Here is a 72,089-nt window from a genome sequence, read left to right as displayed (position 1 = left end):
GGGTTGGATGTGGCTGATCATAGAGGATTTTCAGTGGAGGAGCACCTAGGTACTGTTAAGTGATTCATCATCACTTATTATTTTAATTGTTTATGATTTAAAAATATTTTTGCAATTTCATTCTTCCTTAGTCAGAGACTTCTGAAGTATCACTGTGAACAGTGAAATAATTTTCAACATCACTGTCTCTTGGTACAACATTCCTGTTGTGTAGTCTGACATCAGAAACTTGCATTTTTTGAGTGAAGCACAAAGTATGGTTGCAAAATTACTGGAAAAAGTTATTGGAGAAAAGTGGATAAGACATTTGAAGAGCAGTGAAATATTAATCTCGCTGGAGAAAGAGCTTGGTGACTTTACATGCCAGCTGTAACATGTAATGCACAGCAACCCCATCTCAGGAATACATTGTCTATTACTAACTAACATAGTACATACCCTCCTTTCTACATTTACTATTAGACTCAGGATTTTAAGATCATAACTGATAAATGTGACAATTTAGGCATATTATGGAAATGAATCCATACTTTGGGTTAGTTCTTGTCTTTTTTAGAACAGAGTAATTAATTGGTGTTTGTGACAATCAGTATATACCCCAAAAGGATATTCATTCTTGTAAAGTGCTGTGTATGTCTTTTATAGCTATTTTAATATACTGTAGCATTCTCTGTGCTTTTTGGGGGAGTCTGAATATTTCAGTAAGGATTAAGTATAGTGAACTTGGATGTGTAAAAGTTTAGTTGCTAATGGACAACTTTTCAGATAATTATTGCTTGTACTGGATGATTTGATATTGGTCTATAATTGCTTTAAGTTTCAGCAATATACCTCAAGTTCATTTGCTTCTCTCAGGTAAGTTGTGTCCTCCAAATAGTAAATAGGAGTGATAGCATTTGCAAGCACTTTGTATAATTGTTCAAATATAAATATCTTTTATTGTGTATTAATAATAGTTTGCTCTTGTTAACTCTTGAAATTCTTGCTTTCAGATGAACAACGAGAACCTTGTATGTCATCTATGAAGAACCTGTGGGAGCGTGTAGGATGCACAAAGCCCCATGACCCGCACCAAAGATATATGCCAGTTTTGGTGTGACAATAACTGTAACAAAGGTTGTGATCTGTGACTTATAACCTTCCATCTAGGCTGGACCTGATGATGATGAGGTGGAAACCTCGAAGATTGGAGACCACTTTTAATTGTTTGTGGCTTCTCTAATCAATGCATATTGGCAATGCTGTGGTCAGCAGTTAGCCCTGTTTAATGAAGTTAATTATAAATGATATCTGGTATGTAATACTGACAGGTAATGGTTGTTCACTTTTGCAGCTTGATAAAAATTGGCAGATGCATTCCAGTTTCAGGAGATGGGAAATTGAGAGAGTTTTTAGAAGCATTGTGAAGTGTAGGCTGAGAAGAGTATAATTACACAAAAATACCTGGAAGGTATTTGGCTATTAGCTTATTGAGCATATTAGGATTTTTTCTTTTTTTGCTAGAATTGTGATGATAGTGAAAGATGGTACATGACTTGGTAGAGGTACAGTTTATGCGAATGAGCTTATGAGAGCTGAAAGAAAGTCATCATAGGTGCAACTATGGATGATGAAGATGTAAGGCTGATAAACATTCTATTACATTATGTACACTTATCAGATCAACCACATCATTCACATGTGTGTAGGTCAGCATGAAGAAATTTCTGGATTCACAATAGTTTTAAATGTTATTAAAAATTATAGATTTGCTTTAGTTGAAAGATCAGAATGTATTACAAGGAGTCTATAATTAATCCTAAGCATACAGTGATAAATTATTCTGATTTTAAAATGTGAAATTGTTTAAATAACAAAATTGCAAAAGCTTCAAAGATTTAGAAAGATATAATTTTCTGTATACTACCTGTATACCAGAACTTATTTCCTGTTTGCAGTGGGTAAATTAAAGGACTTAAATTTATATGTGATTAGTTGAAGCTTAATACGTATTTGACTGTAATAATAATTATTTGGATTTTTCACTGTTAAAGATATATACAGAGTGATCAGTGTGGCTAATATTATGTGTGACCTCTAGTCAGTACTGTAGCCAAGTTAATGTTTTATGTAACAGCATTAACTTTATGATGAGATTGAGGACTAACTTTATGATGAGATTGAGGACTTAGCAGTGCTTAAATTGACCTAATTGTTAAAATAGATACTCTTAGTAACTAGAAACTGATAATACTGTATATGGCCAAGAATTTAAAGGGCATAGCAAATTTTCCATGTATCATTCATTAAATGTTAACTGTGTGTAATGTATGAATAAGTACAGTGTTTAGTCTGCCATGACTTAGCTAAACTTATATGCACACCTGTTGACACAATTTATATAACTCTGCAGCAGCATACTGCAGTTTATGCCTCAGTCTTTGCTATTTAGTCAACTTGATAGCTCGAGTGATTCATTAATGGTGATTCACTATTAATTATTTGATATCAGTGACTGGCTGACTAAGATTTAATAAAACAATGTAGCGCAATATCAGCACCCAAGTGTTTTGGCATATTTATTCACATTAAATAGGAATAATATTTGTATGTCTGCCTTTACAAATAAACTGACATAGAGCTTGAGCAGTATTACCATTATAAGGTAACAGGGAATTGGCAGGATGAGATATAACAATAAGAAATCAGGCTACATTGAGACCAAAAAAAAAACAAAGTTCAGTAATTTAGTAGCAGAGGCTAAATAAATTGAGAAATTTGCAAACTGATGAGACATAAAGAAGTAATACTCTGTTGATGCAAAACTTATTCTGTCATTTTCATATTAAACTATAATCTGTATTATGGTAAACATGACAAAACTACAAATTATTTTAAATATAAAGTATATAGAATATGACATACAAACCAAATAAAACATATAGATATGTACTGTATGTGAAAAAATAGGATGTACAAGTTATGAAAACTTAGTGAGCTTTGAAAGCCAGGAGACACTTGCACAACTACATAAGAAATGGAGGACCCTGTCCTGATAAACATGAGGGCATGAGAGACATGATTGTGAGAGTAGTGAAGGATTTTGGAATTAAGAGAGATGGTAGGAGGTTGTGAAGTTAAATAAATGTGACACTCGTGGACTGTATTAACAACTTCGGGACTAAAGAATACATGATTGTAAACTCTACTTTTAGTTTGCATGAGATATGAACTTTGAGACAAATGGTTTGTGAATTGTAGATGTGAAGAACTTGTCAGCATCTTCAGAATTAAGTATTAGTAGACTGAAGAGGACTGAAAGGGCTTAAGTCTCTTTACATTTAAGTAGTTTGAAGTACAGATAACACCTAAGTAGTACAGTACTCTGTGTGTGTGTTATTGGTAATAATATATTTTCTGTCTCTATGTGCATTGTAGATCCTGAAGTCAGTGTATGCTAGTGCCATAATTACATTTAAGTGGTTGACAATAAGAAATATTTCACTTGAGATGTGTTTATATGTTCCACAAATTGTTGAATTGGTCACTTTGCTAATTTTTATTTATGTGAAGTAAATTAAAGTATCCTCTTTCACTCAGTGTTGTGAATGCAGTAATTTTTGTTTTATGACACTTATACTATTCTGAGGTTATCATAACCCATTCAGATTGTAGCTGAAAAATATTCAATATGAGCAACTCATTTTAATTAAACGTATTGGCGATACCTTTCCAAAATAAGTTTGTAAAGTATATCATTTGATTAACCTGATGTCTCACTTGACTATTATGAAACCATACTCAAGTAACTTGTCCCACTTGCTCATCTTGTACCATTGGAGGAGCTTGGTATTGCAATGGCTCTTATAGTGTCTTTAATAATTTGATGTTTAAAACATTACAGTGTCTGACATAATGATTTATAAGTGTCTCTTGAGTGTCTTGGTGACTCACCTAGATATCTAAAGTGTCTCATTTGAGTAATATGAGGCTTTATATATTTGTGCCTCATGTGAGCAACTTTGTGATATATTTAGATATCTTCATGTCTCATTTGAATAATTTCATATAAGTCCACAACCCTTTATCCGAAATTCTGAAATTGAAAAGTTCTGAAAACTGAAGGTTTTCATGGAGTGTGGAGCATCAGTCATCTCAGTGCTGGGTCACGCCGCCACGTGGCAGCATTGAGAATCATTCTGAACTTCGAAAAATTCTGAAATTTGAAACAATACTGGCCCCAAGGGTTTCGAATAAAGAGATGTGGACCTGTAATTCACTAAGGCGTCATATTGTATCATGTGAGTATTAGGACTACTCACTCTTGCATCTAAATGCCTATTTTGAATAAGCTGGCAGATTTCTTAACTCAAATGTACAATATGGTGTTTCAGCAAATTAAATTGCCATAAATTGTTATCAAGATTAATTTAAATACTATTATGTAGTATAATTAGCCAAGTAACTTAGTAACTTAAAGGCTCAGCCTGCTTTCTGCCTAATTTATTGACTAAATGATGGTGGAAGGTTCCTTATCATGAAGACATTATTATTGCTAAAATTTTAAGACTTATTATATTCATTCTATGGTAAATTAATTGTGGACAAGGTACAGCAATGAATACCTAGGATCGCAAAAAAAATAAATTTGACAGGTATGCCAGTCATAATTACACAGAAAATTCTCTAATTGTGTTGGGTTATAAATATTTCACATTTCATATACACTGTAAATGTACTGTAATTATATTTTCTTTGTGTAAATTCCTTAGCTCAATAAAATTTTGAAGGCAGATTATATCCTGTTGCCTGTCATGTATAGGAGCATAGCTCTGTTCTGGTTATTATACTCCTGAAAAGCCATATCATAGTTTTGTCTTATGTTATGGCCATTATATAATGTCTGATGAATTAGACCATAGTTCTAATCTGTGGTCATTATGCTATGTCTAATGAACTGGTCCATGGCTTTATTCTCTGGCCATTATGCAGCTTCATAAGTCCATAATCATAAGTGTCTAACCATGTTTTGGACACTATGCTATCTCTAGTAAGCCATTTAAGTTATAAAAATTTACAATCTGTACTGCTCATAGTTTATTGGATTGTGTGATATTGACTTGATCTCCTGGTACATATAGGCATTTTTTTTTTAACCAGCCACTAGTAAAATTATATCCAGATCATTTCATGTTGATGGACTGTTTATTCTCTTTGCCAATATTATAAACTTAATAACAGTACTTATAAACCAAATATTTGTTTAATTTCTCCCAAATTTAGGATTGTTTTATGGTGTGAAAGATAATAATTTATAGTCAGAATAAAGAAAATAGATAACAAGAAACAAACAAATTAAAATATTCAGAGATTGTAAACAAGAAGAGATTTCTTTTACATTGTCTCTAAAATGAATATCAGAATTTTTTTTTAATGCCAACTGTCTCCCACCAAGGTGGGGTGACCTAAAAAAGAAGAAACATTCACTGTCTTCAAGTTCCAAAAATACACACACATACATATGCATGCATGTGTCACAAACCTACTGGAGTTCTATGACAAGATAACAGAAGAAAGGAGAGAGAGGATTGGGTAAACTGCATCTTCTTGGACTGTACGAAGGCTTTCGACACAGTACCACACAAGAGACTGGTTAAAAAGCTAAAGGCATGGGTGGAAATAGCAAGGAAGTATTGCAATGGATCAGGGAATACCTGACAGGCAGGAAGCAATGTATGTTGGTATGTGACAAGGTGTTGGAGTGGGTGCACGTGTCGAGTGGAGTTCTACAAGGGTCAGTCCTAGGTCTGGTGCTGTTTTTTGCATGTGAATGACATGACGGAAGGGATAGATTCAGAGGTGTCCATATTCGCAGATAATGTGAAGCCATTGAGGAGAATACAAGCGGACGAGGATTGTGTAAGCCTACAAGGAGATCTGGACAGGCTTCAAGCCTGGTCTGACAAATAGCTCCTGGAGTTTAACCCCAGCAAATGCAAAGTTGTGAAGCTTGGGGAAGGACAAAGAAGACTACAGACAAGAGTACAACCTAGGAGGTCAAAGACTGCAAAACTCAGAGAAAATGATTTTGGGGTGAGCATCATACCATGCACATTTGAGGTGCACACCAACCAGATAACCACTGCAGCATATGGGTGCCTGGTAAACCTATGAATAGTATTTCAACATTTATGTAAGGAGTCATTCACAACATTGTACACAGTGTATGTCAGGCCCATATTTGAGTATTCAGTACCAGTATGGAACCCACACCTGGTTAAACACTTAAGGAAATTAAAGGCAGTGTAAAGGTTTGCAACAAGACTAGTCCCGGAGCAAAAGAGCATGTCCTACAAGGAGGTTAAAGGAACTCAACCTGACGACACTGGAGAATGGGAGGGATAGGGGGGACATAACATGTAAAATACTGAGAGGAATTAACAAGGTAGAAAGGGCTAGAATGTTTCAGAGATGGGAGACAACTGGAAGTTAAAACCTCAAATAAGTCTTAGGGATGTTAGGAAGTACTTCATCCTTAGAGTTGTCAGGAAGTTGGCAGGATCCATACATAGCTTTAAGAAGAGGTATGATAAGGTTCTTGGAGAGGGGGGGACCTAGTAGCGATCAGCAAAGTGGTGGGGACAGGAGTTAGAAATCCACCCCTGTAGCCACAAATAGGTAAGTGTACACCCACCCACCCAACTGGCACTACCTTGGAATGACAATGGATAGTCCGAAGACCCAATTGAGGAAAAAAGTCGTTTCCCTTCGGAGAGAAACTTAACAATTTGCACTAACGCAGTGTATAAAATCACAGCATGGATAAATAGGGTGAATCTGGCAGAGGAAAGCCCTAAAGCTGGAAGAGGAACAATGAAGGAGGCTATTGAAAGGTAATTCAATTCCCTCCAAGAGGAAATGGTGGCAATGTAACAGCGAGGAAAGAGGTTGCAGAACAGGTTAAATGGCCTGATTTAGCAGAAGATTAGATTTAGATTTTGCCACCGAAGTGGCTAGTTTATTGTGCAACCTATACCCCTCCTGTGGACGGTAGCGCATGAGCATATGGATACACAAAAGGCCTAGGAACTGGGCCCCAAAGGGGTTACAGGTGTACTTTGGATTGATATCTACAGTTCACTTACCTGTTACAAGCAAATTTAGGAAATTGGCTTAGTATATCTGGTATCTTATTTTCATTAATAAGATACCTTGACATGTCACATAGGTTATTATACTGTCTATCTCTATATTCCTCAGTAAGTGGATAATTAGCAGAAGACAATGAATAAATGAGGTTCAGAGGGCAGGAGGAGAGGAAGCTCAGGGATTCAGACCCCTCAAGGAAGGTTCCTTGATGTTGGTGAGGGGCTCTTGATTTAGGGAATTGGATCTGAGCTCCAGTTCCCCGAATTAAGCCTGAATGCCTTCCACATCCCCCCCCCCCCCAGGCGCTGTATAATCCTCCGGGTTTAGCGCTTCCCCCTTGATTATAATAATAATAATCAGGGATTCAGAGAGAACAATGAGAAAAAGTCACTGGCGATGATGCTATGTGAAGACAGGAATGCTAAGAAGGCAAGAGACAGCAAGGAGAAATGGTAAAAAAAAAAAAGAGAGAGAATTCTGGAAGGAGAGGAAGAGGAAGGTCATTGATGACACATGGACTCCAGGAAGCTGAAGGCTGCTCAGGTAAGAGATGAGATGATGAGAAGCATGAGATTGTACTGATCATGGAATATACAGAAGCAAAGTGATTGAGCAAATGACAAGTTTTCAGAGGATTGGGAGGTTCTCCTGCGTCCAAATAGCTCAGGACAGGATCCTGTGCCAAACACCATGCATAATGACCTCGCAACTCTACAGTGGTGCCTACCTAGATCAGAAAAAGCTAAAGGTGTGTGTGAAAATCCGTATAGAGTGGAGAAGAGCAGTATATAGGAGTATCCAATCCTTGGGAACTCTTCCAGATGCAACCTTAACCCTTTTCCTAGCTAGATCCCCTCAAGGGAGGTTCCTTGATGCTGGTGAGGGGCTCTTGATCTAGAGAACTGGATCTGTGCTCCGGTTCCCTGAATTGAGCCTGAATACCTTCCCTCTCACCCACATGCGCTGTATAATCCTATGGATAACAAAAAAAAAAGACACGATACTGTGACTGGAACGATACACAAATAACCCGCACATAGAACAGAGGAGCTTATGACGACGTTTCGGCCCGACTTGGACCATTTACAAAGTCCTATGGGTTTAGCCTTCCCCCATGATTATAATAATAATAATCCTAGCTAGATCAACTATGGGCTAGTCCCACCTCTCCAACACCATCACTAACACCTATCCCCCACCTTCCACCTTTCTCCCTACATCCTCCCCACAATCCCCATCCTTGCCCTTAACTCGATCTTTGACCCCTCTTCCCAGTAAGGAGGACCACACCACATTCCCCAGTCTTTCTCACTTCTTTTGCATGAGCATCATGAAGAGGGAGAAAAGTAGATGTAAACCAGTACACAGTAAGGGAAAGTAGTATCAATGTGGTACACTAATAAAGATAATCTATCAAATAAGAGTTATGAGTTGAAAGAAAGAACAAGTGATGTCATGTCATATACGTATAATAGCTTTTACAGAGGCTAAGTTGATAGAAATGATATCAGATGTTGTATTTCCAGAAGGATACCAAGTGTTTGGGAAAGAAAAAACGGGAAGAGGAGGAGTGGCACTATTAAGTAGAAATCAGTGGAGTTTTAAGAGGTGAGAGGAAAAAACAGACTAGAAGAAAATGATTTCCTAGTGGGGTTTACCTGGAGAGGGTTTCGGGGGTCAACGCCCCCACGGCCCGGTCTGAGACCAGGCCTCATGGTGGATCAGGGTCTGATAAACCAGGCTGTTACTGCTGGCCGCACACATGCTGACGTACGAACCACAGCCCGGTTGGTCAAGTACTGACTTAAGGTGCCTGTCCAGTGCCTTCTTGAAGACAGCCAGTTAAGATGAGAGCTCAGTAATTCCAGTGATAAGAGACTGAGGCGGGAATATGAGGATAACAGATGACCGATAGATGACATCATAGCAGAAGCAGCCAGGAGTGCATTAAGGGTTAAAATGAAGATACTAATGGTGACATTCCAACCACAAGGAAATAGACTGGGAGAACTGGGACCCACATGGGGGGGGCCAGACACAGGGAGGGGTAAGTCGATAGAGGTGACAAAAGAAAACTTTCTGAATCAGCACGTTAAGGGAGAGAGATGATAAGTCAGCGAAAGTAAAGGTAGATGGAAATACAGTAGATGGTGGGCGTGAATAGCTAAACCTTAGAAGGGAAAATTTTGAAGATTGAGAGACTTGTTGAGTGAAGTAGATTGGGACAATGAGTTGGATCTGGATGAGGTGATGGAATAACTAGTTGGAAAATGCAAGGACGACGAGGCAGGGGCGGTCCCAGGATTTTTTTTTACTGAAGGATTTGGAGGGAGGGGGGAGGTTTAGATGGTTGGGCTGGGGATTGGAGGGGCTATGGTGACTTGTGTTTACCTGGAGAGAGTTTCGGGGGTCAACGCTCCCGCGGCCCGGTCTGTGACCAGGCCTCATGGTGGATCAGGGCCTGATCAACCAGGCTGTTACTGCTGGCCGCACGCAATCCAACAAACGAACCACAGCCCGGCTGGTCAGGTACTGACTTTAGGTGCCTGTCCAGTGCCTGCTTGAAGACAGCCAGGGGTCTATCGGTAATCCCTCTTATGTATGCGGGGAGGCAGTTGAACAGTCTTGGGCCCCTGACACTTATTGTGTTGTCTCTTAACATGCTAGTGACACCCTTGCTTTTCATTGGGGTTATGTTGCATCGTTTGCCGAGTCTCTTGCTTTCGTAGGGAGTGATTTTCGTGTGCAAGTTTGGTACTAGTCCCTCTAGGATTTTCCAGGTGTATATAATCATGTATCTCTCCCGCCTGCGTTCCAGGGAGTATAGGTTCAGGAACTTCAAGCGCTCCCAGTAACTGAGGTGTTTTATCTCAGTTATGCGCGCCATGGAAGTTCTCCGTACATTTTCTAGGGCAGCAATTTCACCAGCCTTGAAAGGTGCTGTTAGTGTGCAGCAATATTCCAGCCTAGATAGAACAAGTGACCTGAAGAGTGTCGTCATGGGCTTGGCATCCCTAGTTTTGAAGGTCCTCATTATCCATCCTGTTATTTTTCTAGAAGATGCGACTGATACAATGTTACGGTCCTTGAAGGTGAGATCCTCCGACATGATCACTCCCAGGTCTTTGACGTTAGTTTCTCGCTCTATTGTGTGGCTGGAATTTGTTTTATACTCCTATGAAATTTTAATTTCCTCACGTTTACCATATCGGAGTAATTGAAATTTCTCAACATTGAACTTCATATTGTTTTCTGCAGTCCATTTAAAAAGTTGGTTGACGTCCGTCTGGATCCTTGCAGTGTCTTCAGTGGAGGACACTGTCATGCATCGGTTAATTATGTTGAGCCACGACTTGCTCTTGTGTCAGACTGGAAGCTTGGAGGGCTAAAAAAAAAAAAAAGCAGAACGAAGCAATGAGAATCATTCTAGGATGCCCTCGTGCTCCCAAAGTTCCAAATATGCGGAAAGAACTTGATATTCCAAGCATAAGAGATCGTGTCACTGAAAGAAATGCCCTCAATGGGTTAACATGCTCAGGCAAGTCCATTCAAACCCTTGCACAGAAGCCCTCCAAACTTTCCTCAGCACCAGTGAACACTCCTCCAGATGGGTCATAAAATCTGGAATTGACCTCCGTATGAACCAGATATATGATCTATGTTAAGTAATGCAACAGCGACATTTCCCCACTCCATGGAAAATTACCCCATTCCAAACCACTAACCCTCCTTTTCCCGAAAAAAATAAATCACAATCAAAGCTTCACCTTGAAGCCAAGTAGGATGCCTTAAGCTGTAATGATGACTTAGTCGCACAGTACAACCTTTCACAAATTATTTACGTTGATGTTTTTTTCACCAATCCAATGCAACTGTTAGTGCTGCTGTTGCCATACAGTGATGGCTCTTATAAAGAAATTGGAGCAAGCACGCATCAATAACTGGGCCTCTGCCTTATATCATATGCCTTCAAGAGGGGAATAGATTACAATCTTGGGCTGTCAGTTAGCAGTTTGAGAGCAATAATACGAAAATAACTTCAGTGACTTGAGACTGAGGGAGACTGACACCAGTCAGTCCATCTTTCATTATTCTGTCATGAAGGAAGAGCCACATGTCTATGCACAGTACTCGCTCCCATCTTGTTCCTCATCCTCATATCCGACATAGACAAGGATGTCAGCCACAGCACCGTGTCTTCCTTTGCAGATGACACCCGAATCTGCATGACAGTGTCTTCCATTGCAGACACTGCAAGGCTCCAGGCGGACATCAACCAAATCTTTCAGTGGGCTGCAGAAAAAATATGAAGTTCAACGATGAGAAATTTCAATTACTCAGATATGGTAAACACGAGGAAATTAAATCTTCATCAGAGTACAAAACAAATTCTGGCCACAAAATAGAGCGAAACACCAACGTCAAAGACCTGGGAGTGATCATGTCGGAGGATCTCACCTTCAAGGACCATAACACTGTATCAATCGCATCTGCTAGAAAAATGACAGGATGGATAATGAGAACCTTCAAAACTAGGGAGGCCAAGCCCAGGTCACTTGTTCTATCTAGGCTGGAATATTGCTGCACACTAACAGCACCTTTCAAGGCAGGTGAAATTGCTGACCTAGAAAATGTACAGAGAACCTTCACGGCGCGCATAACGGAGATAAAACACCTCAATTACTGGGAGCGCTTGAGGTTCCTAAACCTGTATTCCCTGGAACGCAGGCGGGAGATACATGATTATATACACCTGGAAATTCCTAGAGGGACTAGTACCGAACTTGCACACGAAAATCACTCACTACGAAAGCAAAAGACTTGGCAGACGATGCAACATCCCCCCAATGAAAAGCAGGGGTGTCACTAGCACGTTAAGAGACCATACAATAAGTGTCAGGGGCCCGAGACTGTTCAACTGCCTCCCAGCATACATAAGGGGGATTACCAACAGACCCCTGGCAGTCTTCAAGCTGGGACTGGACAAGCACCTAAAGTCGGTTCCTGACCAGCCGGGCTGTGGCTCGTACGTTGGTTTGCGTGCAGCCAACAGTAACAGCCTGGTTGATCAGGCTCTGATCCACCAGGAGGCCTGGTCACAGACCGGGCCGCGGGGGCGTTCACCCCCGGAACTCTCTCCAGGTAAACTCCAGATGGACAATTGTTATACCTTGCGTGTATCAAAATTAATGAATTCAGAGACAACTCACTCAGAAATGTCAAAGTATAGTGGTATATTACCATCCATTCTGAAAAAAATACCCTGAATTTGATAACTGTAATTAACGGTAAACTCCAGGTAACGCATTACTATCTAACTTTTTTGTGTGTATGTGTGTGTGTGTGTGTGTGTGACCTAATTTATGTCTGCACAAATAACTCATTATTGTGACTGTAACCAGATATAAACATGCAAACAGTTCATTACCACTATAACTTGATCAGCTATCAAAACTTTGCCTCACAGTTCCTGGACCCATTATGTGTCTCGGTAATCTTTTGACTACCTCCCACAGGATGGGTATGGGGTGCATAATGAAGATATTAAACTGGATCGATACCTTGCAAGGTATTGGAGAAACTTATCAGATGGATAGTGACAGAACACCTGGAGAGAAGTGGTTTAATAAATAATAACCAACATGGGTTTAGGGATGGTAGGTCTTGTCATACTAACTTGTTGGAGTTCTGTGACAAAACAGGCGTGCTACAAGAGAGAGAGAGAGAGAGAGAGAGAGAGAGAGAGAGAGAGAGAGAGAGAGAGAAAGAGAAGGGGGGGGGGGTTGGGTGGATTCCATTTTTTTTCGACCGCAAGAAAGCGTTTGATACTGTGCCCCAAAAGAGGCTGGGCTAAAAACTTGAGATGCAGGTAGGAATATTAGGGCACGTACTCCTGTGGATCAAAAAGAGACGTCAGAATGGAGAAGATTAACTAGAGGAGTTCAACAAGGATTGGTATTAGGGTCAGTACTGTTTCTGGTTTTTGTGACAATGACATTTCGGATGGGACTGACCCAGATATATATATATATATATATATATATATATATATATATATATATATATATATATATATATATATATATCTGTTTGCTGATAATGTAAAACTAATGAAAAGAATAAAAGAGAAATAAGACAAGGAAAGGCTCCAACAGGATCTTGATAAATTGCAAGATTGGCCAGATAAGTGGCTGCTTGAATTTAACCCAGTAAACGCAAGGTTATGAAGACTGGTGAAAGCCAAAGACCGGAAACGGAAACTAGGGGCAGAGGCCGCAGACTTCAAAGAGAAAGCCCTAAGGGTGAGCGTAGTGTGTCCCCAGAGGTACACGTCAACCGAAAAATCTCTGCAGCCAATACTCGTTTAGCAAATCTAAGAATAGCCTTCAGGAATTTCAACAAGGAGTCATTTTGGACTTTCTACAAAATATGATAGGCCCATCTTGGAGTATACAGCACCAGTAATGTAATTCGTACCTGGAAAAAGCATGTTAAGAAAGTGTAGAAGAATGTAATACGGTTTGTCCCTAAACTCAGGGGCTTGAACGACAGTGAGAAGCTAATAGAATTGGACCTAGTGACATTGGAAAAACAGAACCAGTGGGAACATGTTAACAACTTTCAAAATACTCATGGAATTTCTAAGGTAGATAGGGATAGGCTGTTTGAGAAGAGATATACGGGAACTCGGGGATACATTTTGATAGTAAAGCCACAGATGAGCATAGGGATGTTAGGAAGTATTTCTTCAGTCAGAATAATCAGGAAGCGGTGGAGGCCGGCTCCATACATAATTTCAAGAGCAGGTATGTCAAGGACTACGAGGATACGAGGGAGTAAGTTTATTTAGGTACAGGTACATATTAGTACAGTTACACAAATCATCTAACATAGTAGCACGTGTGTAAATTACCAAAGATAATCCAAAAAAAAAAATCAAAGTGGCTAGGATTTAAAAATCGACTCCTGTAACTCCGAATAAGTGAATACAAATAAGTAAGTACAAATAGGTAAGTACAAATAGGTGAGTACAAATTGACGAGTACATAAAAACTCAAATTCCAATGGTTATAATCAAACATAATTTTTAAAGGGGTGAACCGGTAAGCCAGGGAAAGGCCTCAGCCAGATGACCAAAATCTCCAACTGCAGATCATCACATGACTAAAACCCGCATCAGGAAAAACTTGTCCAGTTTCCTGACAAACCTTTAGCTAGAGTACACAGGTAGAACAAGGTAGAGTGTACAACAACTCTGCTTTCTTTCACACTTGTTGTCATCCCTCGACAACATTCACCACTCACCGTAATTCGATAATGTTTTGAATTAATTATTTCTCCAATATAATTGCTCGTTGTAATTGTGGGATTTCCATAACAAGCCGCCATAGAAGCTAATATTAATAGTAAGTTCACCGAGATTTTTGGGGTCATATATGAGTTGGGTTGAAGGAAGGAATAAGTGACCTGGTGTCGTGAGCGAGGAAATGGCCACACTTGACCTGCTCTGCCTACTGCTCTGACCTGGTCTGGTCATTACCATAACCTGTTGTGGTTACTACCTAAGCCTGGTCTGGTTTCTGCTATGACTTGGTCTGGTCGTTATCGTAACCTAGTCTGATTGTTCCCATGACCCGGTCAGGTTGTTACCATGACCTAGTCAGGTTATTATGACCTGATCTGGTCGTTACTATGGTCTGGTCAAGTCGTTACTATAACCTGGTCAAATCATTACCTTAACCTGGTTTAGGCTATGCCATAACCTTATCTGGTCTTGTCATTACCATACCCTGGTCATGCTATCATCATAACCTATTCTGGTCATTACCATAACCTATTATAGTCATTACCATAACCTGGTCTGGTCATTACCATAACCAATTCTTTCCATTATCATGACCTGGTTTCGTCATTATTATAACCTGGTCTGATCATTGCCTTTAACTGGTTTTGTCACTACGCCTGGTTGATCAGACCCAGATCCACCATGAGTCCTGGTCTCAGACCGGGTCGCAGGGGCATTGACCCCCAAGCTGTATAGCCCTTGTGGCTTAGCGCTTCTTTTTGATTATAATAATAATAATTGACCCCCAAAACCCTCTCCAGGTAAACCATATTCTGGTCTGGCCTTAACCTTGACTTGCCTTAGCCATAATCTAGTCTGGGTTCAGACAAAATCTGGTTAAGGCTTTGCTATAACCTAATGGCCACAAATTATTTTTTTTTTAAATGGGCTTAAATAAATCAATTAATGTTTTGATTATTGTTTATTTTTCCCAGAACAGAATTATGCTAATCTTTTATAACATTCCATGGGAAAAAGTTAAATGTCATAGAAATTGCTTATTTATTTATTTATTTATTTATTTATTTTATGTCTTTACAAACAGTACATTGAGATTTTGTATTTACAATAGTGGGTTGCAGTGCAAAGAGAGCCTCTATTATGCCTAGGCATTATGGGCCAACTTAACATTATTGGCTTGGTGGCCTGGTGGCTAAAGCTCCCGCTTCACACACGGAGGGCCCGGGTTCGATTCCCGGCAGGTGGAAACATTTCGACACGTTTCCTTACACCTGTTGTCCTGTTCACCTAGCAGCAAATAGGTACCTGGGTGTTAGTCGACTGGTGTGGGTCGCATCCTGGGGGACAAGATTAAGGACCCCAATGGAAATAAGTTAGACAGTCCTCGATGACGCACTGACTTTCTTGGGTTATCCTGGGTGGCTAACCCTCCGGGGTTAAAAATCCGAACGAAATCTTATCTTATCTTATCTTATCTTACTTAACACTAAGGATTATATCGAAGTTGTACAGTAGGGTAGTAATTATTTCATAGTTGTATAGTAGATTATTAATTATAAGTGAATCTAATTTGTATAAGACAAAAGAAATATTCATATATTCAAAAATGCTTTTTCTGAAAACAATGATTCAATTATATTCCTGTCAACAATGGATAAAAGGTTCAAAGTGATTGTTGAAGTTATGATGTGGGAGTACATAAGTGGGTATGTGTGTACTGAGTGCTTAGCATTTAGTCTAGAGTGATTAACATTAATGAAAAAAAAAAATATCTTTAAACGTATAAGAGAAAATTTTAGAAAGGACTTAATTTTAAATGAGTTCTTGCTAATTGACCAGTTTTACATATTCAGCATGATATATATATATATATATATATATATATATATATATATATATATATATATATATATATATATATATATATATATATATAATATATATATATATATATATATATATATATAATATATATATATATATATATATATATATATATATATATATATATATATATATATATATATATATATATATATATATATATATATATATATATATATATATATATATATATTTATTTATTTATTTATTTATTTATTTATTTATTTATTTACTTAATTATTTAATTATTTAATTTATTTATTTATTTATTTATTTATTTATTTATTTATAATAATAGTTATATAGATACCACCTATATAACTGGACTGGGGACCCTCATCCTCAGAGAAAAACAATAAACATACCTCAGGGAAAACTCATGGAGCTGTTGGAATATTTTCCTCTCCTACCCCCATATTTTATTTCACAATACGTACTCTTAAAGCTGGAGAATTTACGTAATAAAAACACACCCAGGCATAAAGTAAACATTGACCAAAGCTTTTAATAAATATTTCTGATGGCTTAATGAGGACAGAAGTCTAATAGTATACGTACTTTATATTCCGTTCTTCTGATCACAGGTTATGTGAATTTGGTATTCTTTGATTTATGTAAATTGTCATTTATTGTTTTATTGAAATATTAGAGAATAAATGTTAGAATCAGTCAGTACTAAATATCAACTGATGGAATGACCTTTACACTTCCTGGTGCCAGGTTGTGACAGAAAGGATATTTGTACAATCATTCATGTGTGAATTGCATGCATAAATCCCATGTAAGAGTATAAAACATTATTAAAACAACATATTAGTTCAGTTTTAATTTATCAGCTTCATTTATTCATTACAGAGCCAGATAACCATGCTGATGATGTTGCATGAACTTCTTAAAATATACTCTCACAGTATAACACTGAACACAAGAAATACAGACTGCAATTCCCGTATTGATAGTTCCACTTTATTTATGTTTCAATTATTTCTTTATTTCAGGCATCTATGTTGCATCTACACTAGCTCCTTACAAAGCCAGTGATGCTGTTACAAGTGCCTGCGGTGCTTGCAGCACCTCATGTGGGTGGTTACTCAACAGTAATTGCAAATGTTCATACTAGTCTCCAGCTACAAAGTCATCAACAAGAGTTATCAACCTAGAGAAATGCGTTTTTGCTTGAAAAGGGATTTTATATGTACATTTGTATGTGTGTGAAGCAAGATATCATCAGCATGAAATAAAAACTTATCAAATAAAGAATTGATAGTCTATATTTATTATATGGGAGAAAATATATTAATATCATCAGAATAAGAAGTATCATTGTTTGTCACCATTTGGCTCACATCTCTACGTTCCTAGGTTTGAATCCTGGGCAGGGATAGACCCACAGGCACATCATCTTGTGCTCGCTGTCCTGTTCACCTGGCAGTAAAGAGGTAAAGTACCTGAGTGTTACTTGACTGTTGTGAGTATCATCATGCAGTCCATCCTCTTAACCAAATATCAGTATTTTACTATGATTTGAGATCACTGGGGGTTTAATGCTTGGTTATGATTATAATAATAATAATAGAGATTATTGGAAATGCACCTGTAACACTAAAATGTGAATGGCGAATATATTGTCATGCTTTGTCAGTTTACTCAGTGGCTCCTCCCTTCTTTGTTTCATGTGCATAAAAAATAGTTTGTAGATGAATGGTTCAGAGAACCGACATGTTGATAAATTAGACACATGTGCAACTCTTGGGTATCTTTATTGAGGAAACGTTTCGCCACACAGTGGCTTCATCAGTCCATACAAAGGAGAATCTTGAAGAACAGGAGGAGAATGAGGTAATCAGTCCCTCAACCTTGAGTCAATGTGGTCAGTCCATCAATCTATTCAAGATTGATCAATCTATTCAAGATTGATGGACTGACCACATCGACTCAAGGTTGAGGGACTGATTACCTCATTCTCCTCCTGTTCTTCAAGATTCTCCTTTGTATGGACTGATGAAGCCACTGTGTGGCGAAACGTTTCCTCAATAAAGATACCCAAGAATTGCACATGTGTCTAATTTATCAACATAAAAAATAGTCTTGCCGTTGTGCCTTATTTTATTTATTGGTGTTTATGTATATTTTAATTGACATTAACCTAAATATTGTATCTTATGTAGAGAAATTGGCTTAATCATATGAAGTAAAAAAAATAATGTTTATGCTAGGAGGACAGATTGTATCCTAGGAATGGTATACCATACTATACCATAAAGACCCTTCAAGGATGTTGTTTTGATGTTGGTGATGGGTTCTTGATTAAAAAAAAAAAAGAGAGATTTCTGAGGGGGTACAGGCACTTAAAAAAGTTTAAGAACTATTGATCTAACTATACCCAGGTATCTGACAGTATTGTGGTATCTGACAATGTTAGTACCCTGGTATTGTGTGATACTTTATATGTAATACAGTGGACCCCCGGTTAACGATATTTTTTCACTCCAGAAGTATGTTCAGGTGCCAGTACTGACCGAATTTGTTCCCATAAGAAATATTGTGAAGTAGATTAGTCCATTTCAGACCCCCAAACATACACGTACAAACGCACTTACATAAATACACTTACATAATTGGTCACATTCGGAGGTAATCGTTATGCGGGGGTCCACTGTACTTGATAAATAATGCTAATATTAATAATAGTATTACTTATATGTACAGCTTGTGTAAGAATTGTGAAGCATTGATATGCTGTATTAAATTTTATTTGTAATGTGTTCACATTATAAAATATAATACTTTAGTCATTAGAGAATAGTACAAAGCAAGTAATTTTGTTTGAAGTACATAGTAATGTGTTTTTAAATAATATCCACTGTTTTAGAAATTTTCTTAGATATGCACTTCTTATATTCCCTTTGATCATTGAACCCTTATAGATCATATAGAGCCTGTGGAATCAGATCTCATCCCAGATAGGTATAGTTGTTCAGACACAGACAGTTTATTACCTACACTCATCCATACTGCCCAGCACTCAACATATGTTACTGAAGACAATCGAATATGGATTCGAGTTGATGAAAGTTGTGTCATCTATGAACAGAACTGGTTTCAGTTCCTGGGAGGGCATTACATAGGTTATTGATGTTACATGGATGAATGGAGACAAATGGTTTTTAATACTTGACGTGCTGTTGGAGTGTGAGCAAAGTAACATTTATGAAGGGATTCAGGGAAACCGGCAGGCCGGACTTGAGTCCTGGAGATGGGAAGTACAGTTCCTGCACTCTGAAGGAGGGGTGTTAATGTTGCAGTTTAAAAACTGTACTGTAAAGCACCCTTCTGGCAAGACAGTGATGGAGTGAATGATGGTGAAAGTTTCTCTCTTTTTGGACCACCCTGCGGTGGGAATCGGCCAGTGTGTTAATAAAAAAAAAATAAATAAATAAAAATGTTGTCTGCCGATAGGTTATGACTTTATGTACACTATGTGAAAGAATGGCTTCTGATTCTAGAATGTTCTAGTTTAAGTAGCAGGATGCTTTGATCTACTGTATCAGAAGCTTTTCTTAACTTAATAAAGTGACTCATTGAATAGCTTCTATTTTCAAGAGGGAAATAGAGGGAGTCAAGTATTTTTATTTTTGCATAATTGGTACTTTTCCTGGACTGAAACTTAACTGGCAGGGTTAAGAATATCATGTAGTTGTTGATTTCTGTCGGGTTTCTACTTTTGTGGATTAACCCTTTGGGGGTTTCGGACGTACTAGTATGTCTTATGACCCAGGGTTTTTGATGTATTAGTATGCCTAAATTCTAGTGCCCTCAAATCTAGTGAGAGAAAGCTGGTAGGCCTACATATGAAAGAATGGGTTTATGTGGTCAGTGTGCACAGTATTAAAAAAATCCTGCAGCACACAGTGTGTAATGAGAAAAAAAAAAAACCTGACCGTGTTTTTGGATTAAAACAGCAACTTTGCACTGTATTTTCGTATGGTATTTATTGTTGTATTCTAGTTTTCTTGGTCTCGTTTTATAGAATGTTACAGAAATTGAGATGCTTTTGACTGGTTTTACAATGAAAAGTACCTTGAAATTGAGCTCAAAGTAGCAGAAATGTTCAATTTTTTCCAAAGTTCAAAAGTAAACAAATCATGCCAAGCGTACAATACACATCAAGTGGTGAGTCTAATATTCTTTCACAAGTGTGCTGATATTATTTATACCATTTCTACACTAATGCATTAGTCTGCATAAGAGTAAATCTTATTTTTTTTTGTAAGAAAAATTCAAAGTGGAAAGGCAAAGAAATATAAGAGGGGCCTGGGGATCTGACTAACAAACAGAGAACTTGTTATTTTAGTGCCAGGAATGTCTTTCTTGTTTATTCTGGACCCTATTTGGAAATTGGCATCTTTTGAAATTTGTGTGAAATTGGCAAAATTGCTAAATTCTGACCACTTTATTGGATAGTCGAAATCGGTAAATGGGTGGTTTTTTGTACTCATTCGATAGAAAAAATGGAGTTCTAGAGAATTAGTTATGATTTTTGTCAACTAGTACACTGGAATTGGCCGAAAATAGGGCTCAAAGTTGGCAAAATCGCCGATGCGTAAATATCGTCGAGACCGCTAACTTCGTGAGAGAATAATTCCGTAAGTTTTCCATCAAATTTCATACTTTTGTGTCATTATCGGGAAAAGATTCTCTATCTTTTCAAAAGATTTTTTTTTTAAATTTGGCTGACCCTGATAACAAGTCTCTGAGAGGACCTGTCGACCCTCAAAGGGTTAACATAATCCTTGCTTTTCCATTATCGGGAAAAGATTCTCTATCTTTTCATAAGATTTTTTTTTTAAATTTGGCTGACCCTGATAACAAGTCTCTGAGAGGACCTGTCGACCCTCAAAGGGTTAACATAATCCTTGCTTTTCCTTGTTTGAGAAAGTTTTGGTTTCTATGGACTTGTTGAATACTGCTGTAATGGTAGGTGACAGCACATGATCAGCTGTTTATAATATATGAATGATGGTATATTAGCATTGTTTACTGCTTTGTTTTTTAGTAAATTTGTTACTGAAGTTATCCCTGTAGAATTAGTAGATTATTGGCATAGAGCATTTGGGTAATTGTCAGTGAGGCAATCATTAACTTTGGTATAGGAGTTTGGGATTTTGCTGGCTGGGGTGTGATTCTATAATTGAAGTTAATTAGGTTGGTTATTGATGGTATTAGAGCATTAATTGATTATACACATTAAGGATATGTGTACCAGCAATTTATGGGTCCTCTGATTAAATAGGCTTGACGTACATGACTAGGTCTTTAAGATTATCCCCAAGGTTATCTCTGTTTGTATTGATCTGTGGGTAGCTCCAATTGTGATGGGAATCATTAAGTTTTTGGTTGTAAATTGTGCAAAAATTTATTCCTTGACTTTATCCCTGGCACAATACATGTTTAGTTAATACATTTCAACTTACTGGTCTAGTAAATTGCTGTTCCATCTTTTTTGGTCAGATCTACAATTACAGTATGTATGATTATGTATCCAGTTATAAATGTCTATAGTATTATGATTTAGTCATGTTTCTGTGACAGTACTGAAAGCTGGGTTTACAGTTAGTAACTTGATGAGTGTATAGATGTTATCATAGTGTTTACTTAGGAATCTGTCATTGTAGTTAAATTCAGTACAGTTTAGATCAGATTAGCGTTTTTATTTTGACAAATTACATGGTTGTACAGAGGAATATAATAGTTGGGTGTACATGCCAAAAGCCCCTCTATATGCTGAGCATTTCGGGCAAACTTAAAGATTAACGTAAGAATAGTAAGGCAATAATAAATAGTTCATATGGTCATTAGATGAGTTAGAGTGAGTACCGGAGAATTTAATATTATGTCAGGTGATGCTACATAGTTTTGATAAGTCTAGTAGAGACTTATCAAAACCATGTAGCATCACCTGACATAATGATGTACTGTATTACAATCTACTACTATTTAAAATAGTGAAAAGAACAGACATCCTAATTTCAAAGTAGTAAGTGGTTGAGCATTCATCAGCACAATATGAGTAGCTTTTGAGAAACTGGTAGTGGTTAGGTATGGTTTGTCTGGTTAATTTTGGGTGATGAGGTGATTTCTTATTTGGGCCTTAAACTGATTTGCAGAGAGGGGTCCTTTAGTTTGTTCTGGCAATGAATTCCAGATCTTCGAGCCTTTTACGTGCATAGCATTTTTTCATTGGGAGGGATGAACACGGGGAATATTGAAGAGTGATCTGTGTTTCGTATTTTGGTTGTGTTCTGTTATAGTCATCAAGGAGGAGTTTGAGAGGAAGGTTTACATTAGAGTATAGCATTCTCTCTATGTAGTAGGCACAATAATAAGTGGGGATGTTTTGTATATTTAGTAGGTTAAGACTCTTGAAAAGTGGTGGAGTGTGTTGTCTAATGCAGGAGTTAGTAATCAGTCACACTGCAGATTTTTACTGGGTTATTAAAGGCTTAAGGTGATTTGCTGTGGTTGAGCCCCCATGCACAATTGCCATAGGTGAGGTAAGGGTAAATGAGAGAGTGGTACAAAGCTAGAAGAGCTGATTGGGGTACATAGTACCGTATCTTTGAAAGGATGCCTACTGTTTTGGAGACTTTCTTGGAAATTTGCTGTACGTGTGCCTGAAATTTGAGACTGCAGTCAAGGTGGAGACCTAGAAATTTGCCCTCTGCCTGTCTCGAGATAGGTGAACAATTTATCAATATGTTTAGCTGTACATTTGAAGCTCTGTTTCCGAAAAGCATGAAGTAGGTTTTGTCAATATTGAGAGTAAGTTTGTTGGTAATCATCCAAGTAGATATTTTTAGCAGTTCAGCATTTACTGCGTCTGTTAGTATGTTTGGGTTTGGGTAAGAAAAGGCATAAGTTGTGTCATCTGCAAATAAAATGGGTTTAAGGAGATTAGATGTGTTTGGTAGGTCATTGATGTAAATGAGAAAGAGAAGTGGGCCAAGAACGCTCCCCAATGGCACTCCAACAAGAACAGGTTGTGTAGTTAACAGGCTCCATTTGTGTATACATACTGGATTCTATTGTTAAGATAAGATTTTAGGTAATCAAGAGTGTCCTCTTACCCCGTAATGTTCAAGTTTTTGGTGCAAAAGATCATGGTCAACTGTATCAAAAGCTTTTCGTAAGTCTATGAACAGTCCCAGGGGAAATTAATTTTTCTTGAGTGCAGAGTATATTAGTTCAAGCATATGTATAATAGCATCATTAGTACTTTTTTTCAGTCTGAACCCAAACTGACAAGGGTTGAGTATGTTGTGGGATACGAAGTAGGAGTAGACTTGTGTATTAATTTTTTGAAGATTTTAGATAGTAGGGGCAGGTTTGATATAGGCCTATAATTGTTCAATTTAGTTGTATCACCTCCTTTGAGGATTGGGGTGACTTGCTGTCTTGAGTATGGATGGGAAGGTAGAAGATTCAATGGATTTGTTAAAAAGAGTTTCAATAACTGGTGACAACACATTAGAAGCTTTTTTATACATGAGTAGTGGTAAGTTATTTAGGTCCCCTGTCTTGTTCTTTAGTGCTTTGATGATAAGTGAGATTTCAGTTGGGTTTGTTGGGGCTAAAAATAGAGTATCAGGGTAGTTGCCAGTGAGGTAGTCTTTTGGTTGAATGTTTGAGCTTGGGATTTTACTTGCTAGTTTTGTTCCTACGGTAGAGAAAAAGACATTAAGTTTGTTAGCAGTATAATTTGGCTGTAGGAGAGGTTCCTCTGGTTTAGTTAAGTTAATCAATCTGTTTTGTGACAGCTTTTTTGTTTCTAGAATTTCAGAAAAGGTTTTCCAGGTCTTTTTCATATCACCTTGTATGCCATGAAATCTGTTTTCATAATACCATTTTTTTTTACCTTATTAGATTGGGTAATATTGATGAGTAACGTTTTGTGAGATCCTTTGATGTTAGATCCATTCTGTACTGTTTTTCATATAGATTTTTTATCAATAGATTTTAGGATGCTGTTTGTAAGCCAGGGGCTGTTTAGTTTCTTTGCTGTGATCTGCTTAGTTTTTATTGGGCAATGCATGTTATAGAGGTTTTGGGTTTTTTTTGTAAAAAAAAATATTAATACAGTCATCAATATCGAAGTTGTTCTTATGTTGCTAAAGATAATTTTTCTGTGGCTAGTTGTATAATACAGTGGACCCCCGCTTAACGATCACCTCCCAATGCGACCACTTATGTAAGTGTATTTATGTAAGTGCGTTTGTACGTGTATGTTTGGGGGTCTGAAATGGACTAATCTACTTCACAATATTCCTTATGGGAACAAATTCGGTCAGTACTGGCACCTGAACATACTTCTGGAATGAAAAAATATCGTTAAACGGGGGTCCACTGTATTTACATTTTAATTATTACAGAGATCAGCAAATTACAAACATTTCTGCTTATTGGGACTTGGTACAGTAGCATAAAAAAAAAAGCAGAGCTAAATGACTTGTACAGGTATAGCACATTTTGCAAACATAATAATATAACTTTAATGTTAATGAATTTCAGTAGTTGACATGATCAAGGCAGCGATGGAGCAGCAGTACAAGGAAAAACGGAGAGGAAGCAACATGTGTCTTGTGTGTGGTCGGCAGGGTGGTAACACTATTGTTGTTACCAGTGTCCATAGTTTTGTGTCTGCATCAGGAACACCTCTGGCTGATTTTCTTGTTAAGGTACAATATTTTATTTTTTTTTACCATTTCACTGGTTTAGTTACTGGAAAGTCTCAGTACAAAACAGCAAAAATCATTGTAAAGCCTCAGTCATAAAGATCCACTTCATCAAGACCACATGGATCTTAATACTGAAACCAAATTACTATACTTCTTTTCAGTATTTCAAGCAGCATAGCCTGTTTTATTTACTTTCTGTGGAGCACTACAAATCTGGAATTGTTGGCCCTGATACCTTAACTGGAGAAATTTTCCTCATTTATGGAGGTTTTATTAAGTAAAGCACAAACTCTATACTGTATGTACATCAATTATAGGGAAGTTTAGTGGTGAGAAAGATTGTATATATATATGACTTGCAAATCCTTTAAGCAGCTTAGTGAATGGCTGGGAGTTCCTGTTTTTGGCTACTGTTTAATCTTTTCTTCAATAAACATGTGGCAAGTTCAAGAAATCTTGTTCCAGATTTCTGAATGTCTAATTAAACCATTGATTCATTTATTTATAAACCAGTATAATTGCAAGCTTTCTTTCTGCAGCTCATGCATAATTACTGATAAAGGAGGGCCCCACTTTATGGTACTTTATTACGGCATCTGCGTACCACTGTTTGTTTACATCCTCCATGAGCTCCGCATCTCTCATGATTATGTCTGGAAACATTCTAATGTTTCCATTGTTTTAAAGTTATTGCATATTTATATATATCCTGATAATTGTACTTATGTGTACCTGGGTTTAAATACACGTACACTATGAGCGTCTGGGCCGCTCGTACGTTTATGACTCACTCTTGGGCACATTAAATGTCTTATTTTAGGTTAATATAGACATTTTCATTAATCCATCTATGATATTTTCTTCAAAATTATCTAAGAAACATGTTACATAGCATATAAACATGCCTTTGTTACTTGTTCACTCAGAGTGTCCCTCTAGTCTTAATGCCATAGTAATAATAATAGTACATAATAATAATCACTCTTGGGCACATTAAATGTCTTATTTTATGTTAATATAGACATTTTCATTAATCCATCTGTGATATTTTCATCAAAATTATGTAAGAAACACGTTACATTGCATATAAATATGCAATGTTTATATGCGGTGGAGGGTAAACATTATGTTTTCTCTGGTCCAGTATTAGATAAAACTGTGTGAATCTGCATTGGCCCAGTAAGTGCCCTTAATACATAAGCTTTTGTTTACAATTCTTGGTATGAATTATTCATTACTTCTCCCTTTGTTTATGATGGCATCTAAAGGTAGTTGTTAGAAACGATTAAACTCAGTGAACATGGTATGTCGATGGTAACAATATGGCTGTAGGCCTCAATGTATGTAGCCAGTAGGCATACACTGGGATGTAGTCTGCCTGGGATTACAAATAAATACTACTTACCAACAAGAGTCTTCAATAAAGGTATGTAATGTTCATTTATCATTAAATTTAGTCATTTATATTTATTTCTCATTGTTTTCTATATGCAAAACTATAGTTATTCTCTATAAAATGTATTTTTTGTTAATATTTTTGGGTGTCTGAAACAGATTAATTGCATTTACATTATTTCTTATGGGAAATGTTACTTCGGTTTTTGGCCATTTCAGATTTTGGCCAACTCTCTGGAACGGATTAATTCCGAAAACCGGGGGTCTATAATAATAATCGTCTGAGTTGCTTTAAATTTCGTATATTATGTTATTATAGACATTTTCATTAATCCATCTATGACATTTTTTCAGAATTATATAAGAAACATCCTACATATCAAATAAACAAATTATATACAGCTAAATGTTTATACAGTTGTGTACTGTATATTGTAATAAACAGAATAGAGGAAATCAGCTCTAATACACAATACGTATTTAGGTATGCATACTGGTCAGAGAGCCTGTCGTAAGTCCTAGTCGTCGGTAAATGAGTACATCACTAAGTGGAGAGAGGCTGTACAATCACCCTACATTAAAACTACAAATATTTTAACCCTTTCAGGGTTTCGGCCGTACTAGTACGGCTTATTCACCAGGGTTTTTGACGTACTAGTATGCCTAAATTCTAGCGCCCTCAAATCTAGTGAGAGAAAGCTGGTAGGCCTACATATGAAAGAATGGGTCTATGTGGTCAGTGTGCGCTGTATAAAAAAAATCCTGCAGCAAACAGTGTGTAATGAGAAAAAATAAACTTTGAAAGTGATTTTGGATTAAAACATCGACTTTGCACTGTATTTTCATATGGTATTTATTGTTATATTCTAGTTTTCCTGGTTTCATTTTATAGAATGGAAGACATATTACAGAAATTGAGATGATTTTGACTGGTTTTACAAAGAAAAGTACCTTGAAATTGAGCTCAAAGTAGCAGAAATGTTCGATTTTTACCAAAGTTCAAAAGTAAACAAATCATGCTATGCGTCCAATACACGTCAACTGGTGAGTTTAATATTCTTTCACAAGTGCGCTGATATTATTTATACCATTTCTACACTAATGCAGTAGTCTGCATAACAGTAAATCTTCTATTTTTTTGTGAGAATAAAAATTCAAAGTGGAAAGCAAAAGAATGCAAGAGGGGCATGGGGACATGACTAATGAACAGAGGAAATGTTATTTTAGTGCCAGGAATGTCTTTCTTGTTTATTCTGGACCTTATTCAGAAATTTTCATCTTTTGAAATTTGTGTGAAATTGGCAAAATTGCTAAATTCTGACCACTGTGTTGGATAGTTGAAATCAGTAAATGGGTGGTTTCTTGTACTCATTCGACAGAAAAAATGGAGTTCTAGCGAAATAGTTATGATTTTGGTCGACAAGTACATTGGAATTGGCTGAAAATAGAGCTCAAAATGGGCAAAATCGCCGATGCGTAAACATCGAGACTGTTAACTTTGCGAGAGCATAATTCCGTAAGTTTTCCATCAAATTTCATACTTTTGGTGTCATTATGATCAGGAAAAGATTCTCTTATCTTTTCAAAAGAAAAAAATAATTTTTTTTTTTTTTTTTTTAAATTTGGCTGACCCTGAGAACAAGTCTCTGAGTGTAAACATGTTATCTGACATTTATATGCATTTAACCCTTAAACGGTCCAAACGTATATATACATGTACGTTCTTACGCGTAGCACCCAAACGTATATATACATTTTATTTTTCCTGCCTTCAAATTTGGCACGATTGGCCTGAGATGCCTTGTCAGCATAGAATGGGTCCTAACATTCAGTGTGCGCAGTATTAAAAAAATCTGGAACCACTTAGTACCTTGTGGGAACGCCAGTTAAATTGAGCGCCAGCTAGATCAAACAGTGTGGCAAACACCAAGGATTCACTGATGTAATGTCATATTAACACTCCTCTTTTAAAAGGAATGTGATGTTAACCCCAAGTTTAGGGTCTGTCTATCTCTATCTTCCTCTGTCTATCTGGCTATATCTGTCTATCTCTGTCTGTCTGTCTACGTCTGTCTCAGTCTACCTCTATCTATCTGTGTCTGTCTCTGTCTCTATCTGTCTTTGGCTGTCTCTGTATCTCTTTCAATCTGTCTCTCTTTCTATCTGTCTGTCTATCTCTGTCTCACAGGTACACATAAATAAGTATACATAGTGTAAATTACCTAGGATAGCCCAAAAAATCCAGACAAAGTGCTATACTCTGGTTGAAGATGTGAGTAAACGTGATGACGATGCAGTCTTGTGGCTCTCTCTGAGACAGAGAGCTAGACAGATAGACAGGGAGCTTGACAGACAGACAAATAGACAGACAGACATGTCTGTGTACCAGCCAAAACAAAGTGAGGGCGATGCTCATCAAATATCACCTCTAATCTTTTCTTATCAGCTGCACCCTGCCCCGCCCTAGTGTATGCTCATCAAAGGTCAGCTCTTATCAGTTGTTATCTCATCTTATCATGTCACTGTCAGGGGTGGACTTTGTTTTTCATGCTTCAAGGGAACTTCTTATTACCTATTATTATTATTATTATTACATATTATTATTATTATCCTCCTCCTCCTCCTCCTCCTCCTCCTCCCTTCTCCTCCTCCTCCCTTCTCCTCCTCCTCCCTCCTCCTCCTCCTCCCTCCTCCTCCTCCCTCCTCCTCCTCCTCCTCCCTCCTCCTCCCTCTTCTTCCTCCTCCTCCTCCTCCTCCCTCCTCCTCCTCCCTCCTCCCTCCTCCTCCCTCCTCCTCCTCCCTCCTCCCTCCTCCTCCCTCCCTCCCTCCTCCTCCCTCCTCCCTCCTCCTCCCTCCTCCTCCCTCCTCCTCCTCCTCCTCCTCCTCCCTCCTCCTCCTCCCTCCTCCTCCTCCTCTTTCCTCCTCCTCCCTCCTCCTCCCTCCTCCTCCCTCCTCCTCCCTCCTCCTCCTCCTCCCTCCTCCTCCTCCTCCTCCTCCTCCTCCTCCCTCTTCCCCCTCCCTCTTCCTCCTCCCTCTTCCTCCTCCCTCTTCCTCCTCCCTCTTCCTCCTCCCACTTCCTCCTCCCTCTTCCTCCTCCCTCTTCCTCCTCCCTCCTCCTGCTCCCTCCTCCTGCTCCTTCCTCCTCCTCCTTCCTCCTCCTCCCTCTTCCTCCCTCTTCCTCCTCCCTCTTCCTCCTCCTCCCTCCTCCTCCTCCTTCCTCCTCCTTCCTCCTTCCTCCCTCCCTCCTTCCTCCCTCCCTCCTCCTCCTCCTCCTCCTCCTCCTCCTCACCCTCCACCTCACCCTCCTCCTCCTCCTCTTCCTACACCTCCTCCTCCTCCTCCTCCCTCTTCCCCCTCCTCCCTCCTCCTCCCCTCCTCCTCCTCCCTCCTCCTCGTCCCTCCTCCTCATCCCTCCTCCTCCTCCCTCCTCCTCCTCCCTCCTCCTCCCTCTTCCTCCCTCTTCCTCCTCCCTCTTCCTCCTTCCCTCCTCCTCCTCCCTCCTCCTCCTCCCTCCTCCTCCTCCTCCTCCTCCTCCTCCTCCCTCCTCCTCCTCCTCTCCTCCTCCTCCTCCTCCTACTCCTCCTCCTCCTCCCTCCTCCTCTCCCTCCTCCTCCTCCTTCTCCTCCTCCTCCCTCCTCCTCTCCCTCCTCCTCCCTCCTCCTCCGACCTCCTTCTCCTCCTCCCTCCTCCTCCTCCCTCCTCTTCCTCCCTCCTCCTCCTCCTCCCTCCTCCTCCCTCCCTCCTCCTCCTCCCTCCTCCTCCTCCCTCCTCCTCCTCCCTCCTCCTCCTCCCTCCTCCTCCCTCTCCTCCTCCCTCTTCCTCCTCCTCCTCCTCCTCCCTCCTCCTCTTCCTCCCTCCTCCTCCTCCCTCCTCCTCCTCCTCCTCCTCCTCCTCCTCTACTACTACTACTACTACTACTACTTCCACATATCCAAAACATTCCTGGGACATATAAATACTTTGTAGATATTCCAAGACAATAGTAAATAGCTAAGGCAGGTGTAAATGTCCACCTGTTAGTGTGTTTGTGACAATTTGAGTACAATTTCAGTACCTAATACTAGTGTCAGAACAAAGATTGGTTATAAAATGACAAGAACTACTACAAATTGTAATTATCAGAACATAAAAATTACATAAAATAATATGAAAAATAGAAAAAAAGGTATATTGGCAACACTTCTGCAAGCCGCAGGCCTCGATGTTGCTGTCACATGAGCATCCAGTGCCAACTTCTTGGCCTCATATCTCGGTAAGTACTGACCCTAAAAATTTTTTTTTAATTCTAAAATACTTAAAAAATGTGCTCTTTTCTTTTTCTATAAAAAAAAACTATTTTTTTTTTTTAAATATTCAGGGCGCTGCGTGAATGAACGTATATATACGTTTGAACTGTTTAAGGGTTAAAAGTAAAAAAGGGTGAGTCACATTATGGTGATTTTCTCTTTAAGGTGGTAGCCTGAAACCTAACCTGCCGTATAGGTGGGGGCTCCCTGGATAATAAATATTTTCTGCAGGTTGTGGGTGAAGACCCATGCTACTCAGTTAGTGAAGTCATTTGTCAGCAGTGTTTTGTTCTTCTTGACCGCCTAGATGCCTATCAAGCCCGTGCTGCAGAAATCCATACACATGTGACATCTAGGTAAGTTGTAAGCTGAACTTTTGTTTTATACCATATGTAAAATTTTTTGATGTACTTTTTTTTTCAACACAATGGCTGTCTCCCACAAGGTAGTACAGTATCTGTCAGTAGAGTTATATAGTGCATACATTCTGAAGTATAAGTGGAAATGTTGCAATTTGGTGGATCATTAGAATTATGTGTGGGCTCTTCTGGAAAGAGAACTTGAGAATAAGAAATGGTGATGGTCTTTTTCTTTTTTTATGGCACCCCAAACTTAGTGGGAATTACTTGATTTGTTTAAAAATGTTGATTTTTTTATTAAATTGCTGTACAAATTTAAGTTGTTAATTTTGATGTGGGTAGGGGTTGTCCTAGGAAAGGATGGAGGGTAGGGGTAAAAGAGGTTTTGTTTGCAAGGGGCTTGGACATACAGTAGGCATGTGTGAGCGTGTTATCTTGGAGTGAGTGGAATCGAATGATTTTTGGAACTTGATGAGATGTTGGAGTGTGAGGAGGATAATATTTCATGAAGGGATTCAGGGAAACCAATTAGCCAGACTTGAGTCCTGGAGGTGCGAAGTACAATGCCTGCTCTTTAAAAGAGGGGTTTGGGATAGTCGCTGTTTGGAGTGACATCTGAACTATTATATCTGAGCGCCTCTGCAAAGACTGATTATGTGTGAATGATGGTGAAAGCATTTCTTTTTTTGTCACCCTGCTTTGGTGGGAAACGGCTAGCATGTTAAAAAAAGAATTAGTTATTAAATAAACTTTACTGGTACGTACGTATTTAGATTTTTTCTGAGTGATTACTGGTGTAATTATTAAGACATGCCACAGTATTTTATAGCTTGAAATTTATTTTTTATTGCGCTAGCCATATCCCACCAAGGTAAGGTAATCTAAAGATGGTGATTTTGTGTACAAATATATTTTTTAAAGTTGTTAAACTGTAATTGATAATACTGTACATATACATGTATTTTCTTTCCATTCACCATAAATGTTGCAACAAATTATCCTTCAGATACCGGGACACAAAACTGGAGTTAATGGGGCAGCGGCAGAGAATGAGTGAACTAATAGCATCATCTCTGTCCAATGTGCAGGAGCTGCGACATGGGACCACACTAAGTAAGCTCTTTAGCCTTACAAGGATACTTTCTTCACTCGCACGCACCCATCATTCACTCACATGCACCCATTGTTCATTCACATGCACCCATCATTCACTCACATGCACTCATCATGTCTGTACACCAGGGACACTTATTAACATTTAAAACCACCTACTGTACAATATCAGGAAAGTAAACTATGGTTTTGACTTGTATTATTAAAATGTCTTCCTTTTATGTAAAATAGTAGTAAAAAGGCCTTAGTTTACTTATTAATGTTCTACTTGTGTTTGGAATGACTGAGAAATTATATTTTGAGTTAATTCCCTATTAAGGAAAATGTATTAAAATTTTGTCATAAAATTTATCCAGTCTAGAAGCAGCATTTTTTTTTTTTTTTGTGCAGTAGCCACCCAGAAAAGTACTACTGTTTTGTCACATACTGCAAGTGAGGTAAGGGTAGATTAGAGAGTACAGCTAGCCCTCCACCTTCACAAGTTTCACTTTCACGAGCTTTGAACATTGATGAATGCCCAGCCGCCCAATCATATTTACCAAACAAATGCGAGAAAAAAGTATGGGAAAATGTTTCCTGCCAAGTCCCTACTACCCTCCTCCTTACCCCCTCAACTGGCAGCCCACCAGTCTGCCACTCACTCAGTCATTGTCTAGTTACTGTTCGCATCGGTCATGCCCAGTTACTGTTCGTGTCCTACCGTACACGTGTTTGTGTGGTGGTGTAAGTATGGTCCCCAAGTGAGCAGCAACCGCTATTAAAGAACCAGCCCCTAAGTGCTCAAAGAAAGTCATGAATCTGGAGGAGAAAGTGAAATTGCTAGACAAATGTAGGGCAGGTTATTTGAGCATCAAAACATTCACGAATGCTACAGTACAGTACAGTGGAACCTCAAATATCAAACTTTCTTTGGTCCAGAAGGCTGTTCGAGTGCCTTTACCGAATGAACTTATTCCCATGAGGAATACTGTAAATTAGGTTAATCCAATTCAGACCCTCAAAAATACACTTATAAAAGCACTTACAAAAATACACTTACATAATTGGTTGTGTTGGCAGCAGTTCGATTTTTGAGGTTCCACTGTATTATTATATTTCCCTACATCATATTTGCACACCAAATGTTCGTGAATTTTCAAGATTCGCGAAGTTCTTGATCCCCTAACCCTCGTGAATGTGGAGGGCCTTCTGTAGTACATAGTGAGTAATATTGTTTGAGGTACACAGTAAATTTTTTGTTTTCAACAAGTCGGCCATCTCCCACCGAGGCAGGGTGACCCAAAAAGAAAATACGTACTTTCATCATCATTGAACACTTTCACCTCACTCGTACATAATCACTGTCTTTGCAGAGGTGCCCAGATACAGCAGTTTAGAAGAATATATAAAGATATATATAACATACTCCTCCAAACTGCCAATATAGCAAACCCCTCCTTGAAAGCGCAGGCATTGTACTTCCCATTTCCAGTACTCAAGGCCAGCTATATAAAAATAACCGGTTTCCCTGAATTTTTTTTTTTTTTTTTTTTTTTTCAACAAGTCGGCCGTCTCCCACCGAGGCAGGGTGACCCAAAAAAGAAAGAAAATCCCCAAAAAGAAAATACTTTCATCATCATTCAACACTTTCACCACACTCGCACATTATCACTGTTTTTGCAGAGGTGCTCAGAATACAACAGTCTAGAAGCATAAACATATAAAGATACACAACATATCCCTCCAAACTGCCAATATCCCAAACCCCTCCTTTAAAGTGCAGGCATTGTACTTCCCATTTCCAGGACTCAAGTCCGACTATATGAAAATAACCGGTTTCCCTGAATCCCTTCACTAAATATTACCCTGCTCACACTCCAACAGATCGTCAGGTCCCAAGTACCATTCGTCTCCATTCACTCCTATCTAACACGCTCACGCACGCTTGTTGGAAGTCCAAGCCCCTTACCCACAAAACCTCCTTTACCCCCTCTCTCCAACCCTTTCGAGGACGACCCCTGAATCCCTTCACTAAATATTACCCTGCTCACACTCCAACAGCTTGAAAAATTTATTAGATATCTTTTTTGGATGTGTGTGTTGAATTTTAGTTTTCTGTCAAAGTATTAGTATCTAAGAATTTTCCCCTCATCTTATGTTATAATGCTTGTACAGTATTAGATAATTTTATGTTCAATTGAATATTTTTAATTTTATTCTCATACACCATGTTTTTTTTTGTTTTTTTTTTAACAAGTTGGCCGTCTCCCACCGAGGCAGGGTGACCCAAAAAGAAAGAAAATCCCCAAAAAGAAAATACTTTCATCATCATTCAACTCTTTCACCTCACTCACACATAATCACTGTTTTTGCAGAGGTGCTCAGAACACAACAGCTTAGAAGCATATATGTATAAAGATACACAACATATCCCTCCAAACTGCTAATATCCCGAACCCCTCCTTTAGAGTGCAGGCATTGTACTTCCCATTTCCAGGACTCAAGTCCGGCTATATAAAAATAACTGGTTTCCCTGAATCCCTTCACTAAATATTACCCTGCTCACACTCCAACAGATCGTCAGGTCCCAAATACCATTCGTCTCCATTCACTCCTATCGACCACGCTCATGCACGCCTGCTGGAAGTCCAAGCCCCTCGCCCACAAAACTTCCCTTACCCCTTCCTTCCAATCTTTTCAAGGACGACCCATACCCCGCCTTCCTTCCCCTACAGATTTAAATGCTCTCCATGTCATTCTACTTTGATCCATTCTCTCTAAATGACCAAACTACCTCAACAACCCCTCTTCAGCCCTCTGACTAATACTTCTATTAACTCTACACCTTCTCCTAATTTCCACACTCTGAATTTTCTGCATAATATTTACACCACACATTGCCCTTAGACAAGACATCTCCACTGCCTCCAACCGCCTCCTCGCTGCTGCATTCACAATTCAAGCTTCACACCCATATAAGAGTGTTGATACTACTATACTTTCATACATTCCCTTCTTTGCCTCCATAGATAATGTTTTATGTCTCCACATATACCTCAGTGCACCACTCACCTTTTTTCCATCATCAATTCTATGATTAACCTCATCTATGTAGGTTTTCTTAATGTTGAGTGTGAATTTATTGGTTGTCATCCAGTTTGACATCTTTATGCAAGTTTATCAAAAAATAGTGTTAAGGACAACTTGATCTGTATTTTTGATGACAAAAGTTATGTCATCTGCCATGAAAACTGGTTTAAGTTCCTGGGAGGCATTAGGTAGGTCACTGATGTAGAAGAGAAATAGAAAACCTAGGATGATGCCCTATAGCACCCCATGTTGATAGGTTGAGAATGGGAAGTAGTGTCATTAATGGTCAGATATTCATGTCTGTCATAAAGGTAGGGCTTTATGTATGTGACCTTATCGCCTCTGATACCATAAAATATTGGTTACCTTGATAAAGCTTTCCCTTGAGTGAAACGTTGTGAATGAAGTATGGCTTAACCAACAAGTGGTAAAAAAGACCATACTAATAGAGGTTTCCTTTTGGTGTATGAATCTTTTTACCGTGAAATATTATTATAATAAAGGATTACCTTGTGTCTTTTCAATCTCTAAGGTACTTATGTTAGCAGTATTAATCATCACTAGAATGTGCTTTTTCATAATTTACTGTGTATTGTAATTTCATCTACAGATGTGAGTGATGAGCTGACTATTACAGTTGTTCATGAGGCATTACCAAGGAAAAGAAGAAAATACTACAGATTTGACAATAGTACAACCACTAAATCAACACCTAGTGTTTATGGTGCAAATAATATTTATAGTACAAGGAATGATGCTATTAACCAATACATTTCCAAAAAAATCAAAAGAAAGAGAGTGCCTGAAATTACTAGTGATGTGTATTTTTCTACAGACAAAAAGAAAAAGTTAATTGGAAGTGGAAATGTGTCTGTAAGCAATAATAACAATATTACATATGCAAATTGTGTTAAAAGTTGGGTGACCTCTGAAGGGACTGCTCAGTGTGGGGTAGAAAGAACAATAAAAAAGAAATCTGCAGACTCTGAAGCAGACATGAGAAACAGTAGTGCTGATGAGGAGGAACTCAGTGATGACACTAGCCAGGGCAAACATGTGCAGAAGATAGTTAATGAAGATGAGGGAGAAGAGGATGATGATGAAGATGCTGAAGAAGAGGAAGAGGATAATGATAATGATGAGGATGATGATCAAGAAGAAGAAGAACCTTCAGAAATTGCAGAAAATAATGATGAAGTGGACAAGGAACAAGAGGAAGAATCAAGCGATGATGATTCCAGCAGTGACAGTGATCAGGATGACAGCTCTGCTTCAGAGCAAGAAGATGATGCTAATAGTGAAGTACAGTCCTGGACAGGAATGGAACAAGAGCAAGAAAATGAGAATGAGGAGGAAGATGAGGAAGAGGAGAGGGATGAGGCAGTATCAGGTATTTATTGGATAGAAAATAAATTACTTTTTTAAGGTATAATATTAGCTGTCTTGTAGTCTGCTATGACATTTTTTTCCATTTAATGAATACCAAATTAAAATTTACTGGTAGTTATTTTAAAGTGAATGTTTGTACGTATAGCTGTTTATTACAGTAAATTAATTACTGGAAATAGTTAAATATTGATGAAGTTCTGGAAGCAGTAACTTTTATTTCCGAACACAAGATTTATAACTGTAGTATAAAAACGTAATAAGAGGAAGATTCTACATAATTTTACTGGTAATGGTAGAATTATCAACAAAATGTTAGGTAAAAGAACACAGATACAACTAATGTGATATTTTAATGTAGCAGTGTTTTGCTTTCCAATAGCTTTGTCAAGTCGTTGGTAATAACTTTACACGTTACAAGAAGACAGAGGTGTGAGAGCATAATGACATTCCATGTTAATAATTTCCCTTGAGTTGAGCAGATAGGAATTAGCTTTTGAGCTAGGAAAATCTAATGAGTAATTTGAATCGTTTTTATTTTTGTATTACTCTACAATTTCAGCATGCAAGCATTAGTGTGTATGGTATTAAGAGCTTTTAATTGTCAAAAGTGCTGAATGACATATTGTGTATCTTAAAACATCTTTTCTTAGTGATAAAAATTTGTAGAGTCATGTAACAGCTCCAAGAATAATGTACTGCCTGTATTGACAGTCATTATAATTGTGGCCTATGTCTTTAGGAAAAATTGTCAATCAACTGTTATTCATTTCTATATTTTTTAATCTGCACACTTAAGCCAATCCCACTTTATGTTAGAGGTAGGAAGATTGCTTTCCTTCTTCTAAATAAATGAAATAGTAAATTTTGCAGATATTCTTGGTTAAAATATTAAATGTCCCATCATCTATGCCTTCTCTTAGGTAGTAGGTTGGTAGACAGCAACCGCCCAGGGAGGTACTACCGTTCTGCCAAGTGAGTGTAAAACGAAAGCCTGTAATTGTTTTACATGATGGTAGGATTGCTGGTGTCTTTTGTCTGTCTCATAAACATGCAAGATTTCAGGTACGTTTTGCTACTTCTACGTACACTTAGGTCACACTACACATACATGTACAAGCATATATATATACACACCCCTCTGGGTTTTCTGCTATTTTCTTTCTAGTTCTTGTTCTTGTTTATTTCCTCTTATCTCCATGGGGAAGTGGAACAGAATTCTTCCTCCGTAAGCCATGCGTGTTGTAAGAGGCGACTAAAATGCCAGGAGGAAGGGGCTAGTAACCCCTTCTCCTGTATAAATTACTAAATTTGAAAAGAGAAACTTTTGTTTTTCTTTTTGGGCCACCCTGCCTAGGTGGGATACGGCCGGTGTGTTGAAAGAAAGAAAAGATCTATGCCTTCTTTTTTTTGCACAGGACACTCTACATCTCTCAGTATATTAGCATGTGTTATTGGCTTGATGTGCTGTTGGAGTGTAAGCAGAATAACATTTACAGAGGGATTCAGGACACTGGTTGAGTCTTGGAGGAAGAAAGTGTACAGTGCCTGCACTCTAGTGGAGGGGTGAGGATTTTGCAATTAGGATGGGTAGGGGTCATTTGAATTGTGATGGCTGTGCACTTCTGGCATGACTACTGTTGAATGGGTGATGGTGAATGCAATTCCGTGTTTTTTAGGACACCAGACTTTGGTGGGAGATGGCCTGTGTGCTAAAAAGTTCTCATTTTCTTTTAAAAATAACATATTTGTTGATGTCATCTTGTATTGTGTATACCAGCAGGTGAAGAATGTGTTCCTCCTCCCAAAAAACCTCAGTCATCAGTAAACAAAGCATCCCAAGAGCAGTCTGTGCCGAAAACATCAAAGTTGCAAATAAAACCTTTGCAGCAAGTGGAGACTCAGTGCACACTCGCTCCCAAGGTAGAGCCAAGTGGACAAATACAACTACAACCTGGTGAGTAATGCTGGGTAGATTAAATTTTAGGATGGGAGTTTCTGGTTTGGTATTATGTAGCATACTTTAGAAGTCATTGGCTGAGTCCTGTTTGGATACCAATGTACATATTTTAACGCATTTTTGTGTACACTATCTTATAGTTGAGGTATTTGTGGTGGCTCCCTCAACATTTTTTTTTTTTTTGGTGGGGGGGTGTTAGGACTGCAGTATTATTTATTAAACGGGTTCTTTAACCCTTTGACTGTTTCAGTCGTATATGTACGTCTTACCAGCCACCTTGTTTTACGTATATATACTCATAAATTTTAGCGGCTTCAAATCAAGCAGGAGAAAGCTGGTAGGCCCACATGTGAGAGAATGGGTCTGTGTGGTCAGTGTGCACCATGTAAAAAAATCCTGCAATACGCAGTGCATAATGAGGAAAAAAAAAATTCCAACCGTGTTTTTGGATTGAAACGCCGACTTTGTGGTGCATTTTTGTACAGTATTTATGGATGCATTCTCGTTTTCTTGGTCTCATTTGGTAGAATGGAAAACATATTATAGAAATAGAGGTGATTTTGATTGGTTTTCCTATGAAAAGAACCTTGAAATGGAGCTCAAAGTAGGGGAAATGTTTGATTTTTACTGATGTTCAAAAGTAAACAAATGATGTCATTATCCAGTAAATCTTCAACTAGCCATTCTAATATGCAGTCATGAATGGGTTGACATTATTTATACAATTATTGCAATATTGCAGTAGTCTGCATGACAGTAAATCTTCTATTTTTTGTTTGAATAAAAATTCAAAATAGAAAGCAAGAGTAATATCAGAGGGGCCTGGAGATGTGACTGACAAACAAAGAAAATGTTATTTTAGAGCCAGGAATGTCTGCATTATTCATTCTGGACCCTATTTTGAAATTGTCATATTTTTTAATTTTCGTGAAATTGGCCAAATTGCAAATTTCTGACCACGTTATTGGTCAGTTTCTTGTACTCAGTCAATAGAACAAATGGAGTTCTAAAGAAACAGCTGTGAGTTTGGTTGATTGGAACAATGGAATTAGCTGAAAATAGGGCTCAAAGTGGGCGAAATCGCTGATTCGTAAATGTCACCGAGGTTGCTAACTTCGCGAGAGTGTAATTCTGTAAGTTTTACATCAGATTTTGTTCTTTTGGTGTCATTACCATCGGGAAAAGATTCTCTCTCATTTCATAAGAAAAAATTTATTATTATTATTACTTTTTTTTTTTTTCAAAAATGCTTTGACACCAGGAGACACCTCAGGATTTGGGGGTTTCGTAGTCAAAGGGTTAAGATTTAGCAATAAATAACTTGGTATTATGCAGAGTATATTACAGTAGTGTTTTGTGATAACCTTTCTAACTTAATAAACTTTTTAAAAGTCTTTGTTTTGAGGTGGTTTCTTGAATTAGCCACTACAAAAATTCTGCTTCATATTTGGAATGCATTTGTCATAATATTATATGCTTTATTTCAGAAACCAAGCTTTTAGCACTTTCAGCCTATTATAAAATCATTGCTTTTTGCCTTCCATTATTTCTTATATCAGCAGACAGAGGACACTATTTGGTGGATAAACCATCATAGTCTTTTGTAGTAGGATCTTTTTCTCATTACTGGATAATATTATTTATGCCCTGCAGGGGTAAATCTTTCCAATTACTGCATTGTGTCATTCCCTATATCTCGTATTTTCGTGCACTGGAAAGGACTGATAAATTCAAGGAGTGCCGGCCAACATAGGTTTTCCATGATAGTGTTCAAGATTCTTAAAAAAAAGTTGAGCCATAATTTAAGTAAACTGCTTTTATATGTATATTTGTTTTATAAATGTCTTATGATATCTTCCTTCTTTGAAAACTACTACTTATCTTGATGGGGTAATCTCAGTGTCTTGCTAATGGCCCAGGATGAAATAAAACTGTCTGATATCCATTTACAATTTGTAGGTCGTAGGTAAATAGGCATTTTGCAGAGAATTTATTGAAGAATTACAATCATCACATTTGAATATATGAACACTTGCAAAATTGTTGTTTGAGTGGATATTTTTTAAGAAAAATATTTGAGAAGAAAACAGCATGCATATAAATGTCAGTGTACTTGTGATGTACCATGATGTACTAGCTTATTTTGTATTTACCAAATGAAGGGGGAGGAACCTTTAAAGGTATAATCTAAATTTTTTAGTATTTTAATATTGAGTTAATCATAAATTCTGAATCACATAGGGTACCTTTCAGTACCCTTGATTCTTAAGCCTTGCTATAATATCAATTTTACCAGACTAACAGAGGTCATATAATTCGACAAGACATCCCTGCCATACTAATTATACATCTCCCATGTCTATAAGCACCAGGGACTGCTAGAAACTTAAACTAGACATAAATATCATTTTTTTTTTTTTTAACAAGTTGGCTGTCTCCGACCGATGCAGGGTGACCCAAAAAGAAAGAAAATACTTTCATCGTCATTCAACACTTTCGCCTCACTCATACATAATCACAGTTTTTGCAGAGGTGCCCAGAACACAACAGTGTAGAAGCATATACGTATAAAGATACACAACATATCCCTCCAAGCTACCAATATCTAAAACCCCTCCTTTAACCCTTAAATGGTCCAAATGTATATATATGTTCACTCGCGTAGCGCCCCAAATTTTTTTTTGAGAATTTTTTTTTTTTAATAGGAAAAACGAGCACATGGTTCCCAGGTGTCCCCAATTATTTTAATATGGCGCACAGTGAGTGCGCATACCCATTCTCTCATGTCTAGGTGACTCAGGCTTATCATGGCAATGTTGAATGAATGACAAAGAAAACGTATATATACGTTTGGGGCGCTACGCACGTGAACGTATATATACATTTGGACCGTTTAAGGGTTAAAGTGCAGGCATTGTACTCAAGTCCAGCTATATAAAAATAACCGGTTTCCCTGAATCCCTTCACTAAATATTACCCTGCTCACACTCTAACAGCTCGTTAGGTCCCAGATACCATTCGTCTCCATTCACTCCTATCTAACACGCTCACACATGCTTGCTGGAAGTCCAAGCCCCTCACCCACAAAACCTCCTTTACCCCCTCCCTCCAACCTTGTTGAGGACGACCCCTACCCCGCCTTCCTTCCCCTACAGATTTATATGCTCTCCATGTCATTCTACTTTGATCCATTCTCTCTAAATGACCAAACCACCTCAACAACCCCTTTTCAGCCCTAGTAGGTTGGTAGACAGCAACCACCCAGGGAGGTACTACTGTCCTGCCAAGTGAGTGTAAAACGAGAGCCTATAATTGTTTTACTTGATGCTAGGATTGCTGGTGTCTTTTGTCTGTCTCATAAGTATGCAAGATTACAGGTATGTCTTGCTACTTCTACTTACACTTATGTCACACTACACATACATGTACACATTTATTTATACACACTCGTCTGAGTTTTCTTTGATTTTATCTTAATAGTTCTTGTTCTTACTTTTCCTTTTATATCCATGGGGAAGTGGAATAAGAATCTTTCCTCCGTAAATCATGCGTGTTGTAAAAGTCAATTGAAATGCTGGGAACAATGGGCTAGTAACCCCTTTTCCTGTACAGATTACTAAAAAGAAGAAGAAGAAAATTGTCAAATATAAATATAGCAGGTTTATTAATTACTGTACGTACAAAGATTGTTGCAATTCTACTGCACCCAAAATTCTACTGGAACTGTAAGGCTACTCACAAATGTTTAGAAGTTGAGAGTTATCAGGATTAATCTGTTTCATGGCTGACTGTTTCATCATGAATTTGTGATGTTGTGATGTTATGACACATTCTTCTTGGCTAGCTTTCTAAATGTTTCATCCAAATTAAGTTGTTTCATGTGCTTTGATCTTTCCCTGTGTAATTTTTCATGCATCAAATAAAAATTCACTATTGTTCTACCCCAAATGAACGTTGTTGTAGCCCTTTTGATTAATTCACCTGCCAGCTCAATTAATTTGTCAGTAGCGATTGCTATTGGCAAGCTAATACAGTGGACCCCCGGTTAACGATATTTTTTCATTCCAGAAATATGTTCAGGTGCTAGTACTGACCGAATTTGTTCCCATAAGGAATATTGTGAAGTAGATTAGTCCATTTCAGACCCCCAAACATACACGTACAAACGCACTTACATAAATACACTTACATAATTGGTCGCATTGGGAGGTGATCATTAAGCGGGGGTCCACTGTATATCTATTAACCCTAGCCATAGATCACCACCAACCCCTGTGGTGTCAACAATATAAGTGAGCATGCATTGCACACAATGCTGTCTGTTGCCACCTTCATAATTTTGTCTAGACTAAAAGATATGCCAGACCATACATTGCAGGAAAATCTGTTTTGTGCCTGTACTGTATAGAAGACCTTTATAGTTTTTTCTTGAAAAGCTGGAGAATCTGTGTCCCCTCAAGTTGCTGAGGCAATGTTGATGCAGAGCCCTCTGGCCACCTCATTGCTCCAGTCCTTCTTGGCCACTTCACTCTGGTTTGGGTCCCCTGAAACATCAAAGAAGAAAAAGTTGGGTGGTCCATCTAAACAGAAACAGCAGCATCAGGTAAGTTTGACTGTATTTTTGTGTTAAAAAAATTAAGCAGTAATTTGTACACTATACATTTGTTCTGATGAATCATTTGAGAATCACCACCTATCAGTTTTACCACCAAACTGCCAGTTTTGAATTCTTACTACTATTCACTTAATTCGCCCACCTCCTACCTTCCATTCTCTAATCTCTAATGGATTTCCATTTTTATGTCAAATCAGATCTATCCTGACAATCTGTACTCCATTTTCACACCGGAAATTGTGCAGGTACAACATCTCCCTTTTGTAGCCCAGTAGAGACAACACTTTGTAAACATGACTGAAAATTCAGCTGGGAAACCAATATCAGGCAATAGTCTGTATATACTCCTTCACCCTGTAATTAGAAGTACAAAAAAAAAAAAATATTTTTCTTCTGAAATGGCAGAGAATGTTTTTCTGAAGGCAGTGACACCAAAAATACAAAATTTGATGGAAGACTTATGGATGGTGAAATGATTAGTTGTTAGTTTAGGCACTAGTCTGTAATAACCCTTTCACTGTCCATACCTCCAAAATTAATAATTGCTCCTAGTGTCTGCTTTAAAAAAAATCTGAAGTAGTAAAGTATCATTTTTTGAAGGTAATGACACCAGTAATACAAAATTTGATGGAAAACTTACATAATCACACAGGCACAAAGTAAGTGGTCTGGGTGCAATTGATGCACCAGCCATTTTGTTCACATTGAGCTCTATTTAAGTCAGTTCCATTGCTCCACTCGACCAGATTCTTAGCCCATTCAACTATTATAACTACCCTATAAAGTACACAGACATCGGTAATTTGGCCAACTTTACACAAAATTTAAAAAAAGGAATGCAGAATAAACAATGCAGACATTACTGACACTAAAGTATTTCTTCTGTTCATTAACATGTTCCCAGACCTCTATCACAGTGGCTTCCATTTTGAATACATAATCACACAAAAATAGATTTACCTTATTTCCTTGATAATTAAATATAACCAGAATGATTGGTCATGATTCACAGCATCCCAGTAATTGAATCAGACCTATTAAAAACCCACAAAACAGACTGGGGATGCTGGGGGGGGGGGTCTTTGTCTGTCCTCAGGTGAAGTGGTAAAAATCAAATATTTTTGCTACTTCCAGCCCAGTTTCAAGCTACTTCCAGTCCTGAAACCAATCAGAATCATTCTGTCAATTAATACCAATAAACAGAAAATTAAACCATCTAAGAAAACACCTCCGAGTTGCTATAGTAAACCAAACACATTGTTTTTCCCATCATGCACTGTGTGGGGCAGTTTTTTGTTTTTTTTTGTTTTTGTGCTGTGCACAGTCACCATGCAGACCCATTCTCTCATATCTAGGCCAAATTTTACTGTTCACAGCTCTTTGAGTGAGCTGAGCTCATGATGTAGAACTGTTTGGACCCTAACCGTAGTGATGTAATTCTCTGTGACAGCCACTGAAAGGGTTAAAGCCATTTGTTTATCTAGACCTGGGAAATGATTACCCCCTCCCATCCCTCAAACAGACTGATCGGAGCTTCTGCATAAAATCTCTTAACTGCTTTAGGTAACTTATCTTTTATTCCATACATCTGCAACATCAACTACATGGCTTTCCTATCTTCCTTATTATATATGTACCCTTTCTACATTTATAAATGCAGCAAACAGCTCTTTAACCTTACCTGAGTATTTCTTCTTAAATCCTCTCTGCAGTCCTGTACTCTGTCTTTTCCCTAACTTTTTCATAATAATTCCTACCATAAACTTTTCCTGGTACATATACTCGACAGGTTTTTTTTAATAACACTGGCCGCCTCTCACCGAGGTAGGGTGACCTGAGAAAGAAGAAGCACTTTCACTATCATTCACTCTATCATTATCTCAGCAGTGTCTTTTTTTTTTTTTTAACACATCGGCTGTTTCCCACCAAGGTAGAGTGACCTAAAAACAAAGAAAACCCCAAAAGGAAAGAAAAAATACTTTCAATATAATTCAGCACTTTCACCATCGCTTGTACATAATTACTGTCATTGCAGAGGTGCTCAGATACAACAGTTTAGAAGTTCCTCCAAACTGCCAATATCACAAACCCCTCCTTTAAGGTGCAGGCATTGTACTTCCCATTTCTAGGACTCAAGTCCAGCTAACCGGTTTCCCTGAATCCCTTCACAAATATTACCCTGCTCACACTCCAACAGCTCGTCATGTCCCAAAAACCATTCGCTCCTATCTAACATACTCACGCATGCCTGCTGGAAGTCCAAGCCCCTCACCCACAACCCCCCCCCTATACCCCCTCCCTCCAACCTTTTCTAGGACGACTCCTACCCCACCTTCCTTCCCCTACAGATTTATACGCTCTCCAAGTCATTTTACTTTGTTCCATTCATTCTAAATGACCAAACCACCTAAACAATCCCTCTTAAGCTCTCCGACTAATACTTTTAGTAACTCCACACCTAATTTCCACACTCAGAATTCTCTGCATAATATTTATACCACACATTGCCCTTAGACACGACATTACTGCCTCCAGCTGCCTCTTCGTTGCAGCATTTACAACCCAAGCTTCACACCCATATAAGAGTGTTGTACCACTATACTTTCATACATTCCCTTCTTTGCCTCCATGGATAACATTTATTGTCTCCACAGATACCTCAACACACCCTTCACCATTTTTCCTTCATCAATTCCATGGTTAACCTCATCTTTCATAAACCCATCTGCTGGCAAGTCAACTCCCAAATACAGTGGACCCCCGAGTTTCGTGATTAATCCGTTCCAGAGAGCCCGCCGAAGGTCGAAATTCACGAAGCTCAAAACCATTTTCCCCATAAGAAATAATGGAAATAAAATTAATCTGTTCCAGACACCCAAAAATATTAAAATAAAATATTTTTTTTCAAATTAAATAAAGATTTACATAATGAAAACAATCAGAAATCAAGTACATGCATTTAAAATAAATAATAATAACATTACACTTACCTTTACTGAAGACTTCTGGGTGGATGGAAGATGGGAGGAAGTGATAGGAGGAAGGTGTACACTATTGTTTGGCAGGAGAATCTCCTTTCATTAGGACTTTAGGTAGCAAGTCCTTATCTGGGGTTACTTCCCTTCTTCTTTTAATGCCACTGGGAACAACTTGAGAGTCACTGGACCCCTGGCGCACAAAATATCTATCCAGAGAGGTCTTTTTCTGGCGTTTATTTAAGATTTCCCTGAAGTGGGACACAACACTGTCATTGTACATGTTGCAGATACAGCTTGTTTCAGCTTGGTCAGGGTGATACTTTTCAACAAACCTTTGCAACTCATTCCACATTCCACACATGTCCTTAATCACTGAAGAAGGCACCTCATCCACTCCCTCTTCCTCCTCCTCTGAAGCAAGTTCCTCGGCTGTGGTCTGATTCTGTTCCAGTTGAAGCTCTTGCAGTTCGTCAGTGGTTCGCTCTTCCCTGTGGTCCTCCACCAACCCTTCCACATCCCCGTCACTCACTTTATTTACCAAAGGGCTTGCACTAGCTTTCCTTGGGTCCATGATGACTTATTTGGAAGTTGCAAGCACAAAAAACAATGGATTATTATGAAATGTATTGTATGAACCCACGGGGTGATGGTCACGTGTTGGTAAACAATGGCACACTGAGCGTGAATGGCGTGGGCTACTGGCTTTGTGTGCGCGGTGACAGGCAGACGGGTACCGGACGGTCGCCGAAACACAAGTTTTTTCACGAAACTCGAGGCCAAATTTTTCCAAAAAAACTCGCTGAAGGTCGAATTTCGCGAAAGTCGAGGCTGCCGAAACTCGGGGGACCACTGTATCTGAAAGCATTCACTTCTTCCATACTCCTTCTCTCCAATGTGATACCCAATTTTTCTTTATCTAAATCGTTTGATACCCTCATCACCTTACTCTTATCTATGTTCACTTTCAACTTTCTACCTTTACACACCCTCTGAAAATCGTCCACTAACCTTTGCAACTTTTCTTTAGAATCTCCCAAAAGCACAGTATCTTCAGCAAAAAGTAACTGTGTCAACTCCCATTTTGTATTTGATTCCCCATAATTTAATCCCACCCCTCTCCCCAGCACCCTAGCATTTACTTCTTTTACAACCCCATCTATAAATATATTAAACAACCATGGTGACATTACACATCCCTGTCTAAGACCTACTTTTACTAGGAAGTAATCTCCCTCTCTCCTACACACCGTAACCTGAGCCTCACTATCCTCATAAAAACTCTTCACAGCATTTAGTACTAAAGCTTACTACCTGTTTCATACACTTGCAACATCTGCCACATTGCTCCCCTATCCACTCTATCATAAGGTAGGCAGATGGATTTTCGCTTTCCTAACACACAGAACACAAAAAGTAGTAGTGAACAGGGCAAGATCCAACATCAGTGAGGTCAAAAGCTCAGTGCCCCAAGGCACTGTCCTGGCACCTCTGCTGTTCCTCATCCTCATAGCAGACATAGACAGAAACACAGGGCACACTTTTGTATCATCATTTGAAGATGACACTAAAATAAGCATGAAAGTCATAACGGTAGAGGACACTGAAAAAGTACAGGAAGACATAAACAGGGTTTTCCAGTGGGCAGTGGAGAACAACATGACGTTCAATGGTGATAAGTTCCAGCTGCTTAGGTATGGAAAGAATGAAGAACTCAAAAGGAGCACTATATACAGAACTCAAGAGGGTCACCAAATAGAACATATGAAACACGTAAAAGACCTAGGAATAATTATGTCAGCGGACCTTTCTTTTAACCTGTAAACGGTCCAAACGTATATATACGTTCACTACCGTACTGCCCCAACTTTTTTGAGAATTTTTTTTTTTTTTTTTTTCAACAACTCGGTCATCTCCCACCGAGGCAGGGTGACCCAAAAAAGAAAATCCCCAAAAAGAAAATACTTTCATCATCATTCAACACTTTCACCACACTCACACATTATCACTGCTTTTGCAGAGGTGCTCAGAATACAACAGCTTAGAAGCATATACGTATAAAGATACACAATATATCCCTCCAAACTGCCAATATCCCAAACCCCTCCTTTAAAGTGCAGGCATTGTACTTCCCATTTCCAGGACTCAAGTCCGACTATATGAAAATAACCGGTTTCCCTGAATCCCTTCACTAAATATTACCCTGCTCACACTCCAACAGACCGTCAGGTCCCAAGTATCATTCGTCTCCATTCACTCCTATCTAACACGCTCATGCACGCTTGCTGGAAGTCCAAGCCCCTCGCCCACAAAACCTCCTTTACCCCCTCTTTCCAACCCTTTCGAGGACGACCCCTACCCCTCTTTCCTTCCCTTATAGATTTATATGCTTTCCATGTCATTCTACTTTGATCCATTCTCTCTAAATGACCAGACCACCTCAACAACCCCTCTTCTGCCCTCTGACTAATGCTTTTATTAACTCCACACCTTCTCCTAATTTCCACACTCCGAATTTTCTGCATAATATTTACACCACACATTGCCCTTAGACAGGACATCTCCACTGCCTTCAACCATCTCCTCGCTGCTGCATTTACCACCCAAGCTTCGCATCCATATAAGAGTGTTGGTACTACTATACTTTCATACATTCCCTTCTTTGCCTCCATAGATAACGTTTTTTGACTCCACATATACCTCAATGCACCACTCACCTTTTTTCCCTCATCAATTCTATGATTAACCTCATCCTTCATAAATCCATCCGCCGACACTTCAACTCCCAAGTATCTGAAAACATTCACTTCTTCCATACTCCTCCTCCCCAATTTGATATCCAATTTTTCTTTATCTAAATCATTTGATACCCTCATCATCTTACTCTTTTCTATGTTCACTTTCAACTTTCTACCTTTACACACATTCTCAAACTCATCCACTAACCTTTGCAATTTTTCTTTAGAATCTCCCATAAGCACAGTATCATCAGCAAAAATTTAATCCCACCCCTCTCCCGAACACCCTAGCATTTACTTCTTTTACAACCCCATCTATAAATATATTAAACAACCATGGTGACATTACACATCCCTGTCTAAGACCTACTTTTACCGGGAAGTATTCTCCCTCTCTTCTACATACCCTAACCTGAGCCTCACTATCCTCATAAAAGCTCTTTACAGCATTTAGTAACTTACCACCTATTCCATATACTTGCAACATCTGCCACATTGCTCCTCTATCCACTCTATCATATGCCTTTTCTAAATCCATAAATGCAATAAAAACTTCCCTACCTTTATCTAAATACTGTTCAAATATATGCTTCAATGTAAGCACTTGATCTACACATCCCCTACCCACTCTGAAGCCTCCTTGCTCATCCGCAATTCTACATTCTGTCTTACCTCTAATTCTTTCAATTATAACCCTACCATATACTTTTCCTGGTATACTCAGTAAACTTATTCCTCTATAATTTTTACAATCTCTTTTGTCCCCTTTCCCTTTATATAAAGGGACTATACATGCTCTCCACATATGGTACCCAGGCATCCCCAATTATTTTAATATGGTGCACAGTGAGTGCTCACACCCATTCTCACATGTTTAGGCGACTCAGGCTTATTGTGGCAATGTTAAATGTAGGACACATAAAACGCATATATACGTTTGGGGCACTAGCGGTAAAAACGTATATATACGTTTGGACCGTTTACGGGTTAAAGACCATAACAAGACAAAGATCACGACAGCCAGGAAGATTACTGGGTGGATATTGAGACTTTCAAAACAAGGGAAATAATGCCGATGGTAACACTCTTCAAAACGCTAGTGCTCCCTCACTTAGAATATTGCTCAGTGCTGACAGCCCCGTTCAAGGCAGGAGAAATATCAGAGCTGGGACAAATACAGAGATTGTTTATGGCTCACATTGAGCCAATAAAGCACCTAAATTACTGGGAATGCCTGCAAGTCTTGAACATGTACTCATTGGAGCGGAGGAGAGAGAGGTACATTATAATATATACCTGGAAGGTACTCGAGGGCTTGGTCCCAAATCTGCACACTGCCATAACAACATACCGGAGTGAGAGATATGGGAGGAAGTGTAAAATAAACCCAGTGAGGAGCAGGGGTGCAGTGGGGACAATAAGGGAACACTATCAACATCCGGGGTCCCAGACTTTTCAACATCTTACCAGAAGATATCAGAAACACTGCTGGAACAAGTGTAGAAGCCTTCAAGAGGAAACTGGACAAGTATCTTCACCAGGTGCCAAATCAACCAGGCTGTGATGGATATGTGGGGCAGCGGGCCTCCAGCAGCAACAGCCTGGTTGACCAGGCAAGCACCAGACAAGCCTGGCCCATGGCCGGGCTCAGAGAGTAGATAAACTCTTGAAACTCTTCAAAGGTATATCAAAGGTAAGGTATGTATGCAATGAAAACTTCCCTACCTTTATTTAAATACTGTTCACATATATGCTTCAACGTAAACAGTTGATCTATCCATCCCTACACACTCTAAAGCCTCCTTGCTCATCTGCAATCCTACTCTCTGTTTTGTCTCTTATTCTTTCAATAATAACCCTGCCGTACACTTTCCCCTGTAATTTTTATAATCTCTTTTGTCCCCCTTCCCTTAATATAAAGGAGCTCAGCACATTCTCTGCCAACCACTCCAACACTATATCCCCCCCTCCCTGCTTTTAATATTTCTGTCATGATCCCGTCAGTTCCAGCTGCTTTACCCCCTTTCATTCTATGTAATGCCTACACACTTTCCCCACACTCACATCCTGCTCGTCTTCACTTCTAAAAGATATTATACCTCCCTGGCCAGTGCATGAAATTACTGCCTCCCTTTCTTCATCAACACTTAAAAGTTCCTCAAAATATTCCCGCCATCTACCCAATACCTCCAGCTCCCCATCTACTAACTCCCCTACTCTGTTTTTAACTGATAAATCAGTGCGTTCCCTAGGGTTTCTTAACTTGTTTATATCACTGCAAAACTTTTTCTTATTTTCAGCAAAATTATTTTTTGACAGTGCCTCTCCCACTCTATCATTTGCTCTTCTTTTACACTCGCCACTCTCTTCACTTTTCTTGTACTCTCCATATACTCTGCCCTTTTTATATCAGTTCTGCTTTGTAAAAACCTCTCATAAGCTACCTTTTCCTCTTTTATCGCACACTTTACTTCTTCATTCCATCAATCACTCCTCTTTCCTCCTGCACCCACCTTTCTATAACCTCAAACTTCTGCCCTACATTCTAATGCGTACTGCATTTTTAAAACTGTCCCATCCCTCTTCAAACCCCCCCACTACCCATACTTGCACTAGCCCACCCTTCTGCCAATAGTTGCTTATATCTCACCCTAACTTCCTCCTCCCATAGTTTATACACTTTCACCTCTCTCTTACTTGTTGTTGCCATATTCCTTTTGTCCCATCTACCTCTTACTCTAACTGTAGCTACAACTAAATAATGATCCGATATATCCGTTGGCCATCCATAAATACGTACATCCTGAAGCCTACCCATCAACCTTTTATCCACCAATACATAATCTAACAAACTTCTTTCATTACGTGTTATAACATACCTTGTATACTTATTTATCCTCTTATTTTATAAAACATGTATTACTTATTACCAAACCTCTTTCTACAGAACAGGTTTATTCCCCTAAAATTCTTATGTTCTCCTTTGTCCCTTTAAAAAAGTGTACTGTATTTGTTAATTTATTTTCTAATTTATAGGTACCTGATGATGTCACAAGTGAAACATTAGCAGTGTCTGCAGGTTCAACAAAAGACAAAAAGAAGCGTCAAGAGCTGAAGAATACTGGTCAGAGCTACATAAATACGAAAGGAAAACTAGTTGATGCTAAACGAGTGTGGCCACAAGACTGCAGCAGGTCTGTAGACATGTCCTAATATGCCGGTCCCACCTCCATCATTATCATCACCATTCATCAGTCATACAAGATGCAGCTTAGCAGTTGGTTCAGTACTCTTGAAAATACTTAAGTACATTACATTGTATTTCCATTTTTCACAAAATGTCAACAGGCAAGTGTGTTAGATCATAGTGGAGGCTGATTGTTTTTTGTTTTTTTGCTTGATGTGATATTATAGCCTGAGCTAGGCAACATTTATGAAAAGATTGAGGGGAAACTAGTTAGTCAGATTCGAGTACTGCAGTTTGAAGGAGGGGTGTGGCTATTGCAGTTTGAAGAGTTACTGAGTTTTTGAATGAATAATAGTGAGTGTAATTTTTTTTTTTTTTTATGGGGAGGAGGGCGTCACCCTATCTTGATGGGAGATGGCCAGTGTGGTAAAAAAAAAAAAAAACAACTGAAATTGATCATTCCTTTTTTGGAGAGTTTACTGTCATGAAAAGTTTGTATTGTAAATTACAGTGACTTCTGCTTAACAGACTAACTAGGGAAAATCCCAAATTCTGAAATTAATTTATCATGATCATAACATAAACAAAGTTCTGAATCAGAAGACTACTGGATGCTAAGACTATTGGTATTGTAACCTGTGGTACTACAGTACAGTACTGTAATTTCATAGTACCTAATTTACAGTAATTTTACTTACCTTTTCGTGGGAGAGAAATGAGGTATAAATTACTGTGATTGATACGGGTGACTCAGAATAACTTTTATAATCTCTTTTGTCCCCCTTCCCTTAATATAAAGAACTAAGCACATTCTCTGCCAATCCCTAGGTACTTTCCCCTCTTTCATACATTTATTAAACAAAAACACTCAGAATAGCTTTTATTCTGAGTCAGAGAAGCTGTAAAGCTCTGTTAGTGAAAATGTAGATGGCTGAGAAGATGCCAGACTCAACCTTTTTTTATTAGTTTCAAGTTTCTGCGTAACACTGAGAACTACGTTTTTCCTCTCGGCACTACCACTTACATTAGCAACCATTATTAATAACACTTTACTTAATATGTTAATAAAGTGACACAAAACACTGTAAATCCAGGGAAAATTAGAGACTGAATGACAAGTGTATGTGTGAGAGCATAAACTGGTGTGGGTGGCCTAAGGCTGGGAACAGTGAAAACAGACAGGTCCTAAATGTGGATGCTCTGGCCCTTATGGAACAAACGTCAGAATCATTAGACTTGGTCCCGTACTTCAGAAGAGAACTAGACACTGTCACTTTGGTTAAAATCCAAAATACAGACTTATCCATTTTTGTCTGATGATTCCGTTTGTTCGGTCTTTTTTTTTTTTTTTCCATAATTTCCAAAATCCATTAATGAGAGTCCGTTAAATAGAAGTTTTACTGTTCATTTACCAGGTGTCCTCTTAAGTGCAACGCCCGTATCAGTGAGGAAGATCGTCAGAAGATTTTTGCTGAATATTGGGGTTTGGCTGACTACAACCTTCAGAGAGAGTACTTAGCAGCCCATATGCAGCGTGAGGAGAAACTGGGTCCCAGTGGCCTTCTCCGCACTGTCATACTTTATTTCCTTACTTGTGGCAGCAACAACAAGCTACAGGCAAGTGCTCATTTTGTAACGTTTTCAAAATTTTATTTCTTATTATTTTCTTAATTATTTTCTTAAGAAGAAAAATGTATTGCATAATGCTTTTTCAAGGTAGTAATGACACCTTGTTATAAGAGCTTCAGTGTAGAAGTCGTGGTCAGGCAAATCAGTAGGTGGATTTCAACAGCCAATTTCTTTGTTTTATTTTAGAAAACCTCTACATTAAGTACACAGCATTCATATACATAATCATTCCCTGAATATAGATTGGTTTACCCAGGCCTTCTTATTGGACATTCAGGAAACAGACAAATATTTATTGTTGTCTTTAAGAGCACAAGGGTGTTCAGGGAAAGTTGGAGTAACACAGGCTTCATCACACAAATTCCTTGGTATTTGCACAGAGAAGAAAGGTTAACCTGTCCTTAGCCTTCTTGAAATCAGGCACAAATTTTTCAGTCTTGAATATACAGTGGTACCTCGGGTTACGAACAGTCCCAACTCGAACAATTATGTAAGTGTACTTTTGTAAGTGTATTTTTGGGGGGTCTGACATGGACTAATCTAATTTACATTATTCCTTAGGGGAACAAAAATTTTTTTTGGTATCGGCACTCAAACACCCTTCTGGAACGAATTAAGTTCATAACTCGAGGTACCACTTTAATAGTTCATCTTGGTATCATCTTTCAAACCAGCTTAAACAACACAGTATCGAGGGTATGCACAATACATGTAGTAACATCAGTTGGTCTATAGTACCCTGCTTTTATGTCACTAAACCATTTATCACCCATCATAGTGTTTACAATATTCCTTCAAAGAAAGCTCCTTGATGCTGTTGAGGGAAGATTGATGCAAGGAATTAAACCTGTTCTTCCCTGCTTTGGCTTGAACCCAATTGCCTCTTATTACCCCAGGCATTGTATGACCCCTTTGGGTTTAGCACTTCCTGCTTCAACCTAAATATAATGATAATGCATGGTCACTGATACATATGAGTTGGCATAGGTAAACATGCTTAATAATCTCACTCTTTCTGTCATTTTCAATACGGTTCTCTTCCTCTTTGATGCTGGCAAGGGCCTCTTGATCCATGAAACCGGATTTGTTCTCCCCTTCCTTGGATTAAATATGAATGCCTTCCATTCCCCTGGCACTATATATCCCCTATGAGTTTAGCATTTCCCCCTAATTAAACTTAAAATTAAATTTTCTATCTCTCTTGGGTATAGATTCATCTTTAGTGTGTGTGTGTGTAATATATCTGTATACATACTACAGTGGACCCCCGAGTTTCGTGATTAATCCGTTCCAGAGAGCCTGCTGAATGGTGAAATTCACGATTGGCGAATCCATTTTCCCCATAAGAAATAATGGAAATCCAATTAATCCGTTTCAGACTCCCAAAAGTATTAACAGAAAATAATTTTTTTAAAGATTAAATATAGATTTACATACAGAAAACAATGACATAAATATAAAGCACTAATAAAATGAAGATTGAGACACTTATGCAGCATATGGAAATCTTTATTCAGGAAACGTTTCGCCACACAGTGGCTTCATAAGTCCAATACAAAGAGGAAGGCGTAAGGAGAGGAGGAGAATGAGGTAATCAGTCCCTCAACCTGGAGTCGATGTGTTCAGTCCATCAATCTTGTCGGTTTTTCAAACCATTCATCACACTAATAAAATGGATAAATGAACATTTAACATCACACTTACCTTTATTGACTCTTGTTGGTGTATGGAAGACAGGTAGGAAGGGAGAGGGAGGCGAGTTTATGCTTCAGTATGATGCTAACATAATCTCTATGGCTTATTTATCTATCACAATTCATCTAATATGACATAATAAACAATATTAATAACATAGAAGCATGATATATACTCTAGAATGAATGAAATATGCCATATGTAATGTATGTGAGGAGTAAGTGCCACATGGAAGTGTTGTTGTTGGGTTTATAAAGGCCACTGAGAGAAGCCGTACATATTAGTGGTAGTGGAAGTGGCAGCAGAAGCCACCACCAGCATTCACAATGTAATTTATAAATAAGAAATATTTATGTACATTTTAATTTATAAATAAGAAATATTTACACTTACCTTGGAGGAGATGTTAGTTTAATTAGTTTGATGAAGGAGATGCTGGCAGTGGTTTAGGGTGGTGGAAGATAGCAGGGCGACATATGTTCGTTGGCCCTCTACACCTCCAACAACATTGGAGAATTACTTTCATGTCTTTTTTCTATCACTTAACTTACTTGCTACACTGTTAATTCTACACTTTATCGCTGGCTGGCACTATAGCCTTTATCGATACCTGCTGCTTTAGTATCGTAGAATCACTGAATCGCTGCAGAAGGCACATTCTCCCCTCTCACTTCCTCCTCCACTTTGGTACTTTGCTACGAGTTTTTTCTTGAATTCTATCGTGTTTCTTTCTTTCTTTACCAAAGGCCTGGCATTGGAGCTTTCTTTGGGCCCATGGTGGCTTATTTAGCAGTTGCAAGCACAAAAAACAATGGATTATTATGAAATGTTTCGTATGAACCCATGGAGTGATGGTCACTCGCTGGTAAACAATGGCACACTGAGTGTGAGTGGTGTGGGAGACTGGCTTTGTGTGCACGCTGACGGCGAATGCGTACCAGACGGTCACCGAATCATGAAGCCAATCATGAACTGTGAAGCTAAATTTTGGCAAAAAAAGTTGCTGAAAGTCAGATTTCACGAAAGTCGCGGCCGCCGAACAGCGGGGTCCACTGTGTTGTATATTATTATTTTTACAATGCTGAACAGTATACAGATACACTTGAAAATATGTCTGTGGGTTTTGATTCAAGGAGTCTTTGACTTGTGGACTAACCTGTATTACCAATGCCTCAACTGTAGTCAGTTATAAATTTAATTTTTACCCAGAATCAGTGCATACAGTGCTAGTCACGCCATTATGCCACCCCTCCCCCACACATGTACCAAAACACAAACACATACCATGAAAGATTATAGTATATATATTTGCACACTTACTGAGGTTCTAATACTTGGTGCTGTGTCCTTTATGCTTAACCCTTTCAGTGTCGGTCCCGTAATATTACACTAAAATTCTAGCTCTTTCAAATCTGGTGGAAGAAAGCTGGTAGGCCTACACGTGAAAGAATGGGTCTGCATGGTTAGTGTGCGCAGTATAAAAAAAATCCTGCAGCACGCAGTGCATGAGAAAAAAAAAACACCGACCGTGTGTTTGGTGTAAAACAGTGACTTTGCGGTGTATTTTCGTATAGTATTTATGATTGTATTCTTGTTTTCTTGGTCTCATTTGATAGAATGGAAGATATATTACAGAAATGGATATGATTTTGATTGGTTTCATGATGAAAAGTACCATCAAATTGAGGTCAAAATAGCGGAAATGTTCGATTTTTGCCAATGCTTAAGAGTGAACAAACGATGTCACTGTCCAGTACGTGTCCACCTGGCCAGTCTGATATGTAGTCGTGAATGGGTTGACATTATTATAATTATTATAATAATCTTATAGGAGTCAGGAATCTTGGGAAGAACTAAAAGCCATAAATGAAATCGAAAGAAACCCAAAGTATTTCTTCTCCTATGCCAAATCAAAGTCGAGAACAACGTCCAGTATTGGGCCCCTACTTAAACAAGATGGGTCCTACACAGATGACAGCAAGGAAATGAGTGAGCTACTCAAGTCCCAATATGACTCAGTTTTTAGCAAGCCGCTAACCAGACTGAGAGTCAAAGATCAAAATGAATTTTTTATGAGAGAGCCACAGAATTTGGTTAACACAAGCCTATCTGATGTTACCCTGACGCCAAATGACTTCGAACAGGCGATAAATGACATGCCCATGCACTCTGCCCCAGGGCCAGACTCATGGAACTCCGTGTTCATCAAGAACTGCAAGAAGCCCCTATCACGAGCTTTTACCATCCTTTGGAGAGGGAGCATGGACACGGGGGTCGTCCCACAGTTACTAAAAACAACAGACATAGCCCCACTCCACATAGGGGGCAGTAAAGCAACAGCAAAGAACTACAGACCGATAGCACTAACATCCCATATCATAAAAATCTTTGAAAGGGTCCTAAGAAGCAAGATCACCACCCATCTAGAAACCCATCAATTACACAACCCAGGGCAACATGGGTTTAGAACAGGTCGCTCCTGTCTGTCTCAACTATTGGATCACTACGACAAGGTCCTAGATGCACTAGAATCAAAAAGAATGCAGATGTAATATATACAGACTTTGCAAAAGCCTTCGACAAGTGTGACCATGGCATAATAGCGTATAAAATGCGTGCTAAAGGAATAACGGGAAAAGTCGGTCGATGGATCTATAATTTCCTCACTAACAGAACACAGAGAGTAGTAGTCAACAGAGTAAAGTCCAAGGCAGCTACGGTGAAAAGCTCTGTTCCACAAGGCACAGTACTTGCTCCCATCTTGTTCCTCATCCTCATATCTGACATAGACAAGGATGTCAGCCACAGCACCGTGTCTTCCTTTGCAGATGACACCCGAATCTGCACGAGTGTCTTCCATTGCAGACACTGCAAGGCTCCAGGCGGACATCAACAAATCTTTCAGTGGGCTGCAGAAAACAATATGAAGTTTAACGATGAGAAATTTCAATTACTCAGATATGGCAAACACGAGGAAATTAAATCGTCATCAGAGTACAAAACAAATTCTGGCCACAAAATAGAGCGAAACACCAACGTCAATGACCTGGGAGTGATCATGTCGGAGGATCTCACCTTCAAGGATCATAACATTGTATCAATCGCATCTGCTAGAAAAATGACAGGATGGATAATGAGAACCTTCAAAACTAGGGATGCCAAGCCCATGATGACACTCTTCAGGTCACTTGTTCTATCTAGGCTGGAATATTACTGCACACTAACAGCACCTCTCAAGGCAGGTGAAATTGCTGACCTAGAAAATGTACAGAGAACCTTCACGGCGTGCATAACGGAGATAAAACACCTTAATTACTGGGAGCGCTTGAGGTTCCTGAACCTGTATTCCCTGGAACGCAGGCGGGAGAGATACATGATTATATACACCTGGAAAATCCTAGAGGGACTAGTACCGAACTTGCACACGAAAATCACTCACTACGAAAGCAAAAGACTTGACAGACGATGCAACATCCCCCCAATGAAAAGAAGGGGTGTCACTAGCACGTTAAGAGACCATACAAAAAGTGTCAGGGGCCCGAGACTGTTCAACTGCCTCCCAGCATACATAAGGGGGATTACCAACAGACCCCCTCAGTCTTCAAGCTGGCACTGGACAAGCACCTAAAGTCGGTTCCTGACCAGCCGGGCTGTGGCTCGTACGTTGGTTTGCGTGCAGCCAGCAGTAACAGCCTGGTTGATCAGGCTCTGCTCCACCAGGAGGCCTGGTCACAGACCGGGCTGTGGGGGCGTTGACCTCCGGAACTCTCTCCAGGTAAACTCCAGGTACAAAACAGTAAATCTATTTTTTTGTGAGAACAAAAATTCAAAATGGAAAGCAAGAGTAATATAAGAGGGGCCTGGAGACATGACTAATGGACAGAGAAAATGTTATTTTAGTGCCAGGAATGTCTGCCTTGTTTATTCTGGACCCTGTTTTGAAATTGGCATCTGAAATTTGTGTGAAATTAGCTGAATTGCCAATTTCTGACCACTTTATTGGGTAGTTGAAATCAGTAAAAGGGCAGTTTCTTGTACTCAGTCGATAGAACAAATCAATTTCTAGCAAAATAGCTATGATTTTAGGCAACGGGAACAATGGAATTGGCCTAAAATAGGGCTCAAAGTGGGCAAAATAGCCAATGCGAAAATATCGCCGAGATCGTTATTTTTGCGAGAATGTAATTTCGTAAGTTTTCCATCAAATTTTGTACTTTGTGTCATTACCATCAGGAAAAGATTCTCTATCATTTCATAAGATTTTTTTTTAATTTTTTGACTGAGTTAAGGATCAGGGGTCTCGACAATGAAAGGGTTAATCACACCCCTCAGCTGTGTAAGAAGACTCTCACACAAATTCTTGAGGGTTGGGGGAGGTATATTATTGCATGCCTCATGTAGAGCAGCCTCCAGCCGGTGGATGGAACTGATATCCTTGCCTAGTAAACTTCGTTTCACTGTTGACCAGAGGTTCTCAATAGGGTTTAGGTCTGGGGAATTGCTTGGCCAGTCATTAAAGAATCTCACTTCACAGTCCTCAAGTCACTGAACTACAGATTTGGCAGTATGACATGGTGCACCGTCCTGCATAAAAAACGTAGCCCCACACTTGTCAAATGCCTCAGGTAAATTATCACACAATAACTCCAGGTTCATGTACTGGTTTTTGGGAAGCACAGTGAGTTCAACACTCTGAGCACTGAAACACCCCCAAACCATGAGCGAGTCTGGGTGTCATAGGTGTAGCGTGGGTCTAGCGGATCACTATCTCTGGGCCAGTCCACATGTCCCCCATGGTTACAGATGATGGTGAAGGTTGCTTCATCACTTCAAAGTACTTCAGACCACTGTTGGGGTTTAACACAGTTAAGGTACGAACAGATGTCTTCGTCGAGGGACCAGGCCAAGGGTTGGCAGATGGTAACTCGACACCGCTACCAGACTTGAAACGCTGCACCCAGTTTCCCACTGAACGCTCACACACACCAACATTCTCCACTACATGTATTCCTTTCATCTGGTCCCCAGCTTTGTGAAGCCCTATGATTTGAGCTATAGTTTCAGGTGTTAAAGACTTCCTTTTAGCCATAATCAAACATGTATAGTCCCAAAACCAATGGGAACACCGGACAAAAGATGGGGTGGATGAGAGACAAAAGTGCAACACTTCCTCTCACCACCGCAGCCACGTGAGCACTGAGGAGTCACTGTGGAGTGTGGCGGCAGGCTGTGATGTCATGCTAATGGCTGCTACCTGGCATAATGCACTGACGTAAAAAGACCCCCCCTGTATGGTAGGCCTTTGATTTTCGTCACGGCATTATGCTGAGGCACTCACCCGGCATAATGTTGTGACTAGCACTGTACATAGCAAACAAAAATTTTTGCTGGTATTCTATAAGTGAAATACTAGAGGAAATAAAATTATTATAATCATGCTCCATGCAGTGTATGATGGGAAAAGCAAAACTGACCTTGTGTTTGGTTTAAAATAACAACTTTGAGGTGCTTTCCAAGTTTGTTTTTATGGTTTTATTGGCTGATTCTTGGTGTCTTTGACAGAATGGAAAACGCACTACAAGAATAAAGATGATTTTGTTTGGTTTCAGGACCAGATGTAGCTTGAAATTGGGGTCAAGTAGCAGAAATGTTAGATTTTTTGCCAATTTTCCTGAGGATGGGTAAGGCCCCTTCCCCCTACACCCTGTCTGTCTATTTAATGGACTTTTACTAGATCTGCTTCAATTTTTGGAACACTGTAAACCATGACCAATCATTCCTAGTTATATTTTATTTGAAAAATAGGGTAAATCTTTTTATGACGAATTTGAAATGGAAGGCAAGTGTAATATAGAGAGGCCTGGGGATATGATTAATGAACAGAGGAAGTGTTTTAGTGCCAGGAATATTCCGTCTAGTGTTAATTTTGGACTCTGTTTTAAAATTTGAATTTTTTTTAATTTTGTAAAACTGGTCAAATACCAACTTCTGTGCACTTCATAGGGTAATTCTGATAATTGAATTGGCAGTTTCTGGTGCTCAATCAATGGAACAGAAGGCATACTAGTAAATAGCTTAAGAATTTGGTGGAATTGAGCAATGGAATTGGCTTAAAGTAGGTGAAATTGCCAATTCCTAAATTGCAATCAGACCTCTAACTTTGCACCTGAGTAATTTTGTTGGTTTCCATTAAATTTTGTACTTTTGGTGTCATTACCATCAGAAGAAGATTCTCTACCACTGCAGAAGAAAAAAAATATATTTAAAAATGTGTACAGACCCATTTTAATTTTTGAGCCTGGACAGTGAAACGGTTAGAGAGATTTTGCCCGTATTGTATGCATTTATGTAAATTTGAGTTACTACAGTACGTGTACCCTGCATTCAATATTGTATGTACTTGCGTATATGTCAAAGGCATAACCTTTGCTAACCTTTACGATGATTAAGTTTGAAAATGTCTCTGAAGGGTAGGAAAACAGCATACAGTACCATAAGAGAAATAATTGTTTAATACCAGAACATTTAGTTTAATGTATTGTCACCATAAAGTCATTTTTTTTTTAATCAGGTATGCCGCCAGTTTTTCCTCAAGACCTTAGATGTATCCGAAAAAGCATCAAGAATTGTCTTGGAGAAGATGGTTCGAGGAGAGTTGGGAAGTGAAGGAGGTGCTGCCACTCCACCACCAGGCAGTGCTCGTCCTCAGTCCTCACAAGAAGACCAACTCTCCAGCAAGAATGGAGATGATGCCAATCTGAGTAATGATGATGATGAAATAAAGAGTGAGGGCTCATCATGAGCTTTACTTCTCTTTTGTATCTTGAATGTTTGTTTACATTTTATTATGTAATAGTGTGCTGTCTGTACTTAGCCATGCCCACTAAAAGGGGACTGCATAATAGGCAATTTACGTGAACTTCATTGTATTAGGTACTAGGAATTCGGATTTTGGTGAAGGGAAAAATTGCACCTGCAGCATGCTGACATCTGAATTAAATGTGGTTTGTTAGACCTTTGACTTTTTTTTTTTTTTTTCCTCCTGGTATAAGGCAAGGTTTCCTTGGTAACTGCGTGTTCAATCAATATTTGCTTATATGGCTATATTTTATCAGTGTTTGATGCAAATGTTACGAAAAGTCTAGAACCTCAAAATAGCATGCCTAGATAAATGTAGGGGAAAAACCTGTATCAATAATTTATGTGCTGAAGTATGCATTCCTTAACTTCAAGAAAAAAAATAAATGTTATTTTGTTCTATTAAATAAGGAATGATTTCAAGCTTGAAGACTAATAGGTATTTTTTGTGTATTTCAAGCTTGAAGACTTATCAGTATGTATTTTTGCATGCATATACACATCTACATACTGGCAGTAGATCTCCCATTCCAACAATAATGTGGATGGTTCTGCTCGGTTGACCAACTCCATTATTTTTTTTTTGTTTGTTTTTTGAAAGTCAATCATATAATTACTCAGAACTTAATTTAATACTGTAATTGCCCATTTCATGTAGAAATATGTAAAGAATCTATATTAAATCAAATTATATGGTTGAATTTACTTGTTTTATCTTTTAGGTAAGGTTTTTTATTGATATTGTATTGTACTGTTAAACTTTTGATCCTCTCCAGGCAAGTGCCACCCCACTGAGATGGGAAACAGGGTAATGATGATTAAATTTGAACACTGTGACTTAGAAATTGTGTACAATGCAGCTAATGCTCATGTTCCAAGTGGTGAATAATTCATCCAGCATTAGATTTTTACAATTCTTATGATTAATAAATTTACATAATTATTTGACCATTGTATAAGCATCATAATCAGTGATTTTCTACATGATCTCAGATCCTTGCACAAACAGGTAGTACATGATTTCTGCTTATCACAGTTATATGCCATCACTCAATAGAACAGACTAGTTGCTGAAGTATAAAACACACATAAATATTGGTAATCACACACACTCGCATATAGTAATTCTCACTCATGCACGTGTTCACACACACACACACACACAAATGTTTGCAGATGCAAATGGTATGATTTATGAATGATGGAATTTAATATAGATAAGTGGTGCTTGGACATCCAGCAGGCATATGTGAGCGTGTTAGATAAGTGAAGGCAAATAGTTTTTGGGATTTGACAAGCTGTTGGAGTGTGAGGAAGGTACCATTTTGTGAAGGGATTCAAGGAAACCAGTTAGCTGGACTTGAGTCTTGGAGGTGGAAAGTACAGTACCTGCACTCTGAAGGAGGGGTGGAGATACTTACAGTTTGGAGGGGCATCTGAACTATAGTGTCTGCTCACCTCTGGCAAGACAGCGACAGAGTGAACGATGGTAAAAGTTTCTTTTTCAGGTCACCCTACCTTGGTGGGAGATGGTCAGTGTGTTAAAAAAAAAAGTGGTGCTATGTTTATCCATTCGTAAATCTAAAGGTGATTTTAACGCTTGCTGCTGGTGAAAAAAGATTTTCTCTTTCACTGATATATTGTATGATCTGTTGACAACCCTTTACCTGTGATGACTTCTAGGTACCTTAAATGGTTTTTATGACTTGATTTGCTGTTGGAGTGTGAGCAAAGTAACATTTATGAAGGGATTCAGGGAAACCGGTTAGCCAGACTTGAGTCCTACAGGTGGGAAGTACAGTGCCTGCACTCTGAAGGAGGGGTATTGATATCTACCTACCTGGAGTCTACCTGAAGGGTATTTCAGGGATCAATGCCCCCGTGGCCCAGTCCATGACCAGGCCTCCTGCTGGATCAGGACCTGATCAAGTAGGCTGTTACTGCTGGCCACACATAGTCCATCGTACGAATCACAGCCCAGCTGATCCAGCACTGACTTTAGGTATCTGTCCAGCTCCCTCTTGAAGACAACCAAGGGTCTATTGGTAATTCTCCTTATGGCTGGTGGGAGGCTGTTGAACAGTCTTGGGCCCCGGACATGGTGCATTTTTTATAACTAGTGTAGGCATGTCTCAGGCAAGATAGTGATGGAATGAATGATGATGAAAGTGTTTCTTCTTTTTCTAGTCACCCTGCCCTGGTGGGAAGCAGCTGTGTTAATTGAAAAAAAAATATTCATGTGGTCTGTTATGGCTTTCTGTCATGTAATAGAAATGATATAAAGCCATAACAGGCTACCTGAATATACATTATGAAGAAATATTAAAAGTATTAAGGGTATCTAGAAATCATAGGCAAAAGATTGTTAACAGATCATACATTATGTATACAAGTGAAAGAGAAACTCTTGCTTCACTGGCAGCAAGCATTAGAATAACCTTAAGATTTGTGGATGGATCAACACTAAAAAAAAATAATATATATATATATATATATATATATATATAATATACACACACATGTTAGGTCAAAATTTAAATACAGCACTGGTGTGATATATGCATATGCTTTCAACATGTCTATAAGATGGGGTAAGTTTCAAAGACAAGTTAAATAGTAATGGGTCTCAAAACTTAAAAAAATACGAGTTATGCAGAAAGACTAAAAAAGCTAAAAATGTCATTGTTGGGTAATAGGAGGTAAAGAGTAGATATGAAAGTCACAAATGATTAGAAAATAAACATAAAATTGAAACATATTGTACATATGAAACATACATACACACCCTTAAAATGAACATTACACAAGCTATACAGTACTCAAACATGCATACACATCAATATATATACATGAATATTTACACACATGAACATGCATATGCAGTACATTGATATATAATTTAATATACATTACCTGTATTTATTGTGCTTTTATTGTTTTAATATAAATGTGATGGCAAAAATTAATGCAATGCAAAAAACCTGTGCCTAGTATACCGTGTGGTTGTGATATATGGTACTTGGACAAAAGAAAAAAAAAAGCTTATTAGTTCTTTAGCACCATGTATTGTTGTATTTAAAAGTGTGGCACTGAAATTTTAAAATATAATAATCACAAATCCCAGTACATTTTTTTCACATAAGCTACATCACTTATTTATTCATCTGTCTTCCCATGTCACTGTTTACCCAGTTTTTTGGGAAGTGACATCTGAACTGTCATATTGGCACGCCTCTGCAAAGACAGTGATTATGTGTGAATGATGGTGAAAGTGTTTCTTTTTTGAGCCACCCTTCCTTGGTGGGAGACAACCAGTGTGTTGGGAGGGGGTGTAGGGTAGCAGTAATGGTATATACGTAATATCGACAAATTGATGAGAAAGACACATTCAGCACCTGTGTATTTTAATTCTGAAGACATTTTGTCAACTAGTGGCTTTATCAATTCAGTACAGAGTTTATTTAAAATGTTAACACTGGAGACACTAGAAGATGAGGTAATCAGGCCCTCAGCTTAGATGGTGTTCACCATAGTCTTGATTCATCAAGACTGTGGTGGTGAACATCAAGGTTGAGGTACTGATTGCCTCATCTACTGTCTCCAGTTTCAACATTTTAAGTAACCTCTGTATCAGATTGATAAAGCCACTGGTTAGCAGAATGTCTTCTGAATAGATACCCAGATGTTGATTATTATTATTATTATAATCAAAAAGAAGCGCTAAGCCACAAGGGCTATACAGCGCTGCAGGGTAGGGAAGGAAGCAAGGGAATTGGATGGCAGAAGGGAGGGGGGATGATCAGCAGGTTACAGAAAACAGCGGGGCAGGGGATAGTACGGGGGTAGAGGGTAGCAAGAGATTCAAGTAGAAAGGGCTGAAAGTATCAGAATTTGTGTAGTAAGTCAGTCGTTGTCAAAAAGTCAATGAGAGAGTCCGGATGAAAGGTGGGTCCATCAGCGAGAAGGGAAGGTAAAGAGAGAGCAGCGGGGCGAAGACGACGACAGAGGTAAATTCTGCGTGCTCGTTGATAAAGTGGGCAGTCCAACAGAATGTGGCTGACTGATAATGGAGCTTGGCAATTCTCACAGAGAGGAGCAAGACGCCTCTCCATGAGATATCCATGAGTAAGACGAGTATGGCCAATGCGAAGACGGGAGAGAGTAGTCTCCCAACCTCGACACTGGTGATAAGAAGACGGCCAGTAACCTATACTCGGTTTAATAGACTGAAGTTTGTTGCCGAGCATAGTAGACCAACGTTGTTGCCAACGGGTGTGAAGGTGGGAAGATATTACAGCAAAATAGTCCGTACATGGAATACCTCTATAAGAAACTGGTAGGTCATGTACTGCTGACCGCGCAGCAGTGTCTGCCTGTTCATTGCCCTGTACGTCAACATGACCAGGGACCCAACAAAAAACAATATCTTTATGCTTGGTAAAGATGCGGCGTAGCCAAAGTTGGATACGGAGGACTAAGGGGTGAGGTGTATCAAATTTTTGTATAGCCTGTAAAGCACTAAGGGAGTCTGAGACAACCACAAATGATGACACAGGCATAGATGCAATACGGATAAGTGCTGTAAGGATGGCATATAATTCAGCAGTAAAAATACTAGCCGAAGATAGTAAATGCCCTTGTACGACGCTGTCCGGAAACACTGCTGCGAATCCTACGCCGTCAGAAGACTTAGAGCCATCTGTGTACACAGCAATGGCATGAGAATGAGAGTGAAAGTGGTCAAGAAAAAGAGAGCGGGAAGCGACCGTAGACAGTTGGGCTTTCGAGCAAGGGAGGGAGAAAGAACAGACTCGAACAGCTGGAACTTCCCAGGGGGGTAGGGAAAAGTGAGATGCTACATGTACATAGAAAGGTGGTAGTTGAAGAGAAGACAAGAGCGAATGAAGGCGAAGAGAGAAGGGACGGAGTAAGCAGGGGCGGCGAACAAATAAAGAATGTCTACTAATATCAGTGACCATTCTATAAATGGAAGGATTGCGGAGATCATGAGAGCGTACATAGTAGCGCAGGCAATGGGCATCACGGCGATCGGATAAGGATGGAACGTTCGCTTCTGCATAGAGGCTTTCGACAGGGGAAGAGCGAAAAGCACCAAGGCATAAACGTAATCCTTGGTGATGAATAGGGTTAAGGCTAGAGAGAGTAGCAGGAGATGCCGCTGAATAGATCTGGTCACCATAATCAAGTTTCGATAAAATAAGGGTGGAATGTAGGTGAAGGAGGGTTCGACGATCAGCTCCCCACGAAAGATGAGCAAGGGTTTTAAGAAGGTTCAGCCGGCTGTGACAAGTTGCCTTCAGAGAGGTAATGTGAGGTTTCCAGGATAACCTACGATCAAAGAGGAGGCCCAGAAACTTGACTGTATCACGTTCAGGGATACGGGAGCCATAGAGGTACAAAGGATGATCGGAGATGACAGAGCGTCTAGTGAAAGTGATTTGGTGGGTTTTAGTGCTGGAAAATTTAAACCCATGTGTGGTGGCCCAATTGGAAACACGGTCGACTGCATGCTGGAGAGAAACTGTAAGGAGGTGACAGTCAGCGCCTGCACAGGCAATAGCGAAGTCATCAACATAGAGTGATGACCAAATATTTGATGGAAGACTAGAGGCCAAATCATTAATAGCAAGGAGAAAAAGTGTTGTGCTCAGAACACATCCCTGGGGGACACCTTCAGCTTGGATAAAGTCCGGGGAGAGCACATTATTAACCCGAACACGGAAATGCCTGTCAGTTAAAAAGTTCTTAAGGAAGGATGGTAGATTGCCTCGAAGGCCTAAGGAGTGGGCTTGGGATAAAATATTATACCTCCAAGTTGTGTCATATGCCTTCTCAAGGTCAAAAAATATGGCAATAACTGAGTGGTTATTCGCAAAGGCATTACGAACATACGTATCCAAGCGCAGTAAGGGGTCTATGGTAGAACGTCCCTTACGAAAGCCATATTGACGAGTGGAGAGACTGTTGTGTGTCTCTAAATACCACACTAAACGTCTATTTACTAGACGTTCCATTACTTTGCAAACTGCACTGGTAAGAGCAATGGGACGATAGTGGGAGGTTTCATGTCCCGTAGTGCCTGGTTTGCGGAAAGGGAGAACAATGGCGGATTTCCACAGCTGTGGAAGAACTCCTTGTGACCAAATAAGATTGTAAAGGCGTAATAGGACTGCAAGGGCTGACTGATGTAAATGTTGTAGCATACAAATATGAATGTCGTCGGGCCCAGCTGCCGATGATCGACAAGCTGAGAGTGTTGCCTCCAGTTCTTGAAGTGTAAAAGGCACATTATACTGTTCTTCTCTGAGAGAAGAAAAGTCCAAGGGTGCTAACTCTCTGGCAGACTTTGAGGAAAGAAATGAGGGGCATAGATGGAGTCCCTGAGAAATACGGACCAGATGATTGCCAATTTCATTGGCAACATCTAGTGGGTTTGCTATATCAACACCGGCAACCCGCAGAACAGGAGCCGGGTCAGGAGAATATTTACCACTCAGTTTTCGTACTTTTTTCCAGACTGCACTCATAGAGGAAGCAGAGGTGATGGTGGAGACATAATCTCGCCAGCAAGTGCGTTTAGCGTCACGGATGACACGGCGAGCGATCGCACGCTTCTGTTTAAAATCAAGGAGTCGCTCTGTGGTTCTATTGTACCGGTACCTGCCCCATGCAGCGCGTTTCAAACGTACTGCACGAGCACAAGCAGGAGACCACCAAGGCACGCATTTCTGAGAATGCCTGCCCGAAGTTTGGGGTATAGAATGAGAAGCTGCGGTGAAAACGGAGGACGAGAAGAGGTGTAAAAGCTCATCGATGGAGGACGAAGAAGGAACCTCTTTAAAAACAGTCAGGTGTGAGTAAAGGTTCCAATTTGCCCGATTAAATTGCCAGCGTGGGGTGCGAAGAGGTGGCGAATATGAAGGGGAAGTAAGAATGATTGGGAAATGATCACTGTCATGTAAGTCCGGGAGAACAGACCAAGTGAAGTCTAATGCGGCGGAGGAAGAGCAAACTGAGAGATCGATGCAAGAGAGAGTATGAGTCCGAGGATCAAAATGGGTGTGAGTACCTGTATTTAAAACATGGAGGGGGTGGGTGGCAAGAAAAGCCTCTAACTGAATTCCACGGGAATCACAGTGAGACCCCCCCCAGAGGAAATGGTGGGCATTAAAATCACCAAGTAACAGAATCGGTGGCGGTAGTGACGAAACAAGGAAGGCAAAATCCGGAATAGATAATGCCCGAGAAGGAGAGAGATATAAAGAACAGAGCGTATACCACCTATGTAAGTGGATACGGGCTGCTGTGTAATGCAGCGAAGTATGAACAAATAGCTGATGGTACGGAATATCAGTGCGGAGAAGAAGGGCACTTTCATTAAAGGTCCCATCAGGAAAAGGATCTGAAGAATACAATAAATTATAGCCTGAGATGTGAGAAATAACAGCAGAGTGTAATTTTGGTTCCTGTAAGCAAACACCAACAGGGGCAAACTGGGAGAGTAACATCTGAAGCTCACCCCGATTACCCCTGAGGCCACGTATATTCCACTGTAAAAAGGCCATGATTGGCAATGATAAAGATACTTGAAATCCGCAGGTAAGGGTTCCTACGGACTAGAAGGGTTAGAAAAGTCCACATGCGGAGGCAGTGGAAAATGTTCAAGCAGCGAAGGAACGGTGCGCTGTGAAGAAAGGAGTTGCGCAGATGGAGCAGAGGAGAGAGAAAGAGCGGAAGGTGGATCAGTGTCCATTGATGGTTTGGTCTCTGCAATATATTCAGAGATTGCTTCAAGTGTTTCGGAATTCAGAGATGTCGTACGGGAGACAATATTGGGAATGGTAGGGGGAGGATGAGTAAAGATTGGAACTGTATTGGACTGTACCAAGGTAGGGGGGGGCGAAAGGGTGGAGGGAACTGGAGAAGCGTGGCAGGGGACAGAAGAGACAGGAACCTGGGAGGTGGCAGAAGAGGAAGAAACTTGGGAGGGAACAGGGGAGGAAGGTACATTACGAGGAGGAGGGTGAACCTCTGCACTTGTAACTGAGCCAGTGAGAGGGGAAGAACTAGGAACAGAGACAGGGAGGGTAAAATGAGGAGGTGGAAGATGGGTAGGAGGTGTTACCGGACCTTTTTTTGACTTTTGAGAAGTAGAGGGACGATTGGGAAGAGGTGTCGTACGAGGTCTCGTCGATACTGAGGCTTGTAAGAGAGAACTCGAAGAAGCGAGATTAGACTGAGGCGTTGAAGTAGGGACGTCTGAGCCGAGGACAGCAAAAGGATTAGATACAGGAGTGATTATGGGAGAGGTAACCACAGAGGTGGGTGTAGAAGATGGGATACCAGAAGTGGGGGGACGTTTTGAAACACGGGAATAAGAAACACGTGGGAGTCTCCCTTGGAGGCGGAGATGAGAAACTGCCATGGCATAAGGGAGACCTTCTGTCTCTTTGAGGTAACGGATTTCCCGCTCGTTTAAATAGACCTGACAACGGCGAGAGTACGAAGGGTGAGCCTCATGACAGTTAAGGCAAGAGGGAGATCGATTGCAAGACGTATTAGAATGGTCATCGGCACCACAGACTGGGCATTCGGCGATAGATCTGCAATATTTCGCTGGATGGCCAAATCGCCAGCAATTTCTACACTGTTGTGGTGTAGGGATCACCTTTCGAACTTGTAACCGATGTCCTGCTATATAAACTGAGGATGGGAGTTCTCGGCTGTCAAAAGTTAAACGAGCCACATTGCTAGGGTATCGTCTCCGCCCACGGGCAGGAAGAACGTAAGTGTCTACCTTGAGGATTGGGAGATCTTGGAGTTCCAGCTGTTCTAGAATGTCGGTGCCACATGTCTGGAAATTTTGTTGAACTATGGTATGGGGCAGAATAACGGTACCACTACAAGAATTGAGGGAATGATGTTTTTCAAGGGTGACAGGAACAGTATCTATATGGGAAAGACGAGAGAGCTCACGAGCCTGGGTAGCATTCTGTACGGTAATGATGCGCGTACCGCTCTTAAGAGCATGAAAAGAAATATCTTTACCAACATGGCGTAGGAGTGCCTTGCCAATACTATGGTCAGAAAGATAGGCAGTAGAGGAAGTTGGTCGTAAAGTGAAGAATTTAGTCCACTGTTCAGTCTGAAACTGAGCGTGGAAAGGTAGTGAAGGACGTGTCGATCGTTTCTGAGAAGAACGAGAAGGTGAAGGTGGAGAAGTATCATCAGCAGGTAATTGTCGTTGACGTTTAGGCGTGGGACCAGAGTTGGTCCGACGTGGAACGGGTCGGCGATTTGAAAATTGCCGCACCGTAGAGGGAGAGGCCGGAAGCATAGTCAGAGGAGAGCGAAGGTCTGATAAATCGAAGGAGTCAGTCGAGGCCTCAGTACCTGAAGCAGGTGAGGAAACAGCACCGGCAATAGGTACAGAGGCATGAGGAATGTCTGAAGAGTGGTCCAAAGACGAGGCGGGGTCAGAACGGGGTGCGGTATCAAGAAGGGGCCCGGGGGTACCAGGTTCATGGACTAGGGCTGCCATGGTTAGGTTACTTCTTTCTTTTTGTTTTTAAGAAAAAAAAAGAAAGAAGAAAAGAAAATAAAAATAAAAAAAAGAAAAAAAAAGGGGGGACCGGGGAGGGATAGTTCCTAGGAGGAATGAAAGGGCCAGAAATCTCCCTCCGCGCCCAAGAGGACTCGACACCGCTAGTAGCGCAGATGCAGCATGGAACCCGTGCCATACCCTACCCT

General features: G+C 39.4%; 2 protein-coding genes across 9 annotated transcripts in view; both read left to right on the top strand.

Moving 5' to 3' along the window:
* Window positions 1–5,235, top strand: part of LOC128694691 (nicotinamide mononucleotide adenylyltransferase) — a 148,271-nt gene extending 143,036 nt beyond the window's left edge. The window contains exon 6 of the mRNA XM_070095620.1: window positions 993–5,235. Coding sequence (XP_069951721.1) covers window positions 993–1,025 — 33 coding nt within the window. The 3' untranslated portion in view covers window positions 1,026–5,235. The remainder of the gene's footprint in view (window positions 1–992) is intronic.
* Window positions 5,236–14,357: 9,122 nt separating this feature from the next.
* Window positions 14,358–66,719, top strand: LOC128694683 (neurofilament medium polypeptide). 8 transcript variants are annotated; one of them, XM_053784905.2, is made up of 12 exons: window positions 14,359–14,534; window positions 17,317–17,521; window positions 17,681–17,757; window positions 24,890–25,053; window positions 30,966–31,090; window positions 32,100–32,206; window positions 35,886–36,665; window positions 38,442–38,618; window positions 43,058–43,224; window positions 51,986–52,143; window positions 53,552–53,753; window positions 62,032–66,719. In XM_053784905.2, exons 4-12 carry the CDS (start codon window positions 24,895–24,897, stop codon window positions 62,260–62,262), a joined length of 2,106 nt encoding a protein of 701 aa, XP_053640880.1. In that variant the 5' UTR covers window positions 14,359–14,534; window positions 17,317–17,521; window positions 17,681–17,757; window positions 24,890–24,894; the 3' UTR covers window positions 62,263–66,719. The 8 variants fall into 8 exon arrangements, with proteins under 8 accessions (XP_053640883.1, XP_053640880.1, XP_053640879.1 ...); XM_053784904.2 differs by having other exon boundaries at window positions 24,887–25,053; XM_053784908.2 differs by having other exon boundaries at window positions 14,358–14,534; window positions 17,317–17,757; window positions 24,887–25,053; window positions 38,445–38,618.
* The last annotated feature ends 5,370 nt before the right edge of the window (window positions 66,720–72,089 follow it).

Source organism: Cherax quadricarinatus, chromosome 51 (genome assembly GCF_038502225.1).
Source record: "Cherax quadricarinatus isolate ZL_2023a chromosome 51, ASM3850222v1, whole genome shotgun sequence".
Taxonomy (NCBI): domain Eukaryota; kingdom Metazoa; phylum Arthropoda; class Malacostraca; order Decapoda; family Parastacidae; genus Cherax; species Cherax quadricarinatus.
Note: the sequence above shows the minus strand (reverse complement) of the source record. Positions and strands in the feature narration are given on the sequence as shown.

Excerpts from the sequence above, each read along its gene's own strand:
- LOC128694683 (XM_053784905.2), top strand. The coding sequence starts at position 24,895 with ATGATCAAGGCAGCGATGGAGCAGCAGTACAAGGAAAAACGGAGAGGA. Across the intron at positions 31,091-32,099 it reads CATACACATGTGACATCTAG|ATACCGGGACACAAAACTGG; the intron begins GTAAGTTGTAAG and ends ATTATCCTTCAG. Across the intron at positions 43,225-51,985 it reads AACAGAAACAGCAGCATCAG|GTACCTGATGATGTCACAAG; the intron begins GTAAGTTTGACT and ends TCTAATTTATAG.